Genomic DNA, 72,089 nt, shown 5'->3' on the forward strand with positions numbered 1-72,089 from the left:
TACGCACAGCTGCGTCTGTTGGTCCCTCACTCTGTGTCTCATATACTGCTTGAACAGCGCACATCTCACTTGTCTGCAGCAAGGTGGCTGCGTTATTCCTGTGCATTGTTACAAATGTCTAATGTCACAGTTGAAAGATGTACAGTTCTGAACCCGGCGACATTGTTACCTACACCTGATGAAGGTACACCACACTGTTGTTTGTCTGCTTTATGGGAAGTATGTACACCGAGGCCTGACCCAGACCTGCAAACTCCTCAGAGAAAAAAAGGTGACAGTGTCACGCACGGGGGCGGGGGGGGGTGTACTTTTGGGGCGTTACCCCAGCTCTATTTTGTGTGTGATTTTAATATGATTCTGGACGTGACTTAACAAAAATCACCATACTTTAATCAAAAATCAATGTTAAAACATCGTTGAAGCTTAAGGAGAATGACACATTTAATATTTTACAAATGTTTTTATTTACAACTCACGGAAACGCCTGGAAGTGTTGTGAAGCATGACACTGAAATAAAAAATAACAAGAGACAGACAGAAATAAAAAAATATATATATATATATATATTTTGCCGATGTTTGTGCGACAGAGCCACTTTTTGCCTCAGCCGGCATCTGTGCAAGGATGAAGATGACGGGCCATTGTGAATGGCAGTGAGTGCTCCACCAAAGTGCCCAGAACCATTGCCTGAAAGTAAATTAAAATCATTAAAATATAACCTTGCAAACTATCATACATAGGACTAATATGATAAAACAACATGTCTCCATACTGTATGGCTGATATGCAGTGAATATCAACATACATTTCTGTTCAATAATTATAATAATAATGCATTTTATATGTAGGGCTCCTTACATTGAATAAACAATCTCAAAGTGCTAGTGTTCATAATGTAAATTCAACTTACAACACAATGTAAAGATTTCATTGACAGACTTTGATGCAAAATGTAGCCCTTTATTATACAGAAATTTGCTCTTGGTGTATTAGCCTAGGACAACACGCTCGCCAGATTGTTTTGTCTAAACAGCCCTGTTGTTAAAAATTACTGTTTACCAGGTATACAGCCACCAGGAATGAACGGGGCTAGGCTAAATCACATTCACAACGCGATGTACAAGATTAAGTGCATGCATTTAGGTATGTATTAATGTATGTATGTATTAATGTATTAATTAGTTTAAGTTGAGGTAAGAACATAGTAAAATATTGAAAAACGGTGGGTTTTCCTTTAACATTACTCTCGCATCAGCTATTGTGTAAACATTTACCACATCACGAATGACTGCATGGCCTGCGCAAGCGCGCACGCCAGCCACCGTAATAAAGTTACTCAGGCTAACGTTAGCTCAGAATTCGAGTATTAGCCGTATATCTCGGAACTCAGGGCAGAGCACCCGGGTAACGATAAGCCTAGCTAACAATCGTCCTGCTAAGTTAGCTAACATTAGTCATTTTGCTCGAAGCATAGGCAAACTTTATGCAAGGTCTACGTTTGTGCATTACTCGGCGTAGACTCGTTCCTAAAAATACAATATAAGCGGTAGCTAACGCTAATTTAAATCAAGCAAACAAATAGTTGTTGTTTTTGGTCCAAAAAAGTTGACTTACCTTGAATAAGATGGTTCCTTCACGTTAAAAGTGTCCATCACACTCGCGTGGTAGCCAGGTGTGTCTCTCATCCAAAGGACCGCGCGCGCGCGCTGTCTTCAAGATTCTGAAGGAAGTGCTAAGATTCCGATTGGCCCAGAGAAAAGCAAATGCCAAGATTCCGATTGGCCCAGAGAAGTGTCAATTATAAGAATTATCCAATAATGTTTGGCAATTCTAGCCCGCATGGCATTCAGATAAAGGGCAGCCTCCCGACCCCCCCCACCTTAAAAAAAAACTCTCCGGTTCTACGCGATTCACGTGAATGACCCAATTGACCAAGAAAACGGCGATTGTCGCCGAAAAGCGACAAGTTTGCAGGTCTGCTGACCTGGCTGACACACCCATACCTAATTGCACCCTCACATACTATGTGGATGGGTCCTCTTCCAGAGATGACAGAGGTATAAACAGGGTGGGGTGGGCAGTTGTGTCTGACTTTGAAGTTGTGAAATCCGGATGCTTACCACCTCACAAATCTGCACAGGTGGCTGAGTTGCATGCACTAACACAAGCTTGTATTCTTGCTACTAACCAATCAGTGACAATTTATACAGACTCCGCCTATGCCTTCGGCGTCTGCCAAGATTTTGGAGCACTGTGGAAACACAGAAATTTTCTAAGAGCAGATGGTAAACTCATCCGTAATGGAGATGAGGTTGCCGCTCTCTTAGAAGCAATTTTACTTCCTTCTCAAATAGCTGTGTGTAAATGCAAAGCACACACCAAGGAACAGGACGTGGTCTCGAGAGGCAATGCACGCACAGACGCAGCGACAAAGAAAGCATCTCTCATTTCTAACGTTGATTTTTCTCTTACACAGATTTCCCAGGAAAAGGAAGCTGAAACAGCACAGGAGTCACTAATAAGCATGCAAACATTTTCTCCCCCAACAGAAATAGCTCTATGGAAATCGTGTGGAGCTCGAAACTCCTGAAGGGATTTGGATGGGTCCAAATCAAAAACCTTGCTTACCTAAACACTTTTATTCCCATTTTGCTAGGTGGACACATGGCTTAGACCATGTGTCCAAAGGAGGAATGCTGACAGCCATGGCACAAAATTGGTTCACAAAGGGTTTTTCTCCTGTAGCACAGAGACATTGCGAAAACTGTCATATATGTCTGAGTAATAATGTTGCAAGAGGGGTGAAAACCGCACCTGTGGGGCATCCCATTCCTGAGGGACCATTCACACATGTAATGATGGATTACATTGAATGGACACCAGCAGAAGGTAAACGTTACTGTTTGGTGATGACAGACATGTTTTCAGAGTGGACTGAAGCCACGCCCACCAAACATGCAGACAGTGCTGGGGTGACAAAAATGCTGTTGAAAGACATTATTCCCTGATGGGGAATCCCAAACAAAATTTCCAGTGATAATGGAGCACACTTCACTGCACAAATGGTGAAAGATGTGGGTAAATTTTTGCAAATCAATTTGACCAATCACTGCGCCTACCACCCACAAAGTGGAGGTGCAGTGGAAAAAGAGAATGGCACCATCAAGGCAAAATTAAGCAAAATGTGTGAAGAAACAAAATTGAATTGGGTTCAGTGTTTACCACTGGTACTCATGTACATGAGAATGAGAGTCAGAGACCGAACAAAATTGTCCCCTTTTGAAATACTCTTTGGAAGACCCCCACATATGGGGTGGGAACCACACAGGGCGATGGGTGATACCCTTCAAAATGAAAATGACATGTTGCAGTATTGTATTTCTATGTCTTCCATTTTTCAAAATATCTCAAAACAGGTTAAAGCAGCACAAAGTATTGGAGGACGACTCCAGTATTCTGGGTATGGTTTGGACACACGCACACGACATTTTTAATTTTGGTGACCGGCACGACGCATATACCTTCATAACTGTAGTAACAGCACCAGCTCTGAGACCAAAAATTTATTTAGACACTAAGTTAATTTCATTCGAACAACAAAGCATAATAGCTTGGGACGCTTGTACCGTGTGGTCCTACAAAACTACAAAGGAAATTAGTCAGCAAGGGCTCACGACCCCAACTCTAACTGTGCTCAGGGCTCACGACCCCAACTCTAACTGTGCTCAGGGCTCACGACCCCAACTCTAACTGTGCTCAGGGCTCACGACCCCAACTCTAACTGTGCTCAGGGCTCACGACCCCAACTCTAACTGTGCTCAGGGCTCACGACCCCAACTCTAACTGTGCTCAATTTCTTCAAGAAAAACGAACTTTTTCCTACCTTCAAAAATGACATTCATGATCATACTATGTGTGTGCATGTTTGCTTTTGCAACTGCACAGAACTCTATGTACACTATGGTTAAGGGTAATAATTCTTTCATTGACGTAATATGTGACCCAATTTCAGCAGCGGGTCCAGGATATAATCCTGATGGTATTCCTAAATGGGGAAAACGAATGTATTTTTGTGTGGCTCCATGTAGAGATTATACACATGTCATCACAGGAAACACAGACTACAAGGCAGGGAGCGAATATGAACATGTTAAAATTTGGGATGACAGAGAACCATTGTATCCACATAAGATATTTGGCTCATTTGTTAATGTTTATGACATAGTGGATGACGGAAAGCACAAACTAAAGTTAACCATTAAAGGAGGGTGGAACACATATTGGAATACACCTATAGATTGGAAAGGGACATTTTATTGTGCTTGGGAGATAACTAGGAAAGATATTTTCACTGAACCTTTTGAAATCCAAATTGTAGAACCTTTATCTAATCCTTTGATTTCAGTTATTGACAGTGACGAGCAGGAAGCAGAGAGAGAATGGATATCCACCAGAGTAGGGGCAGGGAAGAAATCTGAAGATATTCACAAAGCAGAGGTGGCTTGTGAAGGAAACAAGGCATGTATGTTAGCGTTGTTGCAGCGGCAGACGTTGAACGTGACCAGGACATGTTGGTGGTGTTTGCAGATGAGTAGAGTATGGCAGGTGACCCCGTTAAACAAGCAGCTCACAAAGGCCCTAGAGGGAGAAATACCATGTGACATAACAGACCTTATCAATATCAAAGTAAGTGGAAAATTTGTAGTTTCAAACGTATCATGTGTACATCCCACCCAATACAGAGCAGAGGGGAGCACGAAAACATGGTTAGTACAGCCGCAAAAAGGAGAGGTATGTGTGTGTAGATTTGAAAAGAACACTGACACTGTGGATGTAGGTCACTCCCATTGTAAAACCAGGTTGAGTTTGATGACACAGAAAACGTATGTTGGCTGGGTGACCGAGAGATAGCATGCCCTGTTAATGTGTCTGCACTAAATATAACGACAGCTGCTACGGTGTGGGTGTGTGGATCAGTAGCTTATCATGTGTTGCCAGTAGATTGGAGAGGTTGTTGTTATCCAGCAATTCTAGATGTAGGGACCACAATATATGTTGAGGATGAGAAACATTCGGTAGAACACCACAGACAGAAAAGAGAGCTTGGTGAAGGAATGCCTTATACGTATCAGGGAGCAAAATTATGGAGCCCATGGACTTCAAAGCCTGCAGCGGTCGGATGGTCACTGTTTCCTGGTGGGGGAACAGGGGCAGCATTATTGAAAATTAACGGTTTGGCTTGGGAAGTTTTACGGCTCGCAAATGAGACTGAGGATGCATTGGCATTGGTAAATAAAGAATTGAAGGCAATGAGAGAGATGGTGTTACAGAATAGATTGGCTTTGGATATGTTGACTGCGGAGAAAGGTGGTGTATGTAAATTACTGAAAACATCTTGTTGTTTTAGCTTACCTGACGTAAGCCAGAACGTAACTAACATCATTGAGCATATGAAAAGAGCAGTAAAGACACCTGGATATATGAATAACCCATTAACAGAATGGTTTTCAGGTTTGAATGAAATGTGGCAATGGCTTGTGTCTACCGTATTACCGGTTGGTTTGGGACTACTACTAATTGTGATGTTAGTTCCATGCATGATTAAGTGTATAGGGGGAACCTTGAATAACACTGTTAGGTCAGCAGGAGATTTCTTTCACACGCTGGCAAGAATCGACACCACAATGATAGAAATAATGACTTTGAACAACATGTTAACTGATGATGATGATAAAGACGATGATGACGAACCAGCAATTTATGAGTAATTTCATGTGAATGACTTACGTAGGGAAAAGGTAAAAAACCAGAGCTACGTAACGATGACACTAAATGAAGTTATGAATAAATCATAAAAAGGGAGGAGTGTAGTGGAGGACTTTTATTATACTTTTATTTTCATATTATTATGTTTTATTTTTCATCCTATTTTTCATTTTTTTAATAACAATCATAGAATTTTGATTCATATGGAGATCATTTTTTTTTGCTAACGCACATAATTATGCTTTTTCTGTCTTTTCAGCAAGTACAATGTTCAAGGATTTAAACATCATGTACCAACATGTACTATTCCATATGATAAGATAAGGGGGCTTAATGAATGAATCATTAAGTTAGAAACCCAGGGAACGGTAGGGTTCTCTGAGAAACAAACCATATGTTCTATGATTATGTTTAAGGGTTTATGTTCTTAATCACTGACAGCTGAAGGCTATCTTCTAAATGACGTAGAAACGGATGATTGTACGTGTTTCAGCATCTTACTATAAATGTATGTTCAACCTTGTGATCGGGGCTCTTAGGTTTTTAAACTTCTAGCACCAAGGGGTGAGAGCCTATTCTGCAGAATATATATTAAATTCAGACAAAGAAAATTCTGTATACCCACCCAGCACAAGACGTCATTTAGACGTTGTTTTTTGGGCTAAATCACGTCAGCCCGTCATGACCTTCATTTGTTGTGGTTTTCCTTTTCCTCAAATGAAACAATCTTCAGTCTTAGGTTCTGATTTCAAGAGATAGACTTTTATTTTCCGGACAAAATAATAAGCCGAGCCTGCCTGATGAATCTCCCAGGACCAGTCAGGCCGGCCTGGGAGCAATCTTCAAACCAGTCTGCCTCTCTGAGCCAGGCTTGGTAAATATATATTGTCTTTGTCCCTCCCCTCCATATGCTTTAACAATATGTTTCTGTTCAGGCTTGTAACTTGAAGAATCACATGACAGTCCCCAGACCAGACCAGTGTCTCCTTTCCTTGACCTATTTGACCCTTGGCTATTTGCTAATACTAAAATCCTTTGTGCCCTGAAACATGAATACACACAGCTGGGTTCCAATAGCAATCCCATGGCAAACAAACTCCTGATCCACACAACATAACACATGACCTGCATAACTTCATAGTAAACAAATTGCGTGTGATTATAATGGTAAACTCATATTCATCATATTAATGTAGATTGGGATTAAAATAAAACTTCTTCATAATCCCCGCTCTGAGGCTTAATTTAGCCTCACCTTTCCTGTTTATTTTAATCCGGAGTGCAGTTTCATAATTCAGCGTTTCAATTATTAATATCTTGTGGCTAAAGAAAGCCACTATACCTTACCAATTACTAAATTATGCCACTGCACTTCGAACTATGGACAATAAGACAAACATCTTTCCAATCTCATTTTGACTTGAATGTAAAAGTAAAAGTACTTAAAGGGATACTTCACCGATTTAGCATTCAGCTTTGTATCTGTAGAAACCCGGCAGTATTACTGAATGACCATGTTTCCCTCCCTCATTTCCCCCTGAGAGGAGAGATATCTGCATTTTGGTTCTGCAAAAAAGTCCTCCGATGATGTAATATGACGATTTTTGCATCATCGGAGGACTTTTTTGCAGAACCAAAATGCAGATATCTCTCCTCTCAGGGGGAAATGATGGAGGGAAACATGGTCATTCAGTAATACTGCCGGGTTTCTACAGATACAAAGCTGAATGCTAAATCGGTGAAGTATCCCTTTAAGCCCTAAACAGTTTGTGCGCAATTGGTTCTACGCTTACAGTTATCGTTTTAGCTATGCAGAGTATATGATAAAGCATCGTAAATGTAAAGTCAACGTTAATGAATCCAAGTAAAAAATAATAAAACAAAAGTAAAGTATGCATAATAAACACAAATTAAATGTTATAGATTCAGTGTTCAAATTCAAAACAAGTAAATATAACTAATTGATACTGAATTAAAGCATAAAAAGTAAAAATTAATTATAATAAACAAGTATAAATGTAAGTTAATTCAAATAAACAAAGTAAAGAGCAATAACCAATAATAAAACTAGGTAAAGATGGCATAATAAACACAAATAAATGTAGATTAATTCAAATAACATAAGAAAATGTGAGCCACTAATATACTGAGTAAAGATTGCAACACAAATGAAAGTAAAGTATTCCAAACATAACAAGTTAATGTAAATAACCAATAATAAACTAATTAAAGATTGCATAATACACACATAAATGTAATTAATTCAAATAAAACGAGTAAATGGAAATAACCAATAATACAACTAAGTAAATCATGCATAATAATTCTTGATAACAATTGAAATGAATTTTTTCCATCCTCATCAGAGGTGCTTGAATTCTCGTTTACTAGTTGTAAATTCATTACTGTCTTGTAACGTAAGTCCTGATAACATTCTTGTTGATTTCAAGTAAATTTTCCATCATCCTAATATTTGAACTTCCATTTGGTTTTCTAACCAGACACCTACGCCTCATTTACCCACTAACCTTTAATTAAAATTGATTCAGTATATGTTATCATGTATTTCTAATGGCTGCATCTAGTTGTTATCCTAAGATAAATTAATGCCTTATTTGTAAACTTAATAATCTACTTTTGATTGTAGTACTGTACATAATTTATTTATTCTGTATTCTTATTCTGACAAAACTTTATTAAATTCTTTATTCAGCTTAATCCCATGCCTTAATCTAATTTGGTATCCATTTGGTTGATCAACAGAATCTACATATAATTGGTGATTAATTGTTGTGTTCATCCTTTTATAAGGATTCTAAATACCCTTCTTTTGTAGTGATTTCTTGTCTCCATCATATTTAAGTACTTTTTCTCTCCCTCCTAATGATAATGAGGTCAAGCATTTTCTTTTTCTACCAATCCAAAATAATTCTCCAATCGATATTATTTGATCTTCCAATACCTTCATTGTATATGTTGCTCTGATTTGATTATATTATTCTTCTAATAGCATTTCTCTTCTCACTTTTACACCTTAAGTTTGTGGCAATGTGGAAAAAATAAAAAAAGAAAGAAAAAATAGCACCTTATGTTTTGAATTGACGCACAGTATTTGTTTACTTCCGCTTTTTTGAGAATGGATGACGTGCTATAGTCACGTGGTGAAGGAAAGGAGATAAAAGGGAGTGTGACGAGCCCGGAAGTACCGCGTCTAAGAAGTGTTTGTTTACCTGGTGTGAGTGTTGGCCTGCTGTGGTAGGACGGACGGCGTTTGGTCAGGAGAAGAAGTGCTTGTTGTTATTACCGGAGCGAGCGACACGGAGCTTTGCTCAGATTCTCAGATTCCCGGATCGACAGCTTATGAGCTAAACTATCGACCGAATGAGATTCGCCGACTTTGTGTGTCCCAGAGGTTCCTTACACTCCACTTCAGTGAGATTCATCACAGCAAAACTTGGTTCGGAAACGAACCAGAGACGCGGTCACTACAGGATTGTGAAGACGTGTTTTTTGTGTTTTTTTATGAATTAACTAATAAACTGCATTAATGTGGACTGCTATTGAGACTTTGTTTTTTGTGTGGTAACGGATGGTTTTTGCTATCTGGGATTTACCTAACTCTTTCACTTTGACAGGGTTAAACCTGTCTGGCGCCCGAACATTTTGTTTTTTTTATGATAAAATTACCTTTGCCAGTCTACCTAGGTGTGTGAAAGACGCACATCACGTGACCAAACGGTGGCGCATCGGGAGTGCGTTAGGCCGCCGCGTGGTAGACCCGGGTTCGAAACCTGCCTAGGCCAAAGTTTTTTTTATAAAGTAAATTGAGTTAGGGCGACCACCGTTACAGAGTGGCGCCCGAACAGGGACCTTGAACTTAAAACCTTGAACTTAAAACCTTGAACTTAAAGACTTGAACTAAAACAATTACTTTTCAAAGAGAGACTTTAACACATGAATGTGAACATTTAACCTTGAATGAGGGGGTTTTGAGCAAGCTTTGAAAATGCTTGTGGTTTGTTGAATATAAGGAAAAAAAACATTGAAACTGTGAATTGGTAAATATTTGCAATGTCTGAAATGAAACTTTGAATACATGTGGTTTTGTGGATTTTTGTTATTTTGAGGGAAAGTTGTGTTTAAGTGGTACAGACAGAAAAAAACAAATGCTTATTTTGTTATTTTATTGCCACAAGACTTCCTGCTTTGCTACTGTTCGGACGCTTTTACTTGCGCTCTGTGCTTTGCGCTTTTGCTTTTTCGCTTTTATCTTTTGATTCAACTACCAGCAGTTCAGCACAGTGCTCAAACTAAACAATTGGGCTCTCAAACTAAAACTACAAATTCCTGGAACTATATTGATATTTGGAATATTCAACAACTTGGGGTTTCTATCATAGCAGTCTACCAGTCTGCTATTGCCGGCAGCTGACAATCCTAAAACAGGACAACACAGCTGCCCACACTCAAACAGAAGAAAAGAAGAAAAAATGCCTTCTTTTGGATCTCAATCCACCTGCTGCTCAAACTGCCACAGACTTTTACAAAAGATTGCGGTTCTCGAAACAAAGTTACTTGTGACGCTGCCGACCCTGCCAGAACATACAGCGGAGCTTCATCGTGGTCCTTCTCAACATAAAGCTGGTGAGTCCTGTGAACCTAATGCTTATAAACAGGTCATAGTGAGCTCAGAGAAACCTAAAGTAATTGAAGACACAAACCGATGGCATAAACAGGGTGCGAGACCCAAAAGTGCTCAAGACATTAGACTGTCACGAGTGTCACAAAGTGCTGCATTAGCATCATCTACCCCAGATATGGGTACAACTCGAGTAGCCAATATTGGTATTCTACCACCCCCTGTACGGCTTGAAAATAGATTTGAAGCACTAATGAGTTTGGGGGAAGAATCCCCAAATGTTAATGGACACAGATCACATAAGTCAGTAGCTTACAGAGCTAACAGACGCTCAATATCATACAGGCAGCGGCGCTCCGCTCAGACAGCAGCCGAGCCAAACACGCTGATAGTGGGTGACAATATTATCAGAAACTTTGAAAGCAATGCTACCCGTACATACTGTTTTCCTCGTGCAACGGTTTCTGATGTTAACAAGGAACTTGGCAACATGCTGATGAAACATAAGTCTGTCAGTCGGATTGTCATACATGTGGGAAAGAATGATATTCGGAAAGAGCAGTCTGAGCTCCTTAAGGTGGATTTCAATGAACTTTTTGAAACACTTGCAAGACTGAAAGTTAAATCTTTCATCAGTGGACCTCTCCCAGCCCGGGGAACAAATATGTTTTCTCGGCTACTAAGTTTAAATTCATGGCTGCAAAAAACCTGCACCATGAGAGGACTGAATTACATTGACAATTTCAATATCTTCTGGAGCCAAAGGCAACTTTTTAACACAGATGGTATCCACCCAAACAAACTAGGTGCTAGGTTGCTTAAAGACAATATCTTTTTCTCCATGCATCATCCATCAGCTGAGTGTGCCAGTCCACTACTGAACAGCGGAAACGACCACAGGATTTTACACCAGCACCTGGATGGACATTCAGAAGACAAGGATAAAACTCTGCAGTCACAACTACTGTTCACAGACACAGCTCAGGCTGAGCCCTGCCCACAGACCTCGCTACAGCTGGATTGTGAATCAACACCCAAGGACGTTTCTGTTGATAATGACCCGAGGAATGATAACACTCCCTCCCAGCCTTCAGGAACACCAGAATCACAGCTGATGTCGTCACACTCTCTCTCCCTCTCTCCAACATCACCACTTCTGGGCTTTTCAGAGAAAATGGAGAAACTGGTATCTGCTGGAACAAAGCTCTCCCACTCTATTGCTGCGAGTCCCCAAATATCAACCAAGAAACGGCGGGCTCCTCAACCACCAAAGCCTTCGGGCCCAGCCTGCCCTCCCCCTCCATCTGAGAGAGCACTCCGACCTCTGCCTCAACGTCAGGGATCACACCAGCCCTCATCTGCAAACAGCACTGGTAACTGATGTGTGTTGGGTTCCCGCTACGTCAGCAGTAACAATCATAAATATTTTAAGAACAAGCGGGTGCCCGATGTCCCTTTAGCTTTCCCTATCTCTGTCCTGACATGTGATAGAAAGATGAAGGCCGTCTCCAGCCGCACAGCAATTCTATCTAATCTACTGCCTATTATACGTCATTCTGAGATTGATACAGTGCCAAAACCAGTTACTGTTAAGTTAGCACTTCTGAACATCCGTTCACTAAAGAACAAATCCTTTTTAGTTAATGATCTTATCACCACCAACAACCTGGACTTTATGTTTCTAAATGAAACTTGGTTGGATGACAGCTGCAGTGCTACAGTCCTCAATGAATCAGCCCCACCCAACTTTACCTTTATAAATGTCTGTAGAGCTCTTAGAAGGGGCGGAGGAATAGCTGCTTTATTCAAAGATGCCTTTCAATGCAAGCAAGTGTTACATGGTGATTACCAGTCTTTTGAATATTTGTGTATTGCTTTAAAAGGTACACCACGCATTCTGTTTACAATTATTTATAGACCTCCCAAATACACCTCAGCATTTGTTGATGAATTCACAGAACTTTTATCAACAATTTCCTCTGAATTTGATTATTTTGTTATTGCTGGAGATTTTAATATTCATATAGACAATGTAGAAAACAATGCTGCAATTGAACTGTTAAATGTTTTAAACACCTTTGATCTGACCCAGCACGTGCAAGGTCCTACACACAATCGGGGACACACTCATGATCTGCTCATTAGCAAGGGTCTAAACATTTCATCCACTGTAATCAAGGATGAAGCGCTATCTGACCATTTCTGTGTTTACTTTGATTTATTGATCTGTCCTGCCACTGATGCTAGATCTGTCTATGTTAAAAAAAGGTTAATAAATGAGAACACCAGTGAGGTATTTATGAATGCTATATCAATGTTGCCAAACATATCGGCAGACTCTGTTGATGTTCTCCTTGAAAACTTTAACATAAAGTTAAAGATGCCATTGATGGTATAGCTCCAGTAAAGGTCAAGGTGATCACTGGCAGACGTAAAGCACCCTGGAGAAACACAACAGCAGTACAGCACATGAAAAGAACATGCAGAAAAGCTGAACGTATGTGGCGGAAAACAAAACTTGAAGTACATTATAGCATCTATAAAGACAGTCTTCGTGCTTTCAATGTAGAACTAGGCACAGCTAGACAGACCTTCTTTTCAAACATTATAAACAAAAACATAACCAACACTCGCACTCTTTTTGCTACTGTAGAGAGACTAACAAACCCCCCAAATCAAGTTCCTAGTGAAATGCTCTCTGACAACAAATGCAATGAGTTTGCAACCTTTTTCTCTGAGAAGATCAGTAATATCAGAATGGCGATCAATACGGCCTCATATTGTACTGTGATCAGTCAGATATCATTGCAACAACCTCAGAAATTAGCCATTCTCCCAGAATTTGACATAATTGATATAAAAACCTTGGAAGAAACAGTACAACATCTTAAAGCATCAACTAGCAGCCTTGACACACTCCCCACATCTTTTCTCAAAAAGGTACTTAACTGCTTAGAAACTGACCTCTTAAAAATAGTAAATACCTCTCTGATCACAGGCACCTTTCCAGAGTCATTAAAAACAGCAGTTATTAAGCCTCTCCTAAAAAAGAGTAACCTAGACAAAACCATACTAAGGAACTACAGACCAATCTCAAATCTTCCGTTTATAGGCAAGATCATTGAAAAGGTGGTTTTTAATCAGCTGAACAAATTCTTAAACTCAAATGGCTATCTGGACAATTTTCAATCTGGTTTCCGTCAGCATCACAGCACAGAGACAGTGCTCATAAAGATAATAAATGATATTCGCTTAAACTCTGATTCAGGTAAAATATCAGTGCTGGTGCTACTAGATCTTAGTGCTGCCTTTGACACAGTAGATCACACCATACTCTTACATAGACTGGAAAACTGGGTAGGGCTCTCTGGGATGGTCCTCAAATGGTTTAAATCATACCTACAAGGAAGAGGTTACTATGTGAACATAGGTAACCATAAATCTGAGTGGACATCCATGACATGTGGAGTCCCACAGGGTTCAATTCTTGCACCGCTTCTGTTTAATTTGTATATGCTCCCACTTGGTCAAATAATGAAAAAGAACCAAAGTGCTTACCACAGCTATGCAGATGACACCCAGATATACTTAGCCCTGTCACCTAATGACTACAGCCCCATTGACTCTCTATGTAAATGCATTGATGAAATTAACTGTTGGATGCGTCAAAACTTCCTCCAGTTAAACAAAGACAAAACTGAAGTCATTGTATTTGGAAATAAAGATGAAACTCTCAAAGTTAACACATACCTTGACTCTAGGGGTCTAAAGACAGAAAATAAAGTCAGAAATCTTGGTGTAATTTTAGAGTCTGACCTTAATTTCAGTAGTCATGTGAAAGCAATAAGCAAATCAGCTTACTACCATCTCAGAAATATTGCCAGAATTAGCTGTTTTGTCTCAAGACAGGACTTAGAGAAACTTGTTCATGCTTTCACCACCAGCAGGGTGGATTACTGCAATGGACTTCTTACTGGGATCCCCAAAAAGACCATTAGACAGCTGCAGCTCATACAGAACGCTGCTGCCAGAATTCTGACCAGAACCAAAAAATCTGAGCACATTACTCCAGTCCTCAGGTCCTTACACTGGCTTCCTGTTACATTTAGAATAGATTTTAAAGTATTGTTACTCGTTTATAAATCACTTCATGGCTTAGGACCCAAATACATGACAGATATGCTAACTGTATATAAACCTAAAAGATTACTCAGATCATTAGGATCAGGTCAGTTAGAAATCCCAAGGGTTCACTCAAAACAAGGTGCGTCAGCATTTAGTTATTATGCCACCTCTAGCTGGAATCAGCTTCCAGAAGAGATCAGATGTGCTTCAACAGTAAACACTTTTAAATCTAGATTAAAAACACATCTGTTTAACTTTGCATTTACTGAATGAGCACTGTGCTGCTTCACACTGACTGCACCTTTAACTCAAGTCACTTTTACTTCTGTTTTATTCTTTTTAACATTTTAAAGTGTTTTTATTAAAATCACATTTATTTTCTTTCTAAATTCTCATGTATCTTTGTTTTTATTGTGATTTTATTGTGTATCTATTATTTTTACATTTTCTTTTTTCTCTTTTATATATTGTTTTCTCATTTCTATGTAAAGCACTTTGAATGACCTCTGTGTATGAAATGTGCTATACAAATAAACTTGCCTTGCCTTGCCTTGTGAAAATTGGGGTGTAGATTTTTTGTGTGTGACAATTATCAAGTAATAGTTTCTTTAGGGTAAAATACTGTGTCTGACCATTTGGAAAAAATACCTTGTGTTTTGTGGAAACTGTGGTGTAAAGAAAATACTGGCACACACACATTTACTGATTTACATTTATTGATTTTCTCCCCAACATTTTGGTTAACACACACACACACACACACACAAAACATGGCTGCAACTCCTCCTTCCCCATCTACCTTCGTGGAAATGGAGTCTCCACCAGACATCTCCACTCCAGTATGGAGACCTGCCCAGCAACCATTGCTACCTCCCCCAAGACCTCCTACTCTTACCCCTGCATTTTATAATATTCCAACACCACGTGGCTCAGCCTATCCAAGAACTCATGTGCATTTGACTCCTTCTGCTCCAACTGGCGGTGCTTCTGTGCAAACGCACACATGGGTATCTCAAGTGGATGATATGCAACTATGTAGCACATCAGGAGCTGAAACCCCTTCTTCAGTGTCTCAGCATGCTTTGCCAAATACCCTGCCAACTCCAGGAAGAGAAATACAACAGGTCACAACTCATTTACAAGGGAATTGGGATACCTTAATTGATTGTATGAAGGAACAACATAAGTCAGTGAGTGAACTTACCAGGGAAGTGAAGGCTGCTGCTTCTCACCACAAAAGCCAGATTGTTGATCTTTCTACACAAGTGGAGGACAATAGAAGACAAATCTTCACTCTGTTTTCCACTGCCAGGCAACAAGAGGAGTCTGAATTAGATAACCTGATGAAGGCCATGAAACAGATGATCACAGATGAATTCCAGAAGGTGGAATCTACATTAGTGTCAGAAGTACACTTCATGATTGATCGGCTACAGTCAGAGGTTCAGCAGGACATTAAAGCTGTTCTACAAGCGTTTCAAACCAGTCAAGATCATCTAACCTCAGAACTCCAGCAATGTGTTACTCAAACTGACAAATTGGTCATTGATGTAAAAGAACTAACCGGTGAAGTTGAAAAAGGTTTTCAAAGTGTCAAGAAGACAAGTGAGGAACAACTGAAGTCCAGTGTATCAGTACCACCAGTGCCTAGTTCTACCATTTCAGCATCTCCGCCATCTGATTCTACTTCTGTAACTGGGGTGTCTGCTCCAGCCTCTCTACCAGCACCTATGGTTAAAAGTGACCACATTAAATTAACCTTTCCTACTTTTGGAAGGCCTTCTGATGATGCAGACCCACTATTATATCTCACTAAATGTAAAGATTTTTTGGCCCTTCATCACCTACCAGATGCAGATATTTTGGCTACTTTTCGTACTGTCTTATACGGAACAGCACGAGACTGGTGGGAAGTAAGTCGAACAAACATAACTACCTGGAATGGTTTTGAGGCTGCATTCTTATCTGCTTTCCTTTCTGAGGACTACGAAGACGAGCTAGCAGAACGTGTTCGTACTAGAGTTCAAGGAGACACAGAAACAATAAGAGATTTTTCCTTTTCCTACAGAGCTCTCTGCAAAAGATGGAAGGCAGACTTAACTGAAGGTGAAATTGTTAAAATGATACTGAAGAATATAAAGCCGTACCTCGCCAGCCAACTACGTAGCCGAGTGACTACAGTGGAAGAACTGGTTAAACTGGGTCACCAGCTCGAGAATGATTTTGAGCAACAGCTTCGCTATGAAGACCGTATGGGCCTTAAACAGACCTCACCCTCACAAAGACCTCCTTTAAATCGACCTACTGAAAAAATGCCAGTTCAGTGTTGGAGATGTAGAGGACAGCATCCACCAGGTAAATGTCCCCACTATACCTCTCCACAGTCACCTCAGATGTCTGGTTCACAGTACCCCAACAGTGGAAAGCATCATCGTCACTCTAAATCAAGTGGTCAACCTTCCAACAGCTCTGTTGCTGCAACGAAAGCACATCACCAATCAGCCAACAAGAAAAACTCCTCCTCTATACCGTCTAACGAAAAAGTGATTGTACCTCAACAACTAATTGTACCTATCCGTATTGATGCCTGGGCAGGTAAGGCTATCGTGGATACTGGTGCTAGCTATACCCTGATCAATGAGAACCTTATGAGGCAGTTTATCTCATTAGACCAACTCCAACCATGGTCCCTTGGTCCTCTTTACCTGGCAAATGGGAAAGCAGAGGTTCCATTAGGAGGTTCAATACTACCATACATCTTCATAATCAGTCTTTTACTATACCTGCTGCCGTTCTTTCAACCCACGCCTTAGCTTATGCTGTGGTCCTGGGTTTGGACTTTATCTTCTTCAGTGGTCTGCAAATCAATGTGATTGACCAAAAATATTCTTTCAAGATTGCCCCTTGTGAAGACTATCCTTTTCAACTAGGAAATGCAAGTGTTCCACCAGTTGTTGATTCACAATCCTGGAAAGGAAGACAACAACTCAAGGAAAACAAACAAAGGCTCTCGCTATTAACCGCTGTTCCTCCATCAGGTCCCCTGCTGTCTCTACAACCTGATATTTCAACGGATGAGATATTAATCCAAAATGCAGTGGATGCAGCTCACCTACCTCCAGATGGGAAGCAGAGATTGCTTCATATTCTTTCAAGTAACCCTCAAGTGTGTACACTCCGTACAGGACGTACTGATGTTCTGCAACATCGTATTTACTCCACATGTCAGGTACCAATTAAACAAAGACCCTATCGACTCTCCCCAGTTAAGCAGCTTGCAATGGAAGAGCAGCTTGATGAAATGTTAAGCCAAGGAATAATTGAACCATCTCACTCTAGTTGGGCCTCACCTGTGGTCTTAGTACCTAAAAAAGACGGCAAATTAAGATTCTGCGTGGATTACCGAAAAGTTAACTCTGTCACAGAAAGCGACGCTTACCCTCTTCCCAATATCACTGAAATCTTGGAATCACTCTCAGGAGCAGCAATTTTCTCCACCATTGATCTAAACAGTGGATATTGGCAGGTGGCAATGGACCCTGACAGTAAGGCCAAAACTGCTTTCATCACTTCTGCAGGTATCTATGAATAATGTAATGCCATTTGGTCTTAAGAATGCTCCAGCAACGTTCCAGAGACTGATGGAGATAGTCCTGGGAGAGTCCAAGAGGCACATATGCTTTGTCTACATTGACGACATTATCATTTACTCGCCTTCCATAACACAGCACTTCCACGACATACAAACAGTTCTCTACAAATTAGAAGCTGCTGGTCTAACAATTAATTTGAAGAAGAGCAAGTTTTGTCTCCAAGAACTTAGCTTTCTAGGACATGTTGTAAGCGTTCAGGGAATTACCGCAGACCCAAGCAAAACACAAGCCATTCAAACCTACCCTGTGCCTAAGAATGTGAAGGATGTTCAGAGGTTTCTTGGATTGGCGGGGTGGTACCATCGTTTTGTCCCAAATTTCTCAAGAATAGCCGAACCCCTAAACTCACTGAAAAAGAAAGGACATCGATTTGAATGGACAACACCATGCCAACAGGCTTTTGAACAGTTAAAAGCTTGCCTTACCACACCTCCTATCCTTGGCCATCCCAACTTTCAGCTTCCCTTCATTGTATACACGGATGCCAGTGATACTGGTTTGGGAGCCATCCTGGCACAACGTAAAGACCTGGACAAAGAAGAGGTAATTGCTTATGCTAGTAGAACTCTAACTGGGGCTGAACTTAACTACACCGCAACTGAGAAAGAATGTCTGGCAGTTGTGTGGGCCCTGGAAAAATGGCAACACTATTTGGAATACAAACTCTTTACAGTTGTCACTGACCATTCTGCACTCCAATGGGTCATGAATTCCACCAAAACCACCAGCCGTCTCATTCGTTGGGTCCTGCGATTACAAAAATTAGATTTTGTCATCGAGTACAGGAAAGGGAAACTCAATGTGGCCCCTGATGCTCTATCTAGAACATCTACACCCACCTCCAGTTGTAACTTGTATGCAGGTAACAAAGATCCAGAACTGCCGTGGTCTGATGTTGACTTGTGGAAGGAGCAACAGGAAGACCCTGATGTTATAAAACTCATGCAAGCAATATCTGAAAATTGTGCAGATCTAAAGGATCAATATGAAATAATAGAGGGAAAACTGTATCAAAAGACATACCTGTCAAACAACCAGCTGCACTACAGAGTTTACCTTCCCAGCAGTCTCAGATCCTCATTCCTGCAACACTACCATTCCAGCCCTCTAAGTGGTCATGGAGGGATCTTCAAAACTTATAAGAGGCTCCAGAATGTGGCTTTCTGGCCAGGCATGTGGTCTGACGTGAAACGTCATGTGAGAGCATGCACAACCTGTCAAACATTGAAAAGTGATACTCAAAAACCTGCCGGGAAACTGCAACAAATCACTACGACTCGCCCAAACCAAATGCTGGGAGTCGACATTATGGGTCCTTTGCCACGGAGTACCAGCCAAAACGAATACTTACTTGTTTTTGTCGATTATTACTCTCGTTGGGTGGAATTGTTCCCAATGCGAAGTGCTACTGCCCGGAATATTGCCACTATCTTCAGAAAAGAAATTCTGACGCGATGGGGTGTACCAGATTTCATCATCTCAGACAGGGGTGTCCAATTTGTTTCTTCTGTTTTCAAAGAGCTGTGTGAGAATTGGAGCATTACTCCCAAATTAACTACTGCTTACCACCCACAAACCAATTTAACAGAGAGAATTAATCGTAACCTCAAGATCATGATGGCTGCCTATGTGGAAGACAACCACAAAAAATGGGACCAGTTCTTACCTGAATTCCGTTTTGCTTTAAATTCAGCTGTGCAAGAAACCATTGGACTAATGCCTGCAGAACTCCAACTTGGCAGAAAACTCCAAGGTCCTATGGACAAAATCCTGCATAACACTAATTTGACTCCAGATGCTGATTCCTATGATGTAGTTCATCATCTTCATCAACTGCAACAGCAAGCAAAAGAAAACAGTGAGAAAGCCAAGAAGAGACAATTAAGAAATTATAACAACAAAAGGAGAGACTTAACATTCAAAGACAAAGATCGTGTATGGTTACGTAACTTCCCTCAGTCTAGTGCATTACGTAATTTTTCTGCAAAATTAGCACCAAAATGGAAGGGACCTTACCGTATTGTGCAGCAACTGGGTCCGGTGAATTATCGAATAGCCCTGGAAGACACCGGAGAGGATGTACGTACAGCGCATGTCTGTAACTTAAAAATGTGCTTTCCTACAGCTGAGGAGTTGGAGTCTCAGGAAAAGGACAAACTTTGCCAGTTGTTTCAAGACACCTCTGATGAGGATGAGGAGTTCCTAGGTTTCTAACCTATTTTGTTTTTGAGTTTTTTGTGTTGTTTGATGTTTTTTTTCGTCCAACCATAGGTTGTTTTTTCCAGGGGGGGAGAGTGTGGCAATGTGAAAAAAATAAAAAAAGAAAGAAAAAAATAGCACCTTATGTTTTGAATGGATGCACAGTATTTGTTTACTTTCGCTTTTTTGAGAATGGATGACGTGCTACGTGGTGAAGGAAAGGAGATAAAAGGGAGTGTGACGAGCCCGGAAGTACCGCGTCTAAAGTGTTTGTTTACCTGATGTGAGTGTTGGCCTGCTGTGGGAGGACGGACGGACGGCGTTTGGTCAGGAGAAGAAGTGCTTGTTGTTAATACCGGAGCGAGCGACACGGAGCTTTGCTCAGATTCTCGGATTCCCGGATCGACAGCTTATGAGCTAAACTATCGACCGAATGAGATTCGCCGACTTTGTGTGTCCCAGAGGTTCCTTACACTCCACTTCAGTGAGATTTATCACAGCAAAACTTGGTTCGGAAACGAACCAGAGACGCGGTCACTACAGGATTGTGAAGACGTGTTTTTTTTATGAATGAACTAATAAACTGCATTGATGTGGACTGCTATTGAGACTTTGTTTTTTGTGTGGTAACGGATGGTTTTTGCTATCTGGGATTTACCTAACTCTTTCACTTTGACAGGGTTAAACCTGTCTGGCGCCCGAACATTTTGTTTTTTTTATTATAAAATTACCTTTGCCGTCTACCTAGGTGTGTGAAAGACGCACATCACGTGACCAAACGGTGGCGCAGCGGTAGTGCGTTAGGCCGCCGCGTGGTAGACCCGGGTTCGAAACCTGCCTAGGCCAAAGTTTTTTTTTTATAAAGTAAATTGAGTTAAGGCGACCACCGTTACAAGTTATACTTTTTGATATCTTCATAATAGATCTAGAGGTTTCTTAGTTGATTCATTCAAAATTCTTGTTATAAAACATTTCCTATTTAATTTCCTTAAGTCTATAACTCCATAAGGCTTATATTTTCTTGATTGTAATCTTACTGTACCATAAATATCTATCCTTCCTTTTTTATTTTTAGTGTTTTGTTATTTACGTCCATTGACACAAATTTCCAAATTGTGGCCTACCAGATGTATTTTTAAACTCAGAATTTCCCAAAAGACCTAAATATTATCCAGATAAGTTGACCTTAAACTTTTTCTCGTAATCCATAAGAATTCTTGTTGAATTTATCACCCCAAAGTATGTGGACTTGAAAATGTTATTGCATTATTGAAATCTGGTTTTGCAAATATATTTCCTTAACTGTAAATATTCCCCATTTGTATCATTGTTATCTTTGGGATGTTTCCCATAAAATTTCCACCTTAATTCTCTGTTCAATGTCTCTATGTTTTCAGTCTTTCTTTCAGAGTCTGTTCCTTTGAAATTATTGCAGGTCTTTCACTGGGCCTTGTTTAAGGCAAAAGTCCATCGCCAGGAAGTTTAATTGACTGTAGCATTGCAAATCTTCTGTAGTAATTGGCTTTGTTCTTTAAATGACTGTAGCAATGTAAATCTTCTGTAATAATCAGCTTCGTTCTTTTCAATTCAATTTCTTTTGACAATTTCTCTTTTTCACTTCTTCCTCTCGGTGTTCAAAACTTTGCTCTCCATCCGTCGGTATACTTGAATTGCTTTTACTTTAATTTGGTTTTGATGTTTCTTCTTTCATATCATTGGCATTCTTTCTCCTTCTCTCCTTCCTACGAGCTCTGCTACATTGGCTGCTCCTCCCACTTGGACGTTCTGGGGCTGGTCTCCTCTTGTCTCCCCCAGTTAGGCCCCCTGTGGCCGTGTTTGGCCTCCTCCGACCTCTCGAACCTCAGATAAGCTAGATCATCTCGCACTCATCAAGTCATGTTTTCTCATCTCCTCCTCAACTCCTTTCAGCTTTTTCTGTACACAAATAACTCAATACATAGACAATTAGTTTGTTCATATAACACTTAATTCCGGATGTTTTTACAATACGCATAGGTCTATCGGCGAATATTTCATGCAGTGTTAAAGGTGTACGGTTGTTAGTTTAATTAATACAAGGTAAAACATCAATTCTGTTATGATTAGTATTTTCACACATTTTGTTAAGTATGGCTTTGATGATTATTCCTTTTCTATACCTTTTTATCTACCATCCTTTGTGATTATAGATGATAGTCAAATTTTTCTTCTCTCTTACCCGTCACATCAGTTTTTCCCTTCTTAACTCAAAATCTTTATTCTTTTCATGTATCAAATAATTTTTTTTTCATTCCACTTATGTGCCCCATGTACATCTATGATAATAATATTTATGACTGAGATTTTTCACTTCTATACAATCTAAAAAGATCTCCTGACACTCTGAGACCCTTTTTAGCTTCCCCGTCTGTTTGCCCATGCTGGCAAATCAACGGTTCTCCTGTGTGCCTATAACTCAATAACAACCAATAATTTTATCAACTTTTTAGCATTAATCAACCAAATTAACTTTCCGCATGTTGGAATAGTAGTTCATCCATTTTACACCTGTATAATATTTTCCCTTATAATTAAATACGTAAATGCAAGTATCTACTTCTTATGCAAATCATAATTCACAGTAAAAATGTTTATCAAATGGAGAAACACTTGTAAGCAAAGTATGTAATTTTTTGGATCATCAATCTTTTCTTGTCATTAATTGCTCTTAAATCGTGACTAGATACAATTTAGATGTATTTCCTTAAATCGTATGTTTGTTACAATAATTAGTTATTTCTTTTTCTATTCTCACAGCTTTTTCTTGTTTACCTTTTATAGTATCCTATGGTGTTTTTTCAATTTATTTCTTTTATCTATTTTATTTTCCTTTCTGCCATAGCTGTTCTATGCCATTTATATTTGCTTTTTAGCTTAGTACCATCATTGGAGTTCTAACTTCCTCTGTAGATACCAAATTCAAACCCCCCCAATTTTCATTATGCATTTCTTCCTGTCAGATTAATAGGAGTCTGATTTGATTTCAGAAAAGGTAGTCACACCTAACAACATAAGTTCTTGATCAGCCTTTAAATTTGTCTAGCTGATTTTCACCTAAAGATTGTATGTGTCCCTACAGTTATAAGGTCTTTTGCCAAACATTGAACGGCTGTTTTACTCTTTCCCCTCTTTCACTCAAAGGCTCGTATGAAAATGAAAAAGTATAGTCCAGTTTTTCTCTTGTCTCCAAGAACAATATTGTCTTTGTGAGTCTTTCTGGACTCCACTCAGTCTTTTCTGAACATTGTTTCAGAACATTGTGCAGTGTGCAGTGCCCCCTTCACTGCTTGAGACATACAGTTATATTCCCATTCCTGTAGGATGTGTTCTCAGTCCAGTTTATGAATTCTCCTGTCTTTGCAACTCCGACACTTTGATGTCACACAGTTTTTGCCATTGTCTTTTCATCGCCAGCTTTTATTCACTTTCTTGAATGTCAAAGGATTGGAATGATCAGCCCACAAGGTTTTAGCTTGACCCATGCAAAATATTGCCTTTTGATTTAAAATAAAATTTATTTTGTGACCACCTTCCATCATCAGATGAAGACTCCTTTTCATTTTGTAATAATTTATCTTTGTATAATTTATCTGTGTCATTCACCTTTTACTAATTTTCCTGTCCTTTTTATTTTTCTCTTTATTTCCACCTTTAATAACTTGGTCTCTCTTTTTTTCTCTCTAATTTGTTGTTTTTCTTTCAAAGCTTTACTTCTGTCTTCCTGCTAGATTTTAATCTCACAATTCCCTCGAGCTATGGGAGTTGAACTTCCCCCTCCCTTTCTCTCTCTCTCTCTCTCTTTCTCCCTTTGAGCATTTCTTTGTCTGTTAATTATCTCCTCTTATCTTTCATTAGTTTATATTTTTATTTAATTGTATTTCTCCTCGCACAATGCCACATCAAATGTTTCCTCATTTGAACTCCAATTATTTTATTTTCTAATTCTCCACACAACAATTGTTTAATCCTTATTTTTCCATTAATGTGACTGCCATAATCTTTTCTTTGCAATATAACACACCTTATATTTTATAATTATTTCTCATTTAACCACTTCACAAACTTATTGTTTTTATTTATCCAATTTATATATTCCCCAAATTGTTACTTAGATTTCCAATGTGTCTTTAAAATAAAATTTCCTTTATAATATTTTGTAGTGTTTTGTCAAATAGAATCAAATACCTTCACCAACATTGTCCTTTTTTGGACTAGCAATCTTTTCCTATTGAGCACAATTTTTTTATTTTAATCAATCATTTAAATGAATTATTTAATTTCTAGAATTAGCTGTATACTTCACTGTAATAACTAATATTTTTGGCTACAATACCTCAGAACCACAATGTCTTCAACTCTAATCTTTAATACCCAGCATTTATAACTGTCTCTTATCGTATACTCATATTCACATACTTTCAAACTTTATCTCCTTTTTTATAGTTTTAAACAATCTTCACTCCTGTAACACAACACCTCTCTGTGCTCTCTACAGAGCAGCAGAAGAAAGACACACCCACTGCTCACTCAGCCCCCACTCTTTCCATCTCAGACATTCACACACAGACACATTGCATTCTCACACAAATAAAATAAAACAACTCTATCTAGACTACCTGGCCAAGTTCATCATTCCACTTCACTTCCATCAACGTGGAAAAGATTCACCTACACAATTTACCAATCCAACATGACAAATAAAACAAAAACAATATCTCTCATCAGCCCGGGCCTTCCAAAACAACAAAACAAATAACACATAGACCGTACCTGACCTGCAGGACTTAATAACTCTTCTCTCCGAACCCCAACGTGTCTGCCCCGACACGGTAACACTCAGGTTCGCGAAACTTCTTAGGCATTTTCTCAACTTAACATTAACTCTTTATCCAAGCCACTCAACGACAAAAATAAAACTCATTCACTCAATAAACCATCATCTGTCCTAGCACACATTCCTTTTGAAAATGAAACCCTTTATTCTTATCATTTAGGCGGGTAATCTTTAATTTCCCCTTTTTATTCTTAAATTTGGAAGAGCATTTGTGATTTGACCAGCACTTGTGATTTGACCACCCCGAGCCATCTCAGGTGAACAATACAATCTTTAAACAAGCAAAACTGCTCATCTCTTTAGGTGGCCACCTGATTGCATTGTCCATTGAGAAAGCCAGCTGTGGTCTCAGGTTCTGTGCTCCTTTTGATGTCCCATCTGGTGTCAATTGTTTTGACCAAACCTTACATTTCAAATGTATGTTTGATAACTTATAAACCAAATTGTTAACCCAACCATTTTTCAGTAATAACCCATTAGCATTTCTTTATTTATTTATTTTTTTTAGGGCTCATTCTTCCCCACTCTAACACAGTAGTCCTCCCCCATACACACAAAGGACAGCACTTACACCCCCCTTAACAGCCCACAGAGAGACTGCCTAAGGGAAACTTTCTCCCTGTCTGCTTTACCAGATTCACGTTTACATTTCTTTCACTAACAAACAAAATTCTGCAGCTGCATACATACACACTCAAACACAAATTATTAAATAAATACACAATCGTCAGTGCACCTCCCCGACGTGACGACTTTTGCGTGTCCTTTTTTGTTTACATTAACCAATTAAACAATCATTACTGCACCTCCATCAACGTAATGATTTAAAATTTTAACTTCAAATTAAACCAAATTAAACCTCTACGTTATTCACTTCCTCGACAAACGTAGCATATGCAACCTTGCATACAAACTCTTACGCGGTCCCTTAACTTAAATCTGTTTCAATTCACCATGATCATCAAAGCCAAAGTAATTGACACAGATTCATGCATGCATGCCTTAATTAGATTGTACCCTTGAAATCAAAACCCAGTTCACATGTATGGTTCTTAAATTTAGAAAAGCTCAAATTTCTCACCACTTTGAGCAAAGTCTGGCCAACAACACAAACCTAATTTAATAAGCAAAAAGTGCTTACCTTCTGGCCATATGCTGTTTGTGTTGCTCGTCAGGTTCGCCCAGGTGGTGTGACTGTCCAGCTCTTTTCTATCCCGGGTTTCGGCACCAAATGTTGTGGTTTTCCTTTTCCTCAAATGATACAATCTTCAGTCTTAGGTTCTGATTTCAAGAGATAGACTTTTATTTTCCGGACAAAATAATAAGCCGAGCCTGCCTGATGAATCTCCCAGGACCAGTCAGGCCGGCCTGGGAGCAATCTTCAAACCAGTCTGCCTCTCTGAGCCAGGCTTGGTAAATATATATTGTCTTTGTCCCTCCCCTCCATATGCTTTAACAATATGTTTCTGTTCAGGCTTGTAACTTGAAGAATCACATGACAGTCCCCAGACCAGACCAGTGTCTCCTTTCCTTGACCTATTTGACCCTTGGCTATTTGCTAATACTAAAATCCTTTGTGCCCTGAAACATGAATACACACAGCTGGGTTCCAATAGCAATCCCATGGCAAACAAACTCCTGATCCACACAACATAACACATGACCTGCATAACTTCATAGTAAACAAATTGCGTGTGATTATAATGGTAAACTCATATTCATCATATTAATGTAGATTGGGATTAAAATAAAACTTCTTCACATTTAGTCCAAAAAGAGACGTTGAAATCTGGTCTTTGTTTGGTCCGTCTATTTCAGTCCAAATTTAGCCTAAAATCAGACGTCTTTTTCGGACCACTTATCTACTACAATAGAACCATGTGATTTTCATAAAGTGTGTGTCCATTAAATAATAATCCTAACAAAATATGCATGAATGTATAGGTAGAAACAATAAATAATGAGCACACTGAACGATAATGAATATGCTTTATTTAAAGTCTATTAATATTTCTGTTTATTTTAATGAAATAAATATGTTAAATGGGCTTTAAACAGGTAATTTAGGTCCCGTACAGCACTGTTAGAAGCACTTCATTTTCATCTTTTAACAAATATCTTTATTTTCTTTAATTATGATATTATTGGCAGAGGCGCGCGTCCGTCTCGTGCTTTGTGATCACGTGATTATTCAACCGTGTTCTGGATTCTCCTCAGACAAGTGCTGCTGTTTTGTGGTCGATTCTGGGGTAAGTTTCCTTAAATTCGTGATTATTTTATTGAAATTTGTTCACAGGGATGTTAATTCAGTTGTTAGTATATGTCGATACGACTAATAAATGATAAATTGGAATGTTTATTGTTTGATAGTAATGTTAGCTCGAGTGCTGACAGCTTGACTGAGCTCGTCGCGCAGGTGTGAGCTAATCAGTAAATTGAAATCTTTTATTTGTCTTTATATCTTCTATATAATTGTGTGCTTGTTTTTAAATGTATTTTAAATTGTTTAGTTAATTACAATGCAAGTTTACTCCAAGTATTGTAATGTTGGCTTTTTTCAGCTTACGCCTAGCTTGATTGAGCTCGTGGCACAGCTGTGAGCTAACAGTTAAGGTTAGAGATATTTTATTTGTTTTATATCTTTTATAAAAACGTGTTGTGCTTTTTCTTAAATGCGTTATTATTTTTTTTAAATACAAGTTTACTCCAAGTGTTGCAATGTATGTGTGCTTTGTTCAGCTCCCTCCTATCAAAATTACATTAACATTTTAAAGTAGACGGTTTAAAGGCCATTCTGAATAAATAACTGTTGTATATTTATTGTTACTACTTTCAGATCCTTTTCTTGGTGTGTCTTGATGTTTTCTATGTGTGACTGAATTACAGTCAACTCATACTAATAAGGCCTGTGCTCCAGGCTTTCAACCAAATGAAAAGGACAAGCAGAGACAAAATCACAGATAACAAATTTATTAATCAATTAAATGACTAAAACCACATGAGCTCGACGGTAATAATTAAAAGACCCTTTTTATGAGGTGCCCCTAGGGACTTTTTTCAGAATTACCATGCATATACATGTACTTTTCCTCACACATACACATATGAAACCAAATTCATTCACATACTATAATGAAATGCTCACACACATACAAGTGAAATGCTTTTACAAACACAACTGAAACGGTCTCACACATACAACTGAAAATATTACATTCAAAAACACAACTGAAATGCTCTCACACACACAACTGAGATGCTCTCATACATACAATTGAAAATATAACGCTCTCACACACACAACTGAAACGCTCTCACACACACACAACTGAAACGCTCTCACACACACACAACTGAAACGCTCTCACACACACACAACTGAAACGCTCTCACACACACACACAACTGAAACGCTCTCACACATACAACTGAACCGCTCTCACACATACAACTGAAATGCTTTCACACACACAACTGAAAAGCTCTCACACACACAACTGAAAAGCATTTCAGTATGTTGTGTGAAAGCATTTCAGTATGTTGTGTGAAAGCATTTCAGTATGTTGTGTGAAAGCATTTCAGTATGTTGTGTAAAAGCATTTCAGTATGTTGTGTAAAAGCATTTCAGTATGTTGTGTAAAAGCATTTCAGTATGTTGTGTAAAAGCATTTCAGTATGTTGTGTAAAAGCATTTCAGTATGTTGTGTAAAAGCATTTCAGTATGTTTTGTAAAAGCATTTCAGTATGTTGTGTAAAAGCATTTCAGTATGTTGTGTAAAAGCATTTCAGTATGTTGTGTAAAAGCATTTCAGTATGTTGTGTAAAAGCATTTCAGTATGTTGTGTAAAAGCATTTCAGTATGTTCTGTGAAAGCATTTCAGTTGAAACGGAAGCTGGTTGAAGTCTCCAGTCCAGTTGGTGGCAGTAGTGCACCTCAAGAGACCGAGTGTGGGCGAGAGAGAACGAGTGTGCGGGTAAAGGATCAAATAAACATAGTGAACCATTTTAACTTGTACGGTAGCATTAAGTTGAGGTATCCTGCAGTTTTTAAATATGCCTAAAAACTTTTATTATCAATTATAAACTATTGTATGGAGTCAAGGGATTGGGGGCGTATACAACTCGCCTGCGTGTGTTGCGTCATCAGCTTGAATCGCAGACGCAGACTGAGGTGGAGCTGAATCAGACAAGAGACATGCGGCTGGATCAAAGTTACGGTATGTGTAAATTATTGTTTTCTTTTAATTCGCCAGTATTAAAATGGTGTTTGTTAACTAAATGAACACTTTTACTCAAATTAAAGAAGTTAGAGACCAATCAACGCGGTGATTTTATTAGCAGTACACTTGCCGCAGACAAGATAAGTAGAAATAATCTGTCACGGCCGGGGCGGACCCGAATATACAAAAGGTCACGCCCCTCTCAACTCTTCCACCTCGAGGAGTTTCCCAAGACCACCCCAATGACCAGACAGACGAGTAAACTACGTTTAAAACAAACTTTATTTAAATATTTAAAAAGGGAAAAAGGGGAAAGGGGAGAGGCAAATTAAAACTAATGTGGCTTTTTCTCGCCTCCAGGGCCACTTGCGACAAGGACTGGGGACAGGGGCTCCTGTGGGGCTCTGGTCCTAGAATCTGTGGCGCGCTCCGCTTCTTCCTGGAGGCAGAATCAAACAAAGAATTATCCAGCTGTATGTTGCTACGGGTCACTACTTCTCTAACTCTTCGTTTTCTCCCTCTCTCTTCTGTGCTTTAGGTACGTTGCTCTTTAGACCCTGGAAACAGAGAATCGTTAGCGAGGCGTTCAGGGAGACAACTCACAGTACGGGGACTTCGGACACCACAGAGCACTCGCTGGCACCAGGTAGGCAGTTACCACAATTCCCAGTAGATGTCGCCACACCAAGGTAAGTTACTCACGGCACTGGGGGTCTTCGTTCCCACCAAGCGTGGACTGGAATACAGACAGGGGTTGCTGCGAACCCAGGTAAGTGTCACTACACAGAAGTCAGTTACTCACGGCGCTAGGGGTCTCGTTTCTCACAGGGCCTTCCAGTACCGGGGATCTTCGTTTACACAGAGCATTCGCTGGAACACAGGTAGGTGATTTCTATAAGCACAGGTCAATATCTCTACACAGGATGGATTACTCACAGCACTGGGGATCTTCGTTCACACACACAGAGCCTTCGCTGGGACACAGGTAAGTAATTGCTATAAGCACAGATTAATTTCACTTCACAGGATACGTTACTCACAACACTGGGGGTCTTCGTTCACACACACAGAGCCTCCGCTGGGACACAGGTAAGTAATTGCTATAAGCACAGATTAATTTCACTTCACAGGATACGTTACTCACAGCACTGGGGGTCTTCGTTCACACACACAGATCCTTCGCTGGGACACAGGTAAGTAATTGCTATAAGCACAGATTAATTTCACTTCACAGGATACGTTACTCACAACACTGGAGATCTTTATGCTCACTCACAGACAGTGGACTTTCGCTACAGCGTTGGTGCACCGTATTCCTTCACCCATCCACTCAACTGTCCGGGCGTCGTAGGGACTGGTGGGTCCAGTGGCGCGGAGCCGAACGCTTCCCAAACTCCCCCTCCTACTTCCACGACCGGGGTCTCGAATTGGGGCGAACTCTCGTCGGGGCTCCGCACACCACGAGCTTCTGTTAGAAAGGTCAATTCACACACAGCTATGACCTCAATCCACACGGTGCACTTTCTACAATACTCACTGGGTTTCACCACTGTCTGCTCTTTGGAGGAGTGAAGCTCTCGTTGACACACCCGGGGCCAAAGACTTAGTGTTCCTCTCTCTCCGTATGGCTCAGGCCACCACAGATGTCGTCATCTCGCGACTCGTCCGAGGCTGGGCAGTTTGGTCGCTACAAGCACAGCATACACACAGCAAGCATAGCGTAAACACCAATAAGAAGTGAAACTCACCCACAGCACTCTTGTACACACTTCATGTGATTCTTAATCGACCTAGCCACTTTGCTTCGACTCCCTCGAGAGGATAGTTGGGCGATCGTTAGGCCACCGATGAGGGTAAGATGTATGTTATTCACAGCCCCGGCGTGTTGTTAATCACTCCTCTGGCTCACCCACGCTTCCTTTTCCCGCAGGGCCACTGCTCTATTAGTAAACGGCGCTTCTTACCAAATATCTCTTCCGTGTTTCCGGTCAACCCGCGGCTCGCCCACGCTTCCCTCTCCAGTGGGGCCAGGGACCTCAAACACAAGAAAAACACACACCAAGCAAACTCTTCTTCCAAGTATTACACAGAGAATTACTACAACTGTTACTCACTCTTCGTTTGTCAATAGTTTCCTGTATCTGCAAACTCAATAGCTCTGTATCCGCTCACTCACAAGTGAAATCACCAAGTATTCCTTCGCCCAGCTGACTTTCTTTTTCTCTCTTCCCCAGGAGAACGATCAGACCAGCGTAGTCCATCTGCAAAGCAGCAACACAGCGTACACAAGGTACACAACAAGCACACCGTTTGATCTCTTCAAAGGTCTTTATATCCTATATCTCTTCTTCTCTTCAGCCTATCAGCAACCGCTGTGTAGATTACCCTCACCTGGGCGAAATCAGGCTTGATTTCATAATCGGGGAAATCCCGGAAATTCCGGTGTTCAGAGTAACACGTCCGGGCGGAACCATCGTCGGGCGGAACCCGTCTTCCACACTTTTGGTTCCGCCCTCACAAAACCTCACCTGTGACAAATACTTCTGTACTTTTACTAGGATAAAGCCATGTTTTGATTAGCATTTGTATTACAAAATCATGGTTAAACTGTAGGGCCATGGTAAATTCGTGGTTACTACGGTTTTTAAAATACCATAGTTAAACTGCTTTAGTGTTTTATGGGTCGTGGCACATTATTATGAGTCCTTTGTTATTGTCACATTAGTTTGTGTTTCTGAGTTTGTAACCGCATGTTTACTCTGTCTCTCACAGGCAGAGGACACACTTTGCATGGCTTGATGGTAAGTGTTTTAGTACTGTAGGAAAGATTTCTTATGCTAACTTGTGTAACCTTTTCATGAACATATAAAATACCTAATAATTCTGTTGTTGTGTGTGTTCCAGGTGTTGTGAACTGGAAGAAATAAAACATTCAAGGCTCCTCCGACAACAATTATCCTCTTTGAAAGTTTTACGTTCGTTGAATTAAAGTTTATTTGACTCCATTTTCATTGTTTTTATTTCATATATTATTTATAATTGTAAAGCAAATTCTTACAACCTGATAGGAAAGAATATGATTTACTAAGAATTTCAGATAACTTTATTATGAAAATCCTTCTTGGTTTACAAGAAAGAGAAATACCAATCTAATGCAATTGAAATTTTCAAACATGTAAAGTTATGTTCTCATAATGATTAATGTTTGACATCAAGGTAACGATCACTTTAGCCTTCCACTAATATCAGTTTAAAAGGAAAGATTTGATATTGTTAATCATACATCAAGAATAAAACAGAAGACATAACTAGTGAAACGACCTTACAGTGCAGTGTGCCAGTGAGGTAGGGTGGCGGGTCACTGCAAATTGCCTGTTTCCAGTGGTGGGACAGTGTCCGGATGGGGAATAACCACTTTAACATTTCTGCTTCATTCATAGGGTGCCAAATAATACAAAATACACAACATACTGAAATGCTTTTACACAACATACTGAAATGCTTTTCAGTTGTGTGTGTGAGAGCTTTTTAGTTGTGTGTGAGAGCGTTTCAGTTGTGTGTGTGAAAGCATTTCAGTTGTATGTGTGAGAGCGTTTCAGTTGTGTGTGTGTGAGCATTTCAGTTGTGTTTTTGAATGTAATATTTTCAGTTGTATGTGTGAGAGCGTTTCAGTTGTGTGTGTGAGAGCGTTTCAGTTGTATGTGTGAGAGCGTTTCAGTTGTGTGTGTGAGAGCGTTTCAGTTGTGTGTGTGAGAGCGTTTCAGTTCTGTGTGTGAGAGCTTTTCAGTTGTATGTGTGAGAGCATTTCAGTTGTGTGTGTGAGAGCGTTTCAGTTGTGTGTGTGAAAGCGTTTCAGTTGTGTGTGTGAGAGCGTTTCAGTTGTCTGTGTGAGAGCGTTTCAGTTGTGTGTGTGAGAGCGTTTCAGTTGTATGTGTGAGAGCGTTTCAGTTGTGTGTGTGAGAGCGATTCAGTTGTATGTGTGAGAGCGTTTCAGTTGTGTGTGTGTGAGCGTTATATTTTCAATTGTATGTATGAGAGCATCTCAGTTGTGTGTGTGAGAGCATTTCAGTTGTGTTTTTGAATGTAATATTTTCAGTTGTATGTGTGAGAGCGTTTCCGTTGTATGTGTGAGAGCGGTTCAGTTGTGTGTGTGAGAGCGGTTCAGTTGTGTGTGTGTGTGTGAGCGTTATATTTTCAATTGTATGTATAAGAGCATCTCAGTTGTGTGTGTGTGTGAGCATTTCAGTTGTGTTTTTGAATGTAATATTTTCAGTTGTATGTGTGAGAGCGTTTCAGTTGTGTGTGTGAGAGCGTTTCAGTTGTGTGTGTGAGAGCGTTTCAGTTGTGTGTGTGAGAGCGTTTCAGTTGTGTGTGTGTGAGCGTTATATTTTCAATTGTATGTATGAGAGCATCTCAGTTGTGTGTGTGTGAGCATTTCAGTTGTGTTTTTGAATGTAATATTTTCAGTTGTATGTGTGAGAGCGTTTCAGTTGTGTTTGTAAATGCATTTCACTTGTATGTGTGTGAGCATTTCATCATTGTATGTGAATGAATTTGGTTTCATGTGTATGTGAGAGGAAAAGTACATGTATATGTATGGTAATTCTGAAAAAAGTCCCTAGGGGCACCTCATACCTTTTGACCAATGGAAACAGGTCAACGAAATGGGCTTTCTTGTGGTTGGCTTACATGGGCCGTCCACCATACACTGACCAACACAAGAAAAATTCTAATCAAGTTAGTTTATTTTCTCTGATTGCAATAAACAATTTACTGATCAAATAATAAACACAAACACTTCAAACCAAATAAATAACACAATTATGTAAATCCACCCAACACAAACCAACTAAGTCAAAATAAGACAAATTAAATAAAAAACACAATCACCCACAATAACTACACTACATTCTTGAGCAGTTTTAATGTAAAGCAGATCAAAGAAATAATACAACTCGAATAACAAAATTATCAAAATACTAAATCAATTCAAAAAAACAAAACCTAGTAAAACTATTATACTAATAATGAAAAAAAAATAAAGCAACCAAAGACAAAATTTCAATACAACTCACTTACACACACATACAACCAACAAATAAACACAAACCAAAAGATTATACCACAATTAATCTGCTCCGTAAGTGAGCAGCATTAATACAAAAAAAGACAAAAGAAATATAACAAACCCCAAATCCCAAAATAACCGAAATGACTAAATCATTAATAAACAAATCTAAATGATAATAGCTGATAATTTCAACAAAACCGAAAATAAAAAAGGAAACAAACAAACACACACACAATTTCAGTTAAACTCACACACACAACAAAATACAATCAGCAAATAAATGAAAATCAAAAGGATTGCGTCACCGTTAATCTGCTCCGTAAGTGAACGGTATCAATTTGCAGGAAGCAACCCAAATACAATAATCCCAGATTACTAAATAACTAAATAAGTTAATAAACCATCCATAAAATTGCGCCAGCGAGGTGGCGAACACCATGCAACCCCGAAATCAAGTTACAGGTTTATAGCGGCTCCAACATGGACATCGTACAGGCATTAACAATGTTCAATGAACTTGCAAGCACTCGATACAACCACAAGCGTTCACTGCAAACCCGCTTCTCAAACGGGAACGCTGATTTAACCGCAGCAAAGCAGCAACTGGCACTCTGAAAAATATTAGACATACATTCGTTTGCTTTTCTTCTTCCTCCCCACTCCTCTCCTATTTATAATCACACCAGAAGGGTAGGGAAAAATAAAATTACCTTTTGCGTGTATAACACTCACATACTCACAGCGGATGCCTGGATATACCCAACTAATCTAAAATAACACCAAACAAGCACATTAATCACACCTGTGAATTAAATAAACTTCCCCACAAACACCCGTATTCTAAATGTATAATTCCCTCCCGTCAATATTCTCCAATTTAACCAAACCTACCTTTACCAAGGAGTGAAGGAGATACAAGACCTCCAGCAACAGGTCACATCAGTACAATGGCACGAAGAAAGCGAACTCACCTGTGCCTATATAGCTACGTGATTACCTGACGTACGCAACCACGCACCTGGTGCAATCTGTCTGCTCTTTTAAAGGGCTACGCCAGCTATTATTAAAGGGGCAATCCCACTACAATCGTATTACTTTGTTCATATTTTCACAGCCACCAGAATCAGACTCAAGTCAAGTGCTCAAAAGGGAAATAGCATGTTGGTCTCTTCAATGCAATGATAAATAAAATAGTTATAACTAATTAAATAGTCAGATCTTACTTTGACTTGATGTACAGTTTGCTCAAGGTCAGAACACAGCTTATTCATACAAATCAAATAGTGACACTGGCTATATGTCTGCTTTCTTTTTATAGCAATAAAAGCATAGATATATATAAATAAAGCAAAGACAACTATAAGATAATCTTTGTCTCGTGAAAGTGACTAGCTTGCTGATGACGGTGGCAGCCATAGTATTGTTGAGTTTGTCTAATTGGAAGAAATGTTTATAGTAATCTACATAAACCATGTATTCTTGATTGTTCCAGGTGAAGAGCTCTGAAGCTAATACCTGCCATGGTCTGATTGGTATTTCATGAGGAATCATGGGTTCCTTGGTATTTGAATTATGTTGCACTAGGCAAGTACTGCATCTTTCGATCATGTGTTCTATCTGCTAACACATTCCTAGCCAGAATAACATTTTGTGCTCTTAGCTTCTCTGCGTGTGCGCATATCTTTTCTGTGTGAGGTTAGATATGACTATTTTCTTATCTTCACTGGTCAATGAAAGTTTGTCTTAGAAGTCAATAATGTATGTGGGAAATTGTCTCCTCTTTGCAGGCCATCCATCAATGATCAACTATCTGAGCTGCTGAAAACTGCCTCGGTACGGATCTGTTGCATCTTTGTGTCACTGACTGGTAAGTTTTTATAATTAAATGAATCTAGATGTCTATATCTTTGCTGAGATTGTCATGTTTTGTTGCTATGGACTTTCTGGAGAGGGTGTCTGCCACAGGAATCTCCTTTCCTGTTCCGTGTTTGATGTCACATTTCTAGGGCTGTAGAATCATTCTTTAAAGGAGCATTTCACCCGTAGAAACATTAATCTTTATTGAAAGTGCGTCATATTTGTATTCAAAATGTAACAAACATTTCGAATTTGGTGCCTATTTGACCGAGAAAGGGGTGTTTATAGTCTCTCACCCCCTCAACAAAGTTATTGGACTTCCTGCTTTCAATGATGCAAAATGATGATTTTTACATCATTGAAAGAAGGAAGTGCAACACTGAAATCTGTATTTCTCCTGTCTCAGCGGAAACTGAGGAAATGATGCACGACCATTCAAAAACATGACTGGGGTTCTAATGATACAAAGCTTAATGTAAATGGGTGAAGTGTCCCTTTAAAGCCATGGAGGAGCAGCATCTAGTAGGGCCCCATGAAATCCATTTAATTTTTGTCCCAAACTCAGTTTTATTTTTCTCAAATAATCACACCAAACGCGCTTCAAACGCTTGGAAACGCAAGGCGCGATGCACTGCGTTTTTAAAAAAGAGCAGTGTGACGCGGCTTTTCATATTGCTAGCAACCAACGAGTCAGCTGTCTTGTCAATCAAATATTGAAGCGTGATATTATTTTGCTATTAACATATTTTTGCATATTAGCAGAAACTTTAAAAAGAGGGCGCTTGCTCTGACCTTGTTTGAGGGTGAGAGGTGCACAAACACGCAGGAGAGAGTGAGCGAGTGTAATCCGGTTCTTTTAAGCAACTGTAAACTTCCTTCACCACACCGTAAGGCCCGCCTCTCCCCTCATCCGATTGGACATTGGAAAGTTGCAAATGACGTCTGCTGCTTTTCCGCACTCAGCGCTCCTTCAAAAGCGTGTGCTGCGGCTGGTGGCAAAAAACGCAAGGCGTTCGGCGCGCATAAACAGCGTGCAAACGCTCCCTGCCCATAGAATATCATTCAAAGAAGGCGCCTACAACTGCCATAAATGCATTTGGTGTGATTGGCCCCTAAGAGTGATTCTTAGCTTTAAGGAATTTGACAACTTGCTTTTATACTTAAGTTTGAAAGTAGGAGTATATTTCATGAATTCTTAGTACTTAAGATAAAAATGGCACTTTCAGAAGCTTGATAAATATGGGAACAGTTGTCTAACTTGAAACTAACTTCAGTTTCTTTCCTTTCCTATCAGTATTTCTTCAAATTCCTGTTCCGTGTCACATGGCTTATGCAAGACTGAATCCATGAAGGTGAGTCGTCGTCGTCATCATCATGAGAAACGTCTTTGCTCACTGCAAGCACATTTCTTTTATAAGCAGAATGACACACTTTGGTGAAGTGATTGTGTTTTTGGGTTTGTTTAAACTTGGTATTAAGATGTGGGTTTTTGTCAATCGGATCATAAGTGAATGAGAGGGACACATTCTGTTTACACCAGGTATTTAAATCCGTCAGTTTTGTCCACTTTCAACTTCTTCTGTTCTGAATACTTTTAGGGGATGGTCTGTGGAGACTGTGGGCGATTCCTTCTGCTGTCATTTAAACATGAGCAGGAGTAATGACGGGTTTAAATGGACGCAACTAATATTATGCCAGAGTCCGCTGCTTGTAAGTAAACATGGTGCACAGTGTTTTGTACATTTATGTAAAAGCTTTCTTTGATATTTCTTTAATATTCTCTTTTGGCTGTTGGAACACATTCTACCACATGCGCGCTTACACTACAAAAGCAATCCAATCAAAAGTGTTTTCAACTACCTCTGAATGTGGTCAAAAGTGGACGAGCTCAAGATTTTTGAACATCATTACACCTGTCTCTAGCATCGTCCACTTGTGATCCAACAGCACATCTTAATACCAAGTGTAAATAGCCCCTTTTTTAGTTGCGCTTCCAAGCTTTATAATGGTAGAAAACAACAGTTAGGGAACAACTTCTGACTTTAAACCTCAATAAAGTGCATTCATCCTTCACAGGGGTAATCCATACACAAATATTGCCACTCATTGCACATTGAATCGTGTGAGTCCAAGACATCGTTACCGGAAACTAGTAATTATAGTTTAATTTATTATGATTTTATTTTTTTATGTTCTCACTTAGATGCTGTAACCATAAAGCAACCAGGACAACACACCTGGAGTGACCGAGAGCAGGATGAAGAAAGAATCGGACGAGAAAATATCAACTGGTGCCCATGAGGAGACATAATGTTCTTGGACCTGCTTTTTCTGTTTAGTAATAAGTGGTTTTATGTGGTTAAATAAAAGTAATTTAATATTCAATCCACAAGCTAAATTTCTTAGATTTTCTAAAGGGGTAGTTCACCCAAAAAGGAAAATTCTGTCATCATTTACACAAACAGTTTGGTTACAAACATTTCTCACAATATCTTTCTTCGTGTTTATCAGAACAAATAAATTTATGCGGGTTTGTAACAACATGAGAGTGTGTAAATGATGACAGAATTTTCACTTTTGGGTGAACTACCCCTTTAACATTTTTATACCCAGGGGTAAAAGAAATGTATGTTGAACATTTTTAGTTTGCCTTTTTTTTGTTACTGCTCCTTTCAAACAAGACTAATTATTCAGCCAAGTTTATTTTGTACTTTAAGAAATGAACAGTTTTTATGGGTTTTAAGACCCAGATCTGTGCTCACAGTTCGCCCATAAAATGCCCAGTGGTCCCACAATTTTCCCTCAGTATGCCCACACTTTGTCCATTGTGCCCACATTTTTCCCACGTATTTGTATTTAAATACATTTTTCCACACAGTATTTTGTATTTGTGATATCTGTGAATTTGTGATAGTATTTTGTATTTGAATTTTAAAACAACTCCATATATTGTATGCCTATCTCAGATCATATAATATGCATGTGAAAGGCAGTTTCTGGTTTAAATAGCAGAACACAAAAGGTTTTCTGTGTCATTAGAAATGCAGTCAAAAAGTGGGACAACAAGGATAACTGATCATGAAGGTAAGAACCGTAACCATGCCAGGTGAGGGATATATTATGGCTGAAAAAACAATAAACCAATTAATGAAATATTCATGTCATATGTGTATTTACCATTTAAATTCTTATTACATTTTTATTAGCTGTCCTATTTTGAGATATGTATTAGCCTAATAGTAATAGTATAATTAATATTATATAATACATTCTTAAAATGAGGAAAGACATAGGAAATGATATAGAAATTTAGCCCTTTTATAGACGTCTTTTCAACGAAAATGAAAATACGTCTTTTAACCTTTCACTTTTTAACCAAATTTAGCCTTTTTCTAGATGTTGATTTATAGGCGTCTTTTCAATGACCATGAAAATACGTCTTTTAACCTTTCACTTTTCAACCAAATTTAGCCTTTTTCTAGACGTCGATTTACAGGCGTCTTTTCAACGACCATGAAAAGACGTCTTTTCACCTTTCACTTAAGACGTCTTGAGAAATCGTTGTTTCGACGTCTTTTCAACCAGATTTTGCTGGGTGGGTACAGTGTGTCTGTGTGAGATCCTTGACTTTTACTCTAAGTGAGTATTATTTGATGCGGCTAAAATTCCACGACAAGTTACAACATAATGATACATTAACAAGTCATGAGTTCATGTTTGTTCATGAGTAGTTACGGATGAGTTAGTAATACTGTGCACAACTAATTCATTAGGTATTGTGTTAACATTAACTTTTATCCAAAGCGACTTAAAAGAAGTGACTTACAAGAACAACATCCACAAATGTCTTTATTTAGCATCACAATAGCCAAACACCAGTATGATTTTCTAAGATTGAATTATTTGAAAAAATCCCTTAGGTTTAAAATAAGCACAAAATTCAAAATACATCTTTAATTATTTTAGAAACACCATAGAACTCTTTGGAACACTTTTAATCTACATAAAATGTTCAGCAGGTTGTCCTCTAAACAGGAAATTGAGTGTGAATATCTTTTATCAAGCGTCCAAGGGGACCCTGCTTATGTTTCTGACCAAGCCAGTGAGTCCACTCTATAAGGGAGAGGTGTTCTTTAAGCATCTTCTCTGTCCTGTTGCCTCGTAATCTCCATATGTTTGCTTTATATGTCAACCATGCTCTTTCAATGTGGTGTGTATGGGCTCCACTGTGAGGGTCTACAAGCCATTGAGAGTGGTTTACTGTAAAATGTCTGTAACCCATATTGGCCAAAGCCCCTCTATGGGCTCTCCATTCATCAGAAATAATTGTACATGTTTTACAAGTATGGGTACAAGGTGAAGTCTTGATCTTCTTTTTACTAGTTTCAAAACTGGGTGCCGGGATTTGTCCCTCACACCTAGAATACCAAACACCCATTTCTTTCGTCTCCATGTTGTTGCAGCTCTCCCTCGTCCATACTGTAAAAGTAAAATATGTATTTAAATACAGACAGAGGCAAAAATAAACACTTACATACATGGTTAACAAATTAATCTGTGGCTCCATTATGCTGTGGGAAGTCCATTCATCCCCTTAGTCTATTAAATTGTCACATTTCTATCCTGATAAGTGGTCTCTTTCAGAATGACAATGTTTTATTTAAGAGTATGGATACTATAGAGTAGGGCTTCACGATAAATCACATGCAATACTCATGCGCATCTCGTCAGTAAAGCCAGTTCCTTGATTAGTAGTAAAATGCAATCAGTTGCTTTCAGATGAGCCATACAAGCTGGGCCATATTGCATACATATTGCAGGCGATACGTCTGTGATAATTAATGTGAAAGTGCCTTGATTGTCAGTGAACTATGGCTTTTGCTGCGTCCGAAAACTCTAAAATGCTGCTGTAAGGGATCTCAGGTTTCGGAAGGAGAACAAAACTGCAATCATTCCCGGGTTTCGGACACAATATGTCTGAGAGCGTTGCTAGAGTACGAATATATTGTATTGCAATATGGAGCGTTTAAGTATTAACCTTAAATCAAAACTAAACAACAGATTTGTAAATGAAAATGTTTAATTACAGTACTGACTTAAAGTTACAGTTGAAATGGTTACACTATAAATGCATGAAATGGTAAATAATACAAACAATTGACTGTTTACAATGTATGTGAGATATTACCTGATAAGATAGAGAACAGAGAAAGAAAATAAGAAGAAAGAGATTCACACTTGAGAACTGAAATCTAGGCCTAATGGCCCGAACCCCAGAACTTAGGTGAAGAAAAAAAGGAAAGGGGAAAAGGCAAACGTGGGCCACACGTAAGAAGATCCATGATGACACAGTTCATAAGATTATGCTTTCAGTTGTGTGCAGTGGTCATCTTCAGACTTATTGTCCAAACTGGTTGCTGGTTGATGAGTCTTGAAGACATCCTTCTCCTTTCAGCCCTGCATGAAACGCTTCATCGAATGGAATTGCACCTTTCATAGTCATGCAGATTTCCATCGATACTTCACACCTTCACAAGAACAGGCCCTGAAGGGGGACTTCACTTTTGTCCTGCTCTTTGAAGCAACACTCAAGATGTAAAACAGCAGGAATCCTGTGATTTAAGCAAATGGTACAACAAACAGCAAAGCATATGGCATTTGTTACTCAAGTTTTAAATGGTGAGATTGGTCTTCAGCCTAAAATCCCTGTCAAATACATTTAAACATGGTCAAGGTGAGAATAAAAGAAAAAATAATAAAAGCTCTTACATTGTTTTTGTAAACATGTAACTACAATGCTTTTTTAACTTACTTAGTAAATGTTATTTTTAACAGCCCAGTTTGTCAGTAGGAGCAACAACAACAATATAGTGTAACCAAATATATGGCATTTAAAGATCTTAATTTTCCAGTACAACCATTATAAATTAAATGAACAAAATGAAAACAAAGAACATGATAGTTTTAAATGTCTTGCATAAAGAGCAAATGAAATGTAAAACATAATAGCAAAATTGATGAAATTATTACACATAGAAAATAACTCTTTATCAAGATTTCAGTATTTGAGACATAAAACTAATCAAACTTTTTGAAAAGAAACCAAAACAGATGCTTAAAATCAGACCGTTTGGAATAATGACTAAAGTGAGGCTAATTGTGTTTGCTATGTGATTAAATTTAACTGAGGCTATGTGTGAATACCATGCTGCAACAAAGGTGAGGAAGTTAAGATTGTGATGCAAATTTGGTCCTGTTGTTAAAACAGGGAGCCAGTTTGATATTTTAAGTATGAAAATGTGGTCTGGCTCTGTAAATCTTCTCACACCTGTGTTTTTAGTTAAGCATGGTAAAAGTGGTACTGTTGTGGTTTTCCCTTTTCAGATGAAACAATCTTCAGTCTTAGGTTTTGATTTCAAAGATGGACTTTATTGTCAACAAAATAAAGCCGTGAGGAGATCTTGCAAGATCCACTAAAGTTTTACTGTACCACCAGTGGTATATATAAGGTGGCCTCCCCACCCCATGTACTCCATATATGGTCTAATATTCAGTAACATATGGTTTGTATCATATGGAAAACATATGGCATCACTTTATCAAGAGTACAGTACGTCTTTTGTCTCGGCCTTCGGCATGTAACAACCTTCCCCATGTATAGGAACATACTGCAATGCATGCTGGTAAATTTCATACACACACTGGTAAACTATGGTTATATTCATATAGAAAACATAATGGTAAACACACACTGGTAAACTATGGTTATAGTCATATAGAAAAACATAATGGTAAAGTAAGATTATACTTAATTCCTTTATATTCGGATTAAAACAAACTTCATCATAATCCCCACTCTGAGGCTTACCTAGCCTCACTTTCCTGTTTATTTATTTTAATCCGGAGTGCCGTTTCATAATTCAGTTTCTCAGTTATCACTATATATCGTGGTTAAAGAAAACCACTATACATTACCAATTACTAAATTATGCCACTGCACTTCGAACTATGGACACTAAGAGCAAACATCTTTCCATTATTATTTTGTCTTTGAATGTAAAAGTAAAAGAACTTAAGTCATAAACAGTTTGTGTGCAATTGGTTCTGCACTTGTCTGCGGCTGTTGTAGTTATATTGAACATATGTGGTAAAACTGGCTAAATACATGGTACAAAATATATGATAATCATACCGTGTATATATATAAATGTTGGTAAATGAAAAGTAATAATATAGTAAATAATTAAAACAAAAATAAAGTATGCATAGAGAACAAATAAATGTAAAGTAAAATCAAACCAAGTAAGTAGAAATAAACAAAATTAAGTAAAGCATGCATAATAATTATAAAGTAAATATAAAGTTAAATCAAAAAATAAGTAACTAGAAATAATCAACAAAACTAAGTATGTATGATAACCATAAAGTAAAATGTAAATTTAAATCAAACCAAATAAAATAAGTAAATTGAAATAATTGATAATACAATCTAAGTTATGTATGCATAATAAACACGAGAGACATGTAAAATTAAATTGAGTAAAACAAGTGAATATAATTCCCCAATATAAACTAAAGCTAAGCATACATATAAAACCCAAAACAAAAAGTAACCTCAAATCAATAAAACAAAATGTACTACCTAATAATACATTTTAAGTAAGATTCGTGTAATACGTTTTGATTATACTTAACCTACATGCGCTTGAGGTTTTTTATTCCTCGTTTTCATCCTCCTCAGAGGTGCTTGAATATTCATTTAATTCAATTCAATTCAATTTTATTTATATAGCGCTTTTCACAATACTCAATTGTTTCAAAGCAGCTTTACATTAATAGAAGCAGTAAAAGCACAGAAAAACGACAGAAAGCATAACATAATACACAATAGCATAAGCAGTCAAATTTGCTGCAGCTATGACGCGACATTATGAGCGAGCATATTACTAATGTAACGTCTAGAAGAAGAAGCTAAGTTAAGCCAAAGCAGGCTACCTCCCCGGGGTAAAAAACCCCCTAGGAGAAAAAAACAAAAACATAAAAATAAAAGTCCTAGGAGGGAAAAACCCTTGGGAGATATACATGAATATATGTGACAAAGTGAACACCAGCGGTTCACCTTTGACGTGGGTAAGTCCCAAAAATAAAGAAAAAATCCCCAAAACAAAAATGATGGCTCAGACCGCAACTGTACTCTTGTACAAAGTGAAGTTTATTTACAGTGAATCAGGAGAAAAACCAAGGTGATATATTTATATTTACAAGTGCAGAAAACAAAACCCAAAATACCAAAATAAATCAAACAAAATAATGACGAAAAAATATACACAAGTAAATATTCACGATATATCAATAGCAACTTCTCCAAAACCACTCACTCCGGTCGACTTGGTAAACAAGTCCTGATTGTGAGTCTGGCCTCCCTCTTTATAGAGCCAGACTCCTCCCCTTCAATGGGAGTTCCCATAACCAGGTAAGTATTTTAAATTGCCATTAAACTCAGATCCAGTGAGTTTAAACACATAAACATGACATTATATATACATAACAAAACATCTATTTGACACACATTAAAACCATAATTTAACAGATAGCCCCTTTAACAATGACATACAAAACAACACCCCCCTATATACAAACATAATGGACTCTGCCAACCTTCACGAATACTGCGCCGGCGCGGCACACTCTGTGACGTCATAAGCGTGTGCCGCTCAATCTCTCAGGTTCGCCGGCGCAGCATCCCATCCCGGAAGGCTGGCTAAACAAACAAATCAAACAAACAAACAAAACAAAGTGTGTGCATGTGTATGAAATAACAGGATTAACTGGGGGAAATGTTGATGACTGTAATGTCCATGTGAATCGGCTTCGTGTGCACCCGCCGCCGAATCGGAGTATAGTTAAGGTAAGTGTATGCGGTGTATGTGCGTGTATGTATGTGTGTGTGCGCCAGTGTTGCCTGCTCAGCGTGGTTGGCGATCGTGCTCCATCACATTACCTTCCCCCTCTCCAAGCCGCGTACTGGCCGGGAAACGAGACAGGTAGTCGGCGACCACATTTTGCTTTCCTGGTCGATGCCGTACCTTGAAGTTGTAGGGTTGGAGATTGAGGTACCACCTTGTCACCCTGGAATTTCTGTCCTTCATTGTATGCAGCCAGGTCAGGGCTCGATGGTCTGTTTCCAGGTCAAACTCCCGCCCTAGGAGATAATAGCGGAGGCTATCCAGACTCCACTTGATGGCTAGGCACTCCTTTTCCACCGCCGAGTATCTGGTCTCTCGAGGCAACAACTTCCGGCTTAAGTAAAGCACTGGTAACTCTCGCCCTGCTTCGCCCTGGGCCAAGACTGCCCCTACTCCTGTTGCTGAGGCATCTACCTGGACCAGGAACCGCTTGGTGAAATCGGGACTCTGGAGTACTGGGTTGGCACACATCTTGTCTTTTAGGGTCCTGAACGCCACTTCAGTATCTTCGGTCCAGGGTATTGGGTTCTTGATGTTTTTCCCTAGCAGGTTCGTTAGTGGCACAGCGATGGCAGCAAATTCAGGGATGAATCTTCGGTACCACCCAGCAAGACCCAAGAAAGACCTCACCTCTTTCTTTGTGGTTGGTCTGGGGCTCCGTCGAATCGCTTCCACTTTGTCCACTTGAGGACGCAGCTGTCCCCTTCCCAGTTGGTAACCCAGGTAACAAGTTTCTTCTTTCGCCCAGTTACACTTGTCAACGTTTAACGTCAAACCTGCTTCTTGGATCTTCTTTAAAGTTCTTTGTATATGTTTTAGATGCTCACCCCATGAATGACTGTAGATGACCACATCGTCTAGGTATGCCGCAGACCACTCTTCACATCCTTCAAGCACCTTGTCCATTAACCTCTGGAAGGTCGCCGGTGCCCCATGCAGGCCAAATGGTAGGACCGTGAACTGGAATAGTCCTAGAGGTGTGCGGAACGCAGTGTAGGGCCTTGAAGCTGGATCTAAGGGTACCTGCCAGTACCCCTTACACAGGTCCAATATGGTGATGTACTGTGCCTTACCTATTTTTTCCAGAAGGTCATCCACTCTAGGCATTGGGTAGGCATCGAATTTAGATTGGCTGTTCAATCTTCTGAAATCAATGCAGATCCGTAACGACCCATCCTTCTTTGGTACGATCACTACCGGACTGCTCCACTCACTTGACTCCAAGCTCTCTCATAACGGTGACCTCCTCTTTTAGTGGTTCAACTAGCCGCTCTGGCACTCTGTAAGGCCGCTGTCTTTAAGGTGTCGGATCAGCTAAGTGGATGGTGTGATGTGCCAGCTCCGTCCGCCCAGGCCTCTGACGGAACATCTCAGGGAACTGGTTCAGTAGCTGTTGCAGGTCTCGTCGCTTGAGGTCCTCTAGGTGACTCAAATCCACCACAGACACTCTCTGCTCCACTCTGGACTCTGCAGCATCATCCTCCACACTCTCCACCTTCCGCACCAGCAGTGACTTTTCAGACGTCTTTCCAGTTGGCTCCTTCCACTCTTTTAGTAGGTTCACGTGGTAAGTTTGCTTGGTCTTGCCTTTATCAGGGTGAGAGACTTCGTAGGTTACTGGCCCCATCTTCCGGATCACACTGTATGGACCCTGCCACTTGGCCAGCAATTTATTTGATGATGTAGGTAATAGGAGTAGTACCTTTTGTCCTGGATTGAACTCTCGGTTCCTTGCATTCCTGTCGTACCAACTCTTTTGTGCTCTTTGTGCCTCTTGCAGGTTCTCCCTTGCCTCTTCTCTATACCGCTCCAGCCGATCTCGCATCTCTAGCACATACTGGACGATACCTCTCTCTCCAGGTTTAGATGCAGAACCCTCCCATCTCGTTCTCAGTAGGTCTAGGGGTCCTTGCACTTGCCAGCCGTACAAGAGTTCAAACGGTGAGAAGCCAGTTGACGCTTGGGGTACTTCTCTGTAGGCAAACAGCACAAACGGTAGCCACTTGTCCCAATCTCTGCCAGTGTTTGCCACAAACTTCCTCAGCATGCATTTCAAAGTCTGGTTGAATCTCTCCACCAGGCCATCTGTCTGGGGATGATACGGAGTTGTTCTTATGGCGGTGATGCCCAATTGTCGATTCAGCTGGCCCATCAGCTTTGAGGTGAAATTTGTGCCTTGGTCTGTCAGGATCTCGTCGGGTATTCCCACCCTAGAGAATAACTGGATGAGAGCATGAATTACCTTGGCTGTTGTGATCGATCATAGTGGGAAAGCTTCTGGGTATCGTGTTGCATAATCGCTGACCACCAAGATGTACTGATATCCTGTACTGCTCTTTTCCAATGGTCCGACAATGTCCATCGCAATGCGTCTGAAAGGAACAAAGATAACAGGGAGGGGTTGCAGGGGAGCTCTACCCCGCTGAGATACAACACTGGTCTTTTGGCAGATGGAACATGTGTTGCAATATGTTTGTACATCAGTAAACAGTGTTGGCCAGTGAAAACGTGATGATATGCGTGCATGTTTTCTGGCGGCCAAGGTGACCAGCCCAGGGTACTGAATGTGCCAAATGCAAAACCACAGGACGACAACATGTAGGAACAATCAAACGTGTTACATCCTTCACTTGCAAATACAACACATTATTCAACACAACGTATGATTCATCACACACATTTGGATTTCCCAACTGTTCAGCTTTATCAAATAATGGTTTTAAAGAAACATCATCCCTTTGTAACTCAGATATGTTTTCTGGGACCCTCCAGCCATGAACATTGAGACCCTCCACTGAGGACTCAAAGACTGGGGTACCCAAGTACTTTGCAAGCCGCCGTTGTCGGCGTGTTTTCCTGGGGCCCTTGGTTGCACCCTGCAGCAGACTATCGTCAAAGTCTGGCAGTGGTTGCAGACCAGCCTTAGTTTGGGCTCTAGTTAACACAGCACATGACAGATTAGCATTGACATTGGAAGACATGGTTTCAACATTCTTAGATGCTAGGAGATCATATAACACAGGTACATCTATTCCCAGAATTACATCAGCAGGTAAATCGTCCACTATTGCCACTTTCAACAGAAAATTTTGGTCACAAATACCCACAGTGACTTCTGCTTGGGGATACTGCTTAACATCCCTGTGTACACATTTTACAGCAGATGTATGCATATAATCAACATTGTTAACATGACATGACTTAACCAATGAAGGTGAACTCCCAGTGTCCACTAAGGCTCGTAAGCAATGTCCATTGATGGTCACATCACACATAATGTTCAGTTCATGTATAGTGTCTTTAACATTGTCCCCTTCTCGTGGAACATAACAAAATCCAGTTAATTTTGCTTTACGTACCGGACAATCAGCAGCTTTGTGCCCCGACTGTTGGCAGTAAAAACAAATCAGTCTCTTACTTGGCTGTACGCAGGTAGTGGATTCACTACCACTCTTCTGAACCACAGCATCGGACAATTTGAATGGTGTAACAGTGCGTACAGTACCTTTTGGAGGTTGAGTGCGAGGGCTATCACGATGAGCATTCAGGTATCGTTGCGCTAGCTTCGCTGCTTCCATTCCTGATCTCGGCTCATGCTCCTTCACCCACATTCGTGTATCGAAAGGTAGCACCCTCAACAGCTGTTCGAGAATGATGGCCTCGCCGATCTCCTCCTTCGAATGCTCCTCTGGCCGGACCCAACGTGTATACAGGCCCTTCAGTCGGTTGTACGACTCCGTCAGCGACTCACCAGCAGGTACTGTTGTCGCCCGGAAACGCTGACGATAGGTCTCTGCCGAGATGCTGAACTTTGCCAGGATCGCCTCCTTTAACTTGGAGTAGACATCCGCCTCATCCTCATCCATCGCCAGGTATGCCTCCAACGCTTGTCCTGTCAGCAATGGGACCAAACGGTAGCTCCACTCCTCCTGTGGCCATCTCCAGGTTTTCGCCAGGCGCTCGAACCGACGGAGGTAGCTCTCAATATCATCTCCTTGCTGGTAGGCGGGTAGCTTCAGATCTGCCCGTTGCATTGGCTGAAAGGGAGCAGGGTTTTGCGGAGGGTCTTGGTCATAATCTGAAACGTATCGACCCATACCTTTCCGACCTGCTGGGGTTGGTAGCTCCATCCGAACGCTGGCATCCACTGGAAACTCAGCATGGGACGTCGACTGCAGAACGGCCTCCCGTAGGCTTCGGAGCTCCAGCATCTGTCGCTCCTCCATCTGCTCCTGCGCATCCAAGAACTTGCGCATTAGGGCAACCATCCCTTCTTCAGCCACTAGACCTGGTGTAGCGGCCTTACCTAGTGGAGAGCTGCTCTTTGGTGATGCACCCGAATGCCCGGTAGCCAGCCCCTCGCCGACCAGCTCAGTAGCATCCCAGGTTACATCCTCCCTCACTGCCTTCACTTCAGGCCGGGCTTGGCCTTTCTTCTTGCGGGGAGCCATCCCACCGCTGCCACCAAATGTGACAAAGTGAACACCAGCGGTTCACCTTTGACGTGGGTAAGTCCCAAAAATAAAGAAAAAATCCCCAAAACAAAAATGATGGCTCAGACCGCAACTGTACTCTTGTACAAAGTGAAGTTTATTTACAGTGAATCAGGAGAAAAACCAAGGTGATATATTTATATTTACAAGTGCAGAAAACAAAACCCAAAATACCAAAATAAATCAAACAAAATAATGACGAAAAAATATGCACAAGTAAATATTCACGATATATCAATAGCAACTTCTCCAAAACCACTCACTCCGGTCGACTTGGTAAACAAGTCCTGATTGTGAGTCTGGCCTCCCTCTTTATAGAGCCAGACTCCTCCCCTTCAATGGGAGTTCCCATAACCAGGTAAGTATTTTAAATTGCCATTAAACTCAGATCCAGTGAGTTTAAACACATAAACATGACATTATATATACATAACAAAACATCTATTTGACACACATTAAAACCATAATTTAACAGATAGCCCCTTTAACAATGACATACAAAACAACACCCCCCTATATACAAACATAATGGACTCTGCCAACCTTCACGAATACTGCGCCGGCGCGGCACACTCTGTGACGTCATAAGCGTGTGCCGCTCAATCTCTCAGGTTCGCCGGCGCAGCATCCCATCCCGGAAGGCTGGCTAAACAAACAAACCAAACAAACAAACAAAACAAAGTGTGTGCATGTGTATGAAATAACAGGATTAACTGGGGGAAATGTTGATGACTGTAATGTCCATGTGAATCGGCTTCGTGTGCACCCGCCGCCGAATCGGAGTATAGTTAAGGTAAGTGTATGCGGTGTATGTGGTGTATGTGCGTGTATGCATGTGTATGTGCATCAGTGTTGCCTGCTCAGTGTGGTTGGCGGTCGTGCTCCATCACAATATACACACATATAAACGGATAAGGAGCTTAAGCGGAGATTAAGCAGAGATTAAGCGGATATTAAGCGGGTCCTGCCGGTGGTCGTTGGTCAGGCATCAGCTGGGCATCACATTGAAGGACGACCAGTAGATCAGAGGTGTGCCGACTTTCACATCTACCGGAACTGGGTCTGTTTGTCCCATTGTCCTCAGGGTCAATGGGACCCAGGGACGAGACAGGGAGAGAAAAACAGAATCATATTAGCGTAGGGGCCGCTCACATGTAATGCAAGTGTCACACAGTGATGTGGTTTAATCAGCTTAGTTTCAGACAGACTAACTATTGAGGCATAATTGTTTTATCCACAGTTGAGGATTTTGCAAATTGGGGGCCCACTGCGACGGTATATATGGTAACTAAGGGTCACCTTCCGATTTTTAAGAGAAAATGAAACCTGTCGACCCGTTTGACTAAGGCCTGTAACCCCACTGTCGTCGTTAATGCAGGTTCAGTGGCAAACGGGTCTATATTGCATACTATTTACAAGATCACGAGAAAACGCCCAACATCGCAACCTGACCATACGTGTCAACCCGTTTGACTAAGGCTGGAGGCCCCACTGTCGTCATTAATGCAGGTTCAGTGGCAAACGGGTCTGTATGGCATACTATTCACAAGACACAAGAAAGCGCCAAAATCGCAACCCGACCATACGTGCCAACCCGTTTGACTAAGGCCGGAAGCCCCACTGTCGTCGTTAATGCAGGTTCAGTGGCAAACGGGTCTGTATGGCATACTATTCGCAATAGAAAGAAAGCGCCAAAATCACAACCCAACCATACGTGCCAACCCGTTTGACTAAGGCCAAAAGCCCCACTGTCGTCGTTAATGCAGGTACAGTGGCAAACGGGTCTGTATGGCATACTATTTGCAATACAAAGAAAACGCCAAAATCACAACCCAACCATACGTGCCAACCCGTTTGACTAAGGCTGGAAGCCCCACTGTCATCGTTAATGCAGGTTCAGTGGCAAACGGGTTTGTATGGCATACTATTCACAAGAACACGAAAGTTCCAAAATCGCAATCCGACTATAGGTTAAGATAAGGTTTTTATTTATTTATTTGGTTGGTCTGTGTTATGACCGCGAGTGCTTTGTTCCGTACAGATAACTATTTCGAGTTAAGTACTTTTACTAGACAAATTATGCAAATGCTTTGTTGAAGAGAAAAGTTTTAAGTCTAGATTTAAAATTATCGACTGTGTCTGATTCTCGGACATCGGTTGGTAAATCATTGTAGAGCTTAGGGGCTAAGTAGGAAAATGACCTTCCACTTTTAGACACTTTTGATAGTCTAGGGATAATCAAGAGACCAGAATTTTGCAACCGTAGTGTGCGTGATGGATTGTATTCTGATAGTAATTCTCTAAGATATGAGGGTGCTAGGCCATTTAAAGCTTTGTAGGTGATTAGTGATATTTTAAATTGTATGCAATATTTAACTGGTAGCCAGTGTAAAGATGCCAGAATTGGGCTTATGTGGTCATACTTTTTAGATCGAGTAAGTACCCTTGCGGAAGCGTTTTGAACTAGCTGAAGCTTGTTTACTTGATTTGCATGGCATCCCCCGAGTAGCGAGTTACAATAGTCTATTCTAGAGGTCATAAAAGCATGGATAAGCTTCTCTGCGTCAGATGTAGACAGTATATGGCGTATTTTCGAGATATTTCTAAGATGGAAGAATGCTGTGCGGCAGACGTTGGCGATATGACTATCGAAGGATAAGTTGCTGTCGAACATCACACCTAAGTTCCTAACCGTGGAAGATGGCACCACAGTGCAGCCATCTATGTGCAACTTGTAATCTGACATATTATGTTTGTAGCGATTCGGTTCAATAATAAGTATCTCTGTCTTATTGGAGTTCAGCTTAAGAAAGTTATGTGCCATCCAGTCACTAACATCGCTAAGGCAGTCTGTTAGCTTAGAAAACGTGTGTGTTTCGCTGGGATGTGAGGAGATGTAAAGCTGGGTATCATCCGCATAGCAGTGAAAACTTATGTTATGTTTCCTGATAATGTCTCCTAGAGGTAACATGTATAACGAGAACAGGATAGGACCTAAAACCGAACCCTGCGGTACACCGTATTTAACCAGGGAGTGATATGACTCTTCCTCGTTTACATAAACAAAGTGATAGCGATTGGTTAGATACGACCTAAACCAGGCTAGCGCCTGACCACTGATACCAACATAGTTTTCTAGTCTATTGAGTAAGATTGTATGATCTATTGTGTCAAAGGCTGCACTAAGGTCTAATAATATAAGAATTGAGATTTCACCACGATCGGATGTTAATAGGAGGTCATTTGTAACTCTAAGCAACGCTGTCTCTGTGCTATGGTGGGGCCTGAATCCTGATTGGAACTTTTCATATGTACTATTATTTGTCAAGAATGTGCGTAACTGGCTTGCCACTACCTTTTCTAATATTTTCGTAAGAAAAGGGAGATTTGAGATTGGTCTAAAGTTATTAAGCTCTCCCTGGTCAAGCTGCGGTTTTTTAATCAGCGGTTTAATAACTGCTAGTTTGAAAGCTGTTGGAACGTATCCTATTTCTAGCGATGAGTTAAAGATATTTAGAACCGGGGTTGACACTACAGGGAATACCTCTTTAAGCAGTTTTGTGGGAACGGGGTCTAATATACAGGATGATGATTTGGATGATGTAACTAGTCTAGAGAGCTCATCTATTTACTAACTGTAGGTTCATTACTGTTCTGTAAAGTAAGTCCTGGTAAAGGACTGATCATTTTGTGCCTTTAGTTTTTTATCATCCCGAAAAGTTGTCATTTCCATTTGTTTAACAGTAGCTTTGATAACGAGGGATTTTAATAATGGTATGACACAACAAAATAATAGTCCTCCGATGCCGATCGCTACTCCTACAAATATTCCTAATTTTGCTAACCAAGCTCCCCATGCTCCTAGTTTTAAATCGAACCAATCCCACATTTTCTCATCCCTTCCGGCATTAGTTGCCATTTCAATCTGTAACTCTTTGAGTTTGGTCATGGCTTTTGTAAACGTACCTTCTGGTGCTGTATTATTAGGAATGAAAGTACAACAGTAATTAGAAAATAAAATGCACACTCCTCCTTTATCCGCTAATATCCAATTAAGCGCGAGTCTATTTTGCCATGCCATTTTACTGGTTGCATCTAGTTGCTCTCCAAGTGAAGTTAAAGCTTCATTGGTGTGGTTAATGAATCTCTGCTGGTTATAGTATATATAATTGATCCATTCTGTATTTTTATTTTGTGAAATCCAAATGAATATTGACTCAAAACCTGCTTTAACTTCATCTCGGGCCTTAAATTGATTTGGTATACCTCTGGGTTGACCTATTGCGTCTATGTATACTGTAGGATCTGATTCGTAACCTCTGTTAACTCTACGGTTACTTGTGTCCTTTGGTTCTGACTTGTAATCGAAATCCCATTCCATTATATGAATCTCCTGTATTAGTCGTACTCTTGTACATTTCCTTTCCATCCTAAATGCAAAGAAGGTAAAAGTTTTCTATGTCCGCAAACCCAGAAAAAATCTGCTATTGCTTGTGTTTGATCAGTATAGGTGTCTACATCGGGGAATGCTGTAGTTTGATTTTCACAGTTTTTTTCTGGAATTATTATCTTCCCATTTCTTATTCCTGATGACCTCATAGGTGGGAGATCTAAGGTATCGCTGACGTGTTGAATTTTTGTCTTATCTAAAGTCCAAATTACTTTGCATTTTCCTTTAAACTGACCCATATTAATATTCCCTGTGGTTTTTACAAAGCACTCATATTCCTTACTATAATCTATGATGTACCATTGTGGGATTTCTATTTGATCATTTTGTATTTAGTTCAGTTGTATTTGAGATTGTATTGTTCCTCAGTCCTTCTGAGGGTTCAACAATCAATGGCAAGTATGTATGGTTAAGCGTTTGTGTTGACGGTAGTAACGTTAAAGACTTAAGGGATGTGTTATTCAAAGTCTCTGTGATTGTATATGGCGTTGACATAGGGGATGTGTGATTCAAAGTCTGTGTGGGTGCAAGCGTTGTTGACGTAAGGGATGTAGAGTTCAAAGTTTGTGTGGTTGCAAACGTAGTTGATGTAAAGGATGTAGAGTTCAAAGTTTGTGTGGTTGCAAACGTAGTTGATGTAAAGGAGGTATGGTTCAGAGTCTGTGCGGTTGCACGCTCCGTTGCTTTAAAAGTTGTAAGATTAAAAGGCTGTGTGGTTAAAAGTGAAGTTGATGACAGGGAAGTGTGGTTCAGCATTGGAGTTACAGGTATTGGAGTCAATGGCAGGGTGGTGTGATTCCGGGCCTGAATAACTGGAGGCGGAGTCGTGGTGTTGTTTAAAGCATGAACTGGCCACAAGCATATGATGATCAGGCATGTCGTCAGATGTGTTCTGTCCATGGTCATTTCCTGATGCCACATCTTGTGCCTCATTGCTTTTAGCAGAAATTTCTTGGTTGTTTGTTTCAAGGCTGTCCTCCCCAGTCACTGTTTTTTGTTTATGAGCTTTAGTGCAGTGGTTTAAGTGGTACCACGTGTTGCTGCCTTCCACTCGGACTGCTGTTGGGGTAGAGGCCACCACTTTATATGGTCCTTCCCTTCTGGCTTCGTTCCATTTCCTCCTGAAAACCCTCAGATAGACTTGGTCCCCTGGGACAATTGGACATGTGGTCTCCGTCTCCTCACAAGGCTGCTTTCTCCTTTCCTGCACAAAAATAGCTTTATGGATAGCAGTTAGTTTTTTCATGTAGGACCTTAATTCCATTTGCAATTGCTCTAATGGAGGCCCAGAATATGGACCTCTGCAGTGTGGTGCGGGCATAGGTCGACCTGTAAGCATTTCATGCCGTGTTAAATGTGTAGTTCTGTTAGTTTGCATGCAATAGCTCATTAGTGCAAGAGGTAAAGCATCAATCCAGTTAAGTTTAGTACTAGCACATATTTTGTTGAGTTTTGCCTTAATGATTCCATTGGCTTTTTCAACCATCCCTTGAGATTGTGGATGATAAACACATCCCAATCTTTGCTTTATTCTTAAATGTTGTAGTACTTGTTTTACTGTTTTTTGAATGAACGCTGATCCATTATCTGAGCTTATTTCTGATGGTATTCCGAATCTAGGAATAACCTCTCTTGTCAGAAATTTGATTACTGTTCCGGCTCCTTCGTCAGCCGACGGTACAGCCTCCACCCAACGACTAAACCTGCAAATAACAACAAGCAAATATTTCTTACCCTGCACTCTCTTGATCATATCCACATAATCCATAACCAAGTGTTTAAATGGTCCCTCTGGTACCGGAATATGACCTATTGCTGTTGTTATTCCTTTTCTGACATTGTACTTGGCACAAATTTCACATGTTGACAAAAACTCCTCTACTGTTGCATACAAATATGGAGACCAATATCCTTGTTCTTTAATTTTTCTAATCACTTCTGCTCGAGCACAGTGGTCAAATCCATGCGCGTCTGTGATTAGAACATTTAACAGTGCTGTTGGTGCAACAATGTGACCTTCATGCGACCGCCAAATGTTTTGGGAGTCGTTTGTGGCCCCTCTACGGTGCCACATAGATTGCTCATATGGTCCTGCCTGTTGTTGGATCCGAGCAATATCATCAATGGTTGGGTTGGGTTCAATAAGAACTTCTGGAGCTATTATTGCCACCTGACACCCGGAGGCCTTTTTAGCCTCTAAATCTGCTGCATTATTACCCTTGATGACATAACTATTTCCTTTTTTGTGAGCTTGACATTTAATAATGGCCAGTCTTTTTGGCAACATCATAGCTGAGATTAATTCAACTATCTGTTCAGCATGTTGAATAGGAGTGCCATCACTTCTTTTGAAACCTCTTTGTTTCCATACTGCCCCATAGTGGTGACAGACGCCATGGCTATAGGCTGAGTCTGTCAGAATGCTTGCTGTTTGCCCTTTTGCCAATTTGCATGCTGCTGTAAGAGCTTTTAATTCTGCCAATTGAGCTGAGCACGCCTGTGCGCAGTGTTGGGACAGTACAGACACAAAATCCTCTCCCTCTTTTTTCACTACTGCATAACCAGTGTGAATTCCTGAATGATCCCTGAAACTGGATCCATCCACAAAGTAAGTGACTTCTGCTTCCGTAATTGGGACAGATTCGAGATCGGGTCGTAACCTGGTGAATGCTAACGAGTCAGCAACACATTCATGTGGCTCACCTTCATAAGCCAAAGGAATAAATTCTGCAGGATTCACCGTGTTACACCGTTTAATTGTTACATCTGGATGTGTCGTATGCCAAAATACGGGCTTGTGTCAAAACAAATTTTCCCTGTTCAATTAACTCTGCAATTTTGTGATGGGTATATATGATAACTGGATACCCCATAGTTATTGAAGAGGCCTTTTCATATGTCTGAAATACTACTGCAAGACCTTGCTGATAACAAGGTGGATATCCTTGTGCTACATTGTCTAGTTTAATACTGTAGTATGCTATTGGTTGCTTTTTCCTACCACTGCATGTTTCTTGCATTAATACTGCAGAAGCATATCCATCAGCTCTGTTGGCAACAAACAGGTGGAAGGGTTTAGTATAATCAGGTGTACTTAAAGCAGGTGCTTTTTGAAGCTCCTGTTTAATTGACTCAAAGGCTGCTAATGCATCTGTAGTCCACTTTAAGGGAGCACTAAGATTTTGTAGCCCAGCCTGTTTCATAATGTCTCTCAATGGTGCTGTTCTGATTGCATAATCTTCTATCCAATCAGCATTGAAACCTGTCATGCCCAAAAAAGTCATCATCTGTCCTACTTTTTGTGGCAATGGTGCTTTACTTATGCCTTCTAGGTGTGCTGGGGCTATGGCCTTTGTTCCATATGAGATTAACCTCCCTAAATATTCCACCTGTGGCTGGCAATATTGTAGTTTGGTTTTGGATACTTTATGACCTCCTTGAGCTAGTTTAGTCAGTACCGTTATTGAGTCTCTATGGCATTGTTCCAGTGATGTTGAACAAATCATCAAATCATCCATGTATTGCAGCAAAGTGCTGTCTATTATGAGATCTTCCAAATCAGCTTTGAGTACCTGATTAAATATTGTCGGTGACATTTTGAACCCCATCGGTAATTTACAATATGAATATTGTTTACCAGCATTAAGTAAATGCAAACAAATATCTACTTTCCTCAGCAATTGGTACACTGAAAAATGCAGAACATAGATCAATCACAGTAAAGTATTTGGCATCAGGGGGGACATTTGTTAGCAGAGTGTGTGGGTTTGGCACATCAACTTCACTATCCTCTACTATGTCATTTATTGCTCGTAGATCATGTACGAGGCGCCATTTAGTTTTGTTTGCTTTAAGTACAGGATAAATTGGAGTATTACAATAGCTGTTTGTTTCAAAAAGTACCCCAGCTTTCAATAATCCTTCAATGGTATGCTTTATACCCAATTCAGCCTCTGGGCGTAATGGGTATTGTGCTTTCCTGGGAAGGCAACTGTTTGGTTTAAGTTTCACTTTCACTGGGCTGGCTGATTTTACCAAGCCCACATCTGTTTTATATTTGGACCACAGCTCTGGTGGGACTTGTCGTTCCACATCCTGAAGTAATTCAGCAGTATAACTCTCTTCTGTTTCAAGTTTTGTCATCATTTGAATTTGTTTCTGCTGATTAATAATTACTTCCTGAGGAATTCCTAACTGTGAGGTTCCATACAGAATTTTAATGTAATTTTTATCAGCAGAATGAAAAATCAATGGATTTTCTGTTATCTCCCATTGACTTTGTGAAGTCTTTTTCAGCATAGGCCCAACATTTTTTGATTTCCAATTTTCCCCTACATACAGAGATATATGTGGTGCAGAATCTGCTATAGTAAACCATTTGTTTGTGAAGTCATTCTCCTTTAAGGTTATAGCTGCTCCCTGTTTACCTATTATGATAGAATCTGAAATTAACTCAATTTGTTGCCCTTTGGTTTCTTCCTGCCATCTCGTTTCAAGTTCTGTACTTCTTAAAGGATCATATATCATTGCACAATGGAACTGTGACTTTGGTATTTGTGCATCAGGAATCTGTGCTCCAATGAATTTACCCCATTTATCAAGTGCTTGTTTAACATCATTCTCAATCTGTCCTAACCAGTACACATTAGCTTTTGGCTCAGAGATCATCATTTGAGTTCCTTTTATATCCACATACACTCCCTCTGCAGAACACCAAATTTTAAGACCCAATTTACACAAAGCATCTCTTCCTAAAAGGTTAATAGGAGTCTGGTTTGATATCAGAATTGGTAAGGTCACACGGTTGTTTTTAGTTTGTAGACAAATCGGAGCGGTCATTGGAATTAACTGAATTTGTCCCGAGAATCCTATTGTCTTTACAAATTTGCCAGACATGGGGAGATGTGATGCATAATTTGAATTTACACATGTATAAACCACTCCTGTGTCTACCATCATGGGTATGTTTTTTCCTTCTACTTTAACCTGTAAAATTGGTTCTTGATTCGCATTAGTGGTTAAAATTGGTAACTGACTCTCCCCAATAGGATTCTCTGGGCATCCCTAAAAATCTGGGTTTGTACCTACCCAGGGGTTCACAGGACCTCGCACAGACCTCTGCCAATTCTTCCCCCTTCTACCCCCAGGGGACTGGATCCACGAATGGCTCGGACAAGCACTCTTAATATGACCTTTTTCTTTGCATCCCCAACAAATGATGTCAGAAAGTCTGTTCCTCTCCTGTCCCCTTGTGGTGGATTTTTTGTCCACCCCATCGACCCTGGCTGTTTATTGTATACATTGATGATGGGCACGGGGGTCTGGTGTGCATTAGGAGGGTTCGTTGCGGGAGGGGTCGGCTGAACAGCTGGTGGAGGAGCAGTCACAGGAGCCATCATTGACATCTGGTTGTGTTCGTCTTTCTGCACGGCTGCTTGAATCTTTCTCTTGTTTTTGTTTGAAAGTTCTTCCAGCTGTAACTGTGTCAGTTTTCTTCGCAGTTCTTTCTCTTGCGTTTTCAGTTTCTGTTCATTTTTTCTGAATAAGTCCACAGCATGAGACACTCTTTGTGTGATTTAGAGTTTAGACCTACCACATCTTCTAGTTTGCTTTTTACAGTCTGTGGCATAGCATCCACTATGACATTTCTAAAAAGGGTGGTCATTAGAGGATCCCCCTCGGGGTCTCCCTCAGTCTCTTGTTTCCATCTCTTTAAACGTCTTTGAACGTAAGTGAGGGGATTTTCTGTTTCCCCCAGTTCCTCCCCCTTCAGTGCCTTGGGGTCGATTCTGGTTTCATACTCAGTTCGTAAAACTCGCCACACTTCGGGGCGGTATGCATCAAAAACAATTCCATCCATGTCGTAGGAATTCACGGCTCTGTGTAAATTAGCGTCTTGGAGGATCTGATCAGTCTTAGCTCCCCCTACGATCTTCGCTAGAAGGGCTTTGATGTCTCCAACTGCAATCAGCTTTCCAGCTTATTCCTCCTCCAGAATCCTGATGAACTTGCCAGCCCCCTCGTGGATGTCCGGGAGTCGGTTGACGAGTCCTTGAAGATCCTGTGAAGCCCAGGGGACGTAGTTCCCTTGAGCTCCTTTAATTAATATGGGGAGCTGTTTTGTTAAAGGTCTAATTGATTTTTCTTCCCCGCGTGACCATTTCCCCACATCAACCAGGGACTCCGCTCTCTCTTCGCCCTCCCTGCTTTTTTCATGTGTTTCATCAAATAAACATTCTTCTTCAATTACTGCTCTTTCTAGTAAGTTCTCTTTTTTACTCTCTTGTTTTTCTTTTTCTCCCTGCTCATATGATTGCTTTGCACTTGGTGTTTTTATGTTATATTGCGTTTTCATCTTTTCTAGTGCAGTTCGTGCTTGTTTGTAACAGTCTAACTGTAATGTTTTTTCTTTTGTTGCAAGAGCTGATTTGGTTTTAGGTCTTACAACTGGCTCTCTCTCCTCTTTCTCCTCTTCCTCATCATCTTTTATTTCCACAGTTCCTTTCATCTGCATCTCACCCAAAATCCCAACAGTTCCCTTGAGCAATGGAAACTGACCCTCAGAGCTCAAATAAGGAGAAGGGTCTGCATATTTTTGTTCCTTAGCCTTGGTTTCTTGTTCCAAGTCTTTCAACAGCCTTCTGGCCTGCTTTAAATGTTTATGCAGACTTTCCCCTTCTTTTTTGAACAATGCTAAAATCTCTTGCTCCCTTTCACGTTTTTCTTCTCTTTTTTTGTTTTTCTTACTCATCTCTTTGGTTTTGTAATTTTTAACCAATGTTTCCATCTCCCCACACAATGCCACAAAGTCCCCTATTCTGGCCATCTGGTGACCATGTTTTTTGTACGTTTTTGCCATTTTTTAGACACTTTATTTATAAGATCCTTACACAATGGATACTTTGATCCCAAAGTTTCAACAGGACTGAATGCCATGTCTTTATTCATAATACAAAAACCCTTAGTACACTTTGTGGGTTTATTGAATTTTATACGTTCAATTGTTTATTCTCCTATACGTTCCCACAGGTTTTTATGCTTTGAAAGGAGATTGTATAAAATGTTTTCAAATCCAAAACATATCAAACAACAATATCAGCCATCTTTATTTCTTAGTTAAACCTTTATTTTTTCATACAGAAACTTTGTTTTGACCAAACCTTTAGTAAGAAACTCGCATTCGTATCAATCCCTTTATTTATTTTTGGGCTCCCTTCATTTTTAGGGCTCATAACGCACACTCTAACCCTTTATTATTTTTAGGGCTTATGCAGTCAGTCTGTTGTCCCTTTATCTACAGGGCTCATCAGTCATAAGTATCCCTAGGTATATAGGGCTTATCAAACATTCACCCTACACCCACCAGACAGTAATTACACACACCCCTTTTTCAGCCCAAAGGCCTGTCCAAGGGAAACGCTCTCACTGCCTGCCAGATGCAAAGTTTATTTAACAGTCTCACTGCAGCTTGCAACCTCACTTAAAATTCCCACGCTCACAGACACAGAGTACTCCAACACTTAAAACTGAAAAACCACACAGTTATACACTAAAACAATTAATAATTTCACCTCCTACCACATGATTAATAAACAATATACAGATAAACACTGTATATCAACTCGTAATATTGATAGCACTTCCTCCACACAATATTACCTTATGTGTCAATAGCACTTCCTCGACATGTCCCATAAACAATATAGAGATAAATACCGTACATTACCCTATGCAACAATAGCACTTCCTCGACATGACACATAAACAATATACAGATAAACACTTCCTCAACACTGTATATTACCTTACACGCGTTCTCTTCACTTACAAATCTGTGTCAAATCACTATGGTCATAATAGCCAACCCATCAGTAAGTCAATACAGATTCATGCATGCATGCCTTTGTTAAATTGTACCCTTGAAATCAAAACCCCTTTCACATATATGGTTCTTAAATTTAGAAGAGCTTAAATGTCTCACCACTTTGGGCAGTTCTGGCAAACAACACAAACCTAATTAATAAGCAAAAAGTGCTTACCTTTAGTATATGGCCATTCTTGTTTGTGTTGTTCGTCAGGTCCGCCCAGGTGGTTCGGTACTTCAGCCCTTTTCTATCCTGTTCGTGACGCCAAAATGTTGTGGTTTTCCCTTTTCAGATGAAACAATCTTCAGTCTTAGGTTTTAATTTCAAAGATGGACTTTATTGTCAGCAAAATAAAGCCGTGAGGAGATCTTGCAAGATCCACTAAAGTTTTACTGTACCACCAGTGGTATATATAAGGTGGCCTCCCCACCCCATGTACTCCATATATGGTCTAATATTCAGTAACATATGGTTTGTATCATATGGAAAACATATGGCATCACTTTATCAAGAGTACAGTACGTCTTTTGTCTCGGCCTTCGGCATGTAACAACCTTCCCCATGTATAGGAACATACTGCAATGCATGCTGGTAAATTTCATACACACACTGGTAAACTATGGTTATATTCATATAGAAAACATAATGGTAAACACACACTGGTAAACTATGGTTATAGTCATATAGAAAAACATAATGGTAAAGTAAGATTATACTTAATTCCTTTATATTCGGATTAAAACAAACTTCATCACTACTGGATCCTTTTGTGAGGTAAAACATTTTCATTAATGCAATTATATAACACAATGTAGCCACATGGCATTTTTGTGCTCCTCTATAGGGTCTTACTGCAGCTATACAAGGAATAGCAGAGTTTTCCACTTAGGAGACAAATCTTTCAACATAGAAACACATACAACTTGAAAAGACAATTTCAAGAGCAAAAGTCATCCATTAACACAAGACAACTGGTCTAGAATACATGTAGCTTCAACAACCTCTCACTTAAATGTTTTGTCAAACACTTACAGTGGAAACAGTCAACTGTTACAAGAAATTAACTTCATTAGCCTATGTGTACATATAGTACAACAAACAACTACAATTTGTGTTCTATAGAAACAACAATGCATTACGAACAATTACAAATCAGGAAATGCAAACAGGATCATCTATGAGAATGTTAAACACATGCTAACTGGCTGCTAAGCCACTAGCAAGTGAGGTTAACAGCTGGAGTCCTTGCATGAACAATGCAGTTAACTCAGTAAGAGTTTTACCTGCAAAACCAGATTGCTTACATCTGTCCTTAGAAAGTGATTTCCTACATTTCAAATAATAAGGTGGAGGTCTGCCCCTGCCCAGTGACCAGCATTTCTCCTCTGTATGGCCTATTTTATGACAGGAACTACAAAGCCTGTTCATTTTACCACCGGGTCTGTAGCTTGGTTCTACTGGAGCTTCAGGAGGTCTGTGACTCTCTAATGCTTCATTCAGACCATGCGGTTCTGTTCCAGGTTGGCCTTGTAAGTCACCCCTGTTAAAAAAGTACTTACATTATTAATATGCTCGCTTGTACGGTTTAACCACTATCTCTACTTCTTATATTATCTATTGATTTTCTGTGTTCTCCTCTACATCTTCTCATGTAAAGCTGCTTTGCAACAATTAACACTTGTGAAAAGCGCTATATAAATAAAATTGAATTGAATTGAATTTCTCATCCCCTGGTAGGGCCTGCATACTCTGGTCGGATCAGTGTTACCATACTCCCAGATTCTATAAGTGCTTCTGTGTCGTGGCCCCCAATCTTAACAGGGATCTTAGGGGCAGCCGCCCCCTCATGGGCCCAACAGCTGGTAAGAAAATGGCATGGAAGCCTTGATGACTCTGAGGCACTGGCTGTGGGCATAAGTTCCTCTCGGCCTGGGCATTCCCGTGCAAGGTGTCCCTCCCTACCAACCACATGTGAAGCATCGAAAGGGAACCGGATTTCGCAGAGGTTTCTCATCTTTCCAACTCCCTTGAGCCCTTAGGGGTCTTGCTTGGGTGATTTCAGGGTACTTTTTAGGTGGTTCTCGCTCCTGTCTCGGTTTCCACGTGGGGGTTTTGTTTCCTTCAGGCTTTAACAAGTTCACCGTCACCTGGTGGTTTTCTATGAGCGCAATTAAGGTATCAACATTTTGTGGTCCTTGCTGAGCCACATACTTTTTGGCATCTGCGGGGAGGCCCCGTATACATCGATCGATCACTACTCTTTCTACAGCAGGCTGTCCATCTCCTTCCTCTAGCCAGCTTCTCACCATGCGGGTTAACGAGGTTACTTGGGCCCGTGCTGGAAGTGTTGCTTGGTATTCCCAGCTATGGATGCGCTGGGCATTGGCAGGCAGGCTGAGCCCATACTGGGCCAGGATTGCTCTCTTGACGACCTCATAATTAGTTGCTTCATGAATGGTAAGGTCTTGGCCAGCCTTCTGAGCTTCACCGGTTAGCAGAGGAAGTATCAAGTTTGCCCAGTCTGCCCCAGGCCATCTCTCCCTTTGGGCTGTCTTTTTAAAGATATCCAGGTAGGTTTCAACATCATCTTCTCTAGTCATTTTAGTCAGATAATCCTGGGCTTTCCTACCCTGTGTCTCAGTCCTGCGGCATTGCTCGGTGACTGCTGCATTCAGAGTGGTTTGAGCCTGCAAAATGGTGGTCAGAGCCTTCTTCATTTTTCTTTGCACTGTCTGATCTGTTTGCAAGGTTCAAATCATGCCCGCATTCTCCACCATATGTAAACTTCTTATACCTAATGGGTCAGCTTAGTTCAAGATGTGACACAGAAAAAACACCAGGCAGAGGGTTAGTGCAGCAAAACGTAAATTTTCTTTAAGATAAATGGAAGGGCAGATATGACCACTTTCATGGTCACTCAACATCACTGCCCCTACCAGAATTCGAACCTATGGTCTTCCGCACAGAAAGCAAAGGCTTTAACCACTGGGCCACTGAGGATTTGCTGCCAGACAAGGCACAAGCTTGTAGAATCTGCCCAAATTTAGTCAATTACACAGACAGCTTAAATAGCCATTCAAAAATTTGTGATTTACTGAAACATTGCACTAGCTAAGAATTGGACCAAGGATGTAGCTGGGTGTTACTTGCAGTAACAAGGTTGTTAAAGCTCCTTGTGTGAAACTGGCATCTTGGTTATGGTCAATCCAAGCAGGCTGGTCATTGGTTCAGTTAGGAGGATGGTAATCAAGGCAATGCTGTTTTGTGGTCTCTGTGCTCATGAGAGAACTCTACCAATGCTTTAGGAGACCACAGCAACTGCACAGACATGTAGAAACTCAACAGGGAATCAAACTAGATGTTTGTAAGAGCATTAGTAAGATTATTGCTTTTTAATAGCAAGGAGCCTGTAGAGAATGGCAGGATAATATACTACTTTATAAGCACCCATCATTTTAAAGACCACTTAAGTACTTTTTTAACAGGGGTGACTTACAAGGCCAACCTAATCAGCACTGAACTGGACACCTGAACGCAGTGATTTACAAAGTCAGCCCAGCTGGCCCTGAAGTGAACAAGGAATCTATCTTCTTGCTCTGGTCTTGAACAAAACTTTGGTTTCCAAGTGATCCATCAATGCTTCCTGAAAATTGTGACCCATCACGGAAACCAGGGACACAAGTCGGCAGCACAAGTTTCGAGAAAATGAGAAACAAAGTTTTTTTTTCAAAATTTGTGATTTTCGTTTTATTGCAGAATCTGTTAGTTGAGATCACGAAGAAGCCTCTCCATATTTGAGATAGCAGTTTATGTATATTTAAAAGCGTACATTTTGCGGTTAAAATAGGCTTGTTTTCCAGAGATTCTAGCGTCCAGCGGGGGGCGTCATTGTCTGTGTGTATATTTACATACTGGATAAGCTTGTGTTTTCGCCTCCGCCCCCAAAGGGAACAGTGTGACTACTGAATAAGGATAGTTCGCCCAAAACTGAAAATAATGTCATTATTGACTTACCATTATGTCGTTCTAAACTCGGAAGACCTCCGTTCATCTTCGGAACACAGTTTAAGATGTTTTAACATTAGATTTAGTCCGAGAGCTTTCTGTCTCCATTGAAAATCTATGTACGGTTTCCATGTCCAGAAAGGTAATAAAAACATCCTCAAAGTAGTCCATGTGACATCAGTGGGTCAGTAAAATTGTGTTGATACATCGAAAATACAGTTTGGTCCAAAAATAGCAAGAATTACGACTTTATTCAGCATTGTCTTCTCTTCCGGCTCGAGCGTGAAGTCACGTGACTGTAGTGACGTGGCTGCTCTGTCCCTTAGACATGTTTGCTTAACGTTAGTTTTATTTATTTTTTTCAAACTTATAGCGTGCATCTCCCCAGACTGTAAATGAAGCTCGGGCTCACAAAACAAAAGAAATATAAAAGAAGCTGGGGCGGAACAAATAACAGTCAACCGCATCGTACGTCAGCCGCGTCACTGACTTTATGGGGCGCCGCAGTCGGATGACGTCAAAGTACCGCGGTACTTTGACGTCATCCGACTGCGGCGCCCCATAAAGTCAGTGACGCGGCTGACTGTTATTTGTCCAAACACACAGAAGTTACACAGAGATCGTTGTATTCTTTATATAATATTGGCTACATGTTTTGTCTATCAATATTTTCCATGAAGTCATTGGCTGATGGAGGAACGAGCGAGCGATTGGTAACATCTCTTAAGGACTTCACGTTTTCAACGGTGCTGTTTTTTGATTATCTCTTATTTTAAATACAAACTTTGAAGGCGGGTTCATGTGTTTAACGGAACGTAAATACCGGAGTGTAATCTGATATACCCTTACATGTTACGATGTAAATAGTCCTCAGATTGTATATTATATTGTATTACCAGAAGTTCATGCGAAATAGACTATATATCTATATTTCACGGATTATACGCATTTGTGGACAAAAATCATTGGATGATTCACACATCTGAAACAGACTGGATTCGACTTGTGATCCCCACAAAGGTAACATTAAAAGTCCTGTTTATTTTTGCATTTTGTCATTCGGACTTCTGTAATAAAATACTACATATGCTGCTAGAACAGCTGTATCTCAAAACGGCTTTACAGGGGGTATGGCTTAGCTAAATGAGATGTAAATGAGCCCTATTGTCTCTCCAGCCAGGGAAAAGGGAAAGTGTTAACTTTTTTCTTTCTCAAATTTCTCAGCATTCTCTTTCTTGAATGTGTTACATTCAAATGGCCACAACTTCTCCAAATCTTATCAGATTTCCATGTGTTACACATCGTTGGAAAGCTTAGAATCTGCACTTTCAGAATCTAACTCAAAATGCCCCAGATCCGACTTGTGTCCCTACTTTCCGTGACTGGTCACAATTATGCTGCTAGAAGCTTCCACTTAACTTGTCAAACAAATAGGTTGTTGAAAACACTGGGAGAACACTTACCAAACATGCTTTTACATGGAGACAAAACAAAACAGTTGTTAAAATGTAGATGATTTAAATTGAATTAAGTCACACATATTGCATAAACAGCAAAGCAGCTGACCACACAGTTCTAGGAGACCAAAACAACTGCAAAGAAAACTTTAACATCTTAACTCATTGTTGATGCTAGCCCGCTAGCATCAACAAACAGGTGCCGGTTTTAGTTACCATTTTGCCGATCTAATGGCGGACTCATCCACTGTATGCTATTCAGACCTGTCCTCACCTGAGCGGGAAGCTGTGGAGCAGTTGATACCCGGATATCGCAGATCCTACGCGACGTACAGCGCCCAGTTCACCCAGGCTCCAGACATCCACAAGCGACCGAGAAGTGCAAAAAGCGAACACCCTACGCGGTGCAGCTTCACGGACCGCGCTCGAGGGAACGGAGACGCCATTGCCCAGAATGAAAGCGATCGGGAAGCCGTGGAGGAGCCGCTGCCCGGCCGTCGCAGATTCAGCGTGCCTCACATTACACTGGCTACAGACGTCCGCAGTCGATCGGGGCGTGCTGCGAGTGAGCTTCCCTCGCGATGTAGCTTCACGGACCGCGTCCAGGTGACCGAAGACGCCATCACCCAACATGAAAGCGGTAAGACTCCGCTTGTTATTGTAACCTGCATTACTTGCCACATGTACAGTTTAGCTTCTTCCATCAGCACAGAGGGGTTTACTTGTGCTAAGTGTATTGAAGTAGTAAGGCTGACGGAGAAGATTGCAGAACTAGAAGCGTGCATCCAAACGCTAGTTGATGACAGCAATACCGCTAATGCTACAAACGCTAATACCGCTAATGCTACAAACGCTAATACCGCTAATGCTACAAACACTGTTTCGGGTGCGCCTAGTGTTAAACGTAATACACATAGCTCGGTTTCATCATCTGAGTCAAGGGGGCCGACTAACTGGGTGACTGTCAGGCGGCAAAGTCGTTTCCGGTGCCCACCCAAGACCCCCCTGGTAATTTCAAACAGGTTCGATATTCTAAGCAATACACCGACTGAGACGTCTGTTAAAAGTGCCTTGGTCATTGGAGATTCGATACTTGGGAACGCGAACATTGAGGCACCAGCCACCATAGTCGATTATATACCGGGAGCCAGGTCTTCAGACACAAGATCAAAACTTAAAGTGCTGGCTAATGCTAAACGTAAGTTTTCTAAAATTGTTATTCACACCGGCACGAATGACACCAGACTCCGCCAGTCGGAGATCACCAAAGATAATATTAAAGAGATATGTGAAATTGCTAAAACAATGTCAGACAATGTAATATGCTCTGGTCCCCTCCCCGCCTACCGGGGGGATGAAACTTACAGTAGATTATTGTATCTTCACGACTGGATGTCAAAATGGTGCCCTCAGCATAACGTAGGGTTTATAGACAATTGGAAGCATTTTCGGGGGAGACCTGACCTGCTAAAGAGAGATGGCCTCCATCCATCTCAGGAAGGAAGGGCGATTCTCTCTATAAATCTGACCAATAGTCTTACTTCGAATACAGTCTGACTATCCAGGGTACAAGTCAGGCAACAGACGGATCGGCTTAACCGTCCATCTGTTAGCTGCCGTGATATGTCAAGATCACTTATATCCCAGCACTTCGAGTCAATTTTACCAGAATATCAACACATTTCAACTGTATCTGTTCCCCGAACAAATAAATACAGAGCACCGCTTGCCACATCTGGTACAAATCTGATTAATATAAAATTAGAAAACAATACATTAACAGATGAACCTCGAATGTTAAAATTCGGCCTTCTTAACATTAGATCGCTTACCAATAAAGAACCTATTGTCAATGAAATAGTTAAAGACCAAAACTTAGATGCAATCTGTTTAACAGAAACCTGGCTTAAAGCAGACGACTACATTAGTTTAAACGAATCCACCCCACAAGACTATTATTATAAACACGAACCTCGATTAAAGGGGAGAGGGGGTGGTGTAGCTACAATATACAACAAAATTTTTAAAGTAAACCAAAAATCTGAAGTAAAATTTAAATCATTCGAACTAATGTTGTTAAATATGGAAATAACCGATCGTAACCACAAACAGCTCTCTTTTGCCTTAGCTACAATCTATAGACCTCCGGGCCACCATGCAGATTTCCTTAAAGAAATAGCAGATTTCCTGTCTGAGCTTGTAGTCACTGTAGATAAAGCTCTTATCGTTGGTGATTTTAATATTCATGTGGATAACCCAAAAGATACACTAGGACGTGCATTTATGGATGTTCTAAATTCTCTCAATATTAGACAAAACGTGACAGGGCCAACGCATACGCGTAAGCACACATTAGACTTAATTCTGTCACTCGGGCTCAATATTAATGACATCAAAATATCACCTCAGAGTGATGCAGTTTCTGACCATTACCTTGTGTCATACACTGTACTTCTAGATAGGATCACTCAATCCACAACATGCTACAGATTAGCCAGAACAATAATTTCCACCACTAAAGATAGATTTATTAGCACTCTTCCAGACCTGTCCCAAATTAAACATGTAGCAGATAACTGTGACGATCTAGATATTGTAATAGAAAACCTAAACAATGTCTGTTCTAACACATTGGATGCCGTTGCTCCCATTCGAAAAAAGAGAATCAAAGAAAAACCACCAGCTCCATGGTATGATCATCACACCGCAGCACTCAAAAAGGCAACTAGGAAAATGGAAAGAAATTATAGAAGCACAAAGTTATAGGTATGGCGTGCAGCATGGAAAGAGAGTGTTAAACAATACAGACAGGCTATTAAAACCGCCAGATCTACCTATCTTAGCAAGCTTATAAATGAGAATCATAATAACCCTCGTTTCCTCTTCATCACCATTGCAAAACTGACTAGAAATAAAGAACAAACAGAAAACAATAGTAAACTTCAACACAATAGTAACGACTTCATGAACTTCTTTTCTAACAAAATTACGGCTATAAGGTAAAACATCGTAGCTACCCAGTCAGCCACCACTCTACCAGTTAGTTCACTTAACACTAGACTACCATACGAACATATTGATTCATTTAAACCTACTACAATATATGAGCTCTCTAGACTTGTTACATCATCCAAAACATCATCCTGTATATTAGACCCCGTTCCCACAAAACTGCTTAAAGAGGTATTCCCTGTAGTGTCAACCCCGGTTCTAAATATCTTTAACCGCAGCTTGACCAGGGAGAGCTTAATAACTTTAGACCAATCTCAAATCTCCCTTTTCTTTCGAAAATATTAGAAAAGGTAGTGGCAAGCCAGTTACACACATTCTTGACAAATAATAGTACATATGAAAAGTTCCAATCAGGATTCAGGCCCCACCATAGCACAGAGACAGCGTTGCTTAGAGTTACAAATGACCTCCTATTAACATCCGATCGTGGTGAAATCTCAATTCTTATATTATTAGACCTTAGTGCAGCCTTTGACACAATAGATCATACAATCTTACTCAATAGACTAGAAAACTATGTTGGTATCAGTGGTCAGGCGCTAGCCTGGTTTAGGTCGTATCTAACCAATCGCTATCACTTTGTTTATGTAAACGAGGAAGAGTCATATCACTCCCTGGTTAAATACGGTGTACCGCAGGGTTCGGTTTTAGGTCCTATCCTGTTCTCGTTATACATGTTACCTCTAGGAGACATTATCAGGAAACATAACATAAGTTTTCACTGCTATGCAGATGATACCCAGCTTTACATCTCCTCACATACCAGCGAAACACACACGTTTTCTAAGCTAACAGACTGCCTTAGCGATGTTAGTGACTGGATGGCACATAACTTTCTTAAGCTGAACTCCAATAAGACAGAGATACTTATTGTTGAACCGAATCGCTACAAACATAATATGTCAGATTACAAGTTGCACATAGATGGCTGCACTGTGGTGCCATCTTCCACGGTTAGGAACTTAGGTGTGATGTTCGACAGCAACTTATCCTTCGATAGTCATATCGCCAACGTCTGCCGTACAGCATTCTTCCATCTTAGAAATATCTCGAAAATACGCCATATACTGTCTACATCTGACGCAGAGAAGCTTATCCATGCTTTTATGACCTCTAGAATAGACTATTGTAACTCGCTACTCGGGGGATGCCATGCAAATCAAGTAAACAAGCTTCAGCTAGTTCAAAACGCTTCCGCAAGGGTACTTACTCGATCTAAAAAGTATGACCACATAAGCCCAATTCTGGCATCTTTACACTGGCTACCAGTTAAATATCGCATACAATTTAAAATATCACTAATCACCTACAAAGCTTTAAATGGCCTAGCACCCTCATATCTTAGAGAATTACTATCAGAATACAATCCATCACGCACACTACGGTTGCAAAATTCTGGTCTCTTGATTATCCCTAGACTATCAAAAGTGTCTAAAA

The 72,089-nt window shown here is 40.2% G+C and overlaps 3 long non-coding RNA genes across 3 annotated transcripts; 2 read left to right on the forward strand and 1 right to left on the reverse strand.

Annotated features, from left to right (window-relative positions):
• The first annotated feature begins 28,758 nt into the window (after positions 1 to 28,758).
• On the forward strand, positions 28,759 to 32,479 carry LOC129440732 (uncharacterized). Its single transcript, XR_008643243.2, has 3 exons — positions 28,759 to 29,473; positions 32,249 to 32,277; positions 32,381 to 32,479. It is a non-coding gene; the product is annotated as an uncharacterized lncRNA (long non-coding RNA).
• On the reverse strand, positions 29,741 to 32,170 carry LOC129440733 (uncharacterized). The gene is made up of 2 exons (XR_012365443.1): positions 31,014 to 32,170; positions 29,741 to 30,944 (listed from the first exon to the last, which is right to left on the reverse strand). It is a non-coding gene; the product is annotated as an uncharacterized lncRNA (long non-coding RNA).
• Positions 32,480 to 34,105: 1,626 nt separating the features above from the next.
• On the forward strand, positions 34,106 to 39,595 carry LOC129440730 (uncharacterized). Its single transcript, XR_008643241.2, has 4 exons — positions 34,106 to 36,414; positions 37,699 to 37,756; positions 38,003 to 38,114; positions 38,608 to 39,595. It is a non-coding gene; the product is annotated as an uncharacterized lncRNA (long non-coding RNA).
• Positions 39,596 to 72,089: the final 32,494 nt, after the last annotated feature.

This window comes from Misgurnus anguillicaudatus, chromosome 22, assembly GCF_027580225.2.
Source record: "Misgurnus anguillicaudatus chromosome 22, ASM2758022v2, whole genome shotgun sequence".
NCBI classification, from domain to species: domain Eukaryota; kingdom Metazoa; phylum Chordata; class Actinopteri; order Cypriniformes; family Cobitidae; genus Misgurnus; species Misgurnus anguillicaudatus.